The following is a 69,336-nucleotide window of genomic DNA, read 5'->3' on the forward strand; positions in this document are numbered from 1 at the left end:
GATTCCCATCCCCAGTTCACTGATGCTGGGTATATATGCCCTAATCAGGGTGTTAGCTAACACCAGTAATCATCCTGGATAATATCTGATCCCTGTTGGTAGAGCTGGAGCAACCTCCTTAGAACACTAAGAAGGGGTTGTGGCAAGGCACCTTCTTTGTCTCACCAGCCTCAGCACTCTCCCTTTGGCAAGATGGGCCTGAGGGAAATCAACCCGTCTGCCGCTTTGGGGCAGTCTTTGTCTTCCCCCTTCTGTGTTCCTTCGGCCGTATTTTCTGGGTAGGCCTCAGAGTAGGTCTAAGGGGTGATTCTCCAACAAACAGAAGGAACTATTTCACTAGACACCAATACAAAAGGGAGATACCTTTCCCTGCCTCCTAGTTGGGGTGGGGTATCGTCCTGTGGTTTGCCCTGGGGAGTCAGTCCTTCCCCTAGCAAGCGCTCAGGCTTGTCTGTTTCCCCCTTCTCAGCTGATCCTAACTGACCTGAGGAACCCCTTCTCAGCTGATAGGGAAGAGGGCCTTTAGCATTCTAGAGCTTACATATCTGCCTTCCAACACCCTCTTGCATCTGGATGGCCTGACTTTGTCACAGGGCTTTGCCATGATTGTCACTACAGGTTGTGATCTGCACTATTACTGATTGCAATGGATGGCCATAGATGTACTGATCAGGCCGCCCAGAGGATTCAGAGGGACTGGGGCAAAGCGGGGGAGCAGACATACTCACGGGGTGGTGCTCCGAGTCTGCGGTGGCGGCAGCGGGTCCTTCACTCACTCCGTGTCTTTGGCAGCACTGAAGGACCCGCCGCCAAAATGCCACCGAAGACTCGGAGCAACTGAAGGGCCCCCCCGCCGCCGAAATGCTGCCGAAGACCCAGACCGCCGTCGGATAAGTAAAAATTAAAAAGGCGCCTCTAGCCAGGAAAGGGATTCTCGGCCAGGGCTTGCGGGGTTCCTGCGGGGCCCAGGGCTAATTGCTCCACTCGCCCGCCTCCTCCCCCCAACCCGGGCCAAACGGCCCTGGTACTGATGGAATTGCTCCACTCCAAATACCACAAAAGCTCTTTTTTTATTTGAGCATACTCCTGTTCAGTCCCTATTATTCTCTATTTACATAAGTGACTGGCTACTCCTGCAAAAGAGCTACCACCAGTCCTTTCTCTGATGCATCACACTGAAGTGTCAGTAGCCCAGTCCCACTCAACATCCTGCCTTGTCTGCTGATATATGGGTTCCACTTCTGCAGCCAGGTTTGGACAGAACTTGGACAGAAATTTTATCATTCTTATGAAGTCCTGTACCCCTTTCACATTCGCTGCAGCTGGTTTGTCTGACTACCTTGGTCTTGTTGGGATCTGCTTTCAGTCCTTCTGCTGGGAGCAGATTCCAATGTATGTCACCTCATTCTGTTTGAGTCACCATTTTTCTGGGTTGGGTTTTATATTGTTGTCCCTGCATCACCATAGAAAAGCTTGTAGTTTTCTGTCATGTTCTCATTCGGCATCTCTATCATTGCTCCCCTTGCCTACAATGAGGATATCATCTGCAATTTTTTTCACCCTAAGCGGGACTTGGGTGAATCTTCTCTGGAACAGCTCTGGTGCTAGGCTTATGCCCATTGGCCTGCAGATGCCTGTAGCAACCAAATGGTGTTGCAAAGTCCATGTGCTGGACTCGTTAGCCAGGCTTATGTATTAAAATCCATTCCTCACATCACAGACCATAAAGATTCTGGCTTTGAAAAGTTCTGGCCAGATGCCATTAATTGTGGGCAATGAATAGTAGCATCTTCTCAATGTCTAGTTCAGTGGCTTTGGTCCTAGGCAGTTGCTTAATTTCCTTATGGATTCTTTAACATCATGTTGTTTACTTTGTCTGTACTAGCCTCTATAGGTTCTATGATACCCCTGCACTGCAGATTTTTCAGCTCCCTGCATGCAGGATTACATAGTGCCACTGGAATTCTCAGGGGGTGGCAGCCTCCCCACCTTTAGGCCAGGAGGTCTGCATTGGTCTGGCACCCGCCCGAGCTAGGACACCAGAGAGCTAATATCCTCTAGACTGCTGTGTTGCTCAGCCTAATTGCAGGCCAGAGCCCCTTACCTGATTGCTACCCTGCCCTAAGTGAGGGCCCCGGGCAGATAGACTCACTACTGCATGGCCTGCCTGCAAATCAGAGCCATTAACTGATTACAGCCCCGTCCTGATTGAGGAGTCCAGGCCTATAGACTTTCTGTTACCCTGACCAACTGTGGGCCAGAACCATTAACTGTCTGCTGCCCTGCTCTGTCTGAGCGTCAGGGTTACCAGACCCAATTGCTGCCCAGTCTGGACTGAAGGCTAGGGCCTATTAGCTGTCAGCCCAATCCCCCCTGAACGGAGTGGCTCTAGGAGCATTGCAGCAAGACAGCATGGTCTCCCTCCCTGACAGATGGGGAGAGAATCACGACTGCCTTACATACCTATTTTAATAATATTAACGCACAGGTGAGCCAGACTGAGTCCAGCTATGTATTTATCAGTGTTCAATTGAAACATGGGGCCTTGGCATGAGCCGGCACCTGGGCTGACAGCACCACAGCAGTTGTAAAATTTTGACTCTGCACCCTGATCAGATCCATGGTTTTATTCCACATGAGGGGTCCCTGGTGCTTACCATCCGCCACCACAGACTTCAATTGGTACCATCTGTTATTTTTCAGGTTAGTTACTATGAGGTCTTATTTTCATACAGGCTGCATTGTGCTCTCATTGTACATTATTAGACTGTGTCTGCTCTTTGTAACAGGTGTGTTCAAGGCCAATTCACAAAGTATGTCATGTAAGGCGTCAATGGACAAGTTATGATTTGCTAAATACGATTATTCTATTTGTATGCATGTATCATTTTAATATATGAAGTTATGAATATTGACTCTATACCTTTATTTCAAATGTGTTTGCTCCTCAGTAACACCTACAAGGGTAGTTTACATCCAGTCTAGCCAGCACACTGTGAATGAATCAATCAAGTTGGTGGCCCATCAGTGAACATAATGGGCCATGGAAGAAGCTTATCCCCACCTGATGGACTTTCCTGTGGACATTCTAGCCAGAATATGGGTAATGGCCCTTTCTATGACTCATCAACGCATGTAAGGGCATGTAACCAGCTCATGTGGTACTGAACTCCATCTTCTGCCTGTACTTTTCCACAAACTGTGCTGAGGGCTTTGCTTGGAACAATTAAGTTCCCTCCACATGGCAGATGCTATAAAAGGCCCTGGAAAGATGTAAATTTTTCCTCTTTCCTGCTCTGATATCTGAACTATGGACTTATACTAATGGGCGCATTCTAACCAAGGGACTGAGGACCTTCCAATCATTTGGAAGCAACAAGAGACTTAACAAACCAGCAGTTTATTCCATCGCTGCTTCAAGCCTGATCCAATTTGCAATTATTGTATATATTTGATTCCTTTAAGCAATTTAAACTCTCACCTCTTTCTTTTCTCTTATAAATAAACTTTTAGAGATTAGCTACTAAAGGATGGGCAACAGCTTGATTATTGGGTAAGATCTGAGTTATATATTGACCTGGATATGTGGCTGGGATCATAAGAACCCTTTGCTTGATTAAATTGGTTTTAAATAGCCACTCATCATTACGTCTAGTGTCTGGGTGTTGAAACAAGAACTGGAATACCTAAGGAGGCTCTATGTCTGACTTCTTGTTAGCCAATGTGGTGAGACAGAAGTTTACTTTTGTTGCCAGTTTGGTATATCTTATGGAAGAATAACCACCAGTTTTGGGGTGTGTCTGCCCTATTTCTCAGCAATTTGTCCTGAATTTGGTATTCTCAGTTGTGACGCACTGAAGCATGGTGACAATTACCATGACCCCAAGTCTTTTTCAGAATCACTGCTTCCCAGGATAGAGTCCTCCATCCTATAAGTATAGCATGCATTCTTTGTTCCTAGCTGTGTAACATTTAGCCATTTTGAAACACATATTGTTTGCTTGACCCAGTTTATCAAACCATCCAGATGGCTCTGTATCAGTGACCTGTCTTCTTCATTATTTACGGCTCCCCCAATCTTTGCATCATCTGCAGACATTATCGGTGTGGATTCTATGTTTTCTTCAAGGTCATTGATAAAAATGTTAAATAGTGTAGGGCAGTGGTGGGCAACCTGCAGCAGGGTCATCCTTACCCATATGCAAAGAACGTAGCTGCGTAGGGCACCAGGAAACTTGGGACACCACATTTCCTGGTGCCCTGCGCAGCTGCGTGCTGCTCCAGCCCCCGCCCCACCTCTTCCCATGGCCCCCGCCCCTGCTCCGCCCCCGCCCCACCTCTTCCCGCCCCTGCTCCACCCTAGCCCTGCCCCCACTCCACCCCTTCCCCAAAGCCCCCGCCCCAGCCCCGCCCCCACTCCCCTGAGGACTCCAACAGGGGTCGGGCCTGCACTCACCAGCGGCAGGAAGTGCAGGGACCCAGCCCCAGCTGCGCCGCCAGTGAGTGCTGGGGGTAGTTTCCCCCTGCCCCCCAAGCCAGTCCCCCCACCCTCCGCAGATGCCTGGGGCCCACCCCACCCTGCGGAGGCCTGGGGCCCCACACACCCCCGCGGGGGAGCTGTGTAGGGCCTCAGAATAGCTAGGGACGGCCCTGACCTGCGGCCTGACGGCCTCATGCGGCCTATCAGGGTAATCTGATTGCGGGCCGCAAGACATTTTGCTGATGTTGATCATCCGCAGGCACGGCCCCCCCGTAGCTCCCAGCGACCACTAGTGTAGGGCCAAGAACCAATCACTGCAGAACCCCACTCAACAATGACTCTTCATTTACAATTACATTTTCCAACCTGTCAGCTAGCCACTGAAATGTGAAGAATGATATACCTAAAGTTCAGGAGGAACCTGGTATGGTAAGTGTAATTTTGATTAGCCTTGTCATCCTAGCTAGTGGGCCTCAGAACTGTTCTCCTTGTTCCCTATAAGCAGATTTATTGCATCCTGCAATGTTGACAGGTACACACTGTGCTGCTCTGTAATGTCAAAAAACATATTTCTTCTTGTAAATTTCCACACTGTATTTGTTGTCACCATCACCTATAACCTAAACTTTTCAATGTTTGTCATTTATTCCCACACAGTAGATGTGAGGTGGTTGCACAATGGAGTTGTAATTCAGTCGATTACTCCCAAGAACAATAATAACCAAAACCACAGGATGCAAACCCACTTGTGTCTTTTCTAGGGGAAGGGCAGGGGAATATAAGCTCAACGTGACAGCGTGGCCCTGAACACCGTCATCTTGCTTCCTCTCCCAACCTCTAAGCAATTTTAATAAATTAAAAACAACTGAAAAAAATGGGCAAGTAAGTGGGGAAAACCTACCATCTTCCCAAAATCTGAGAAGCATGTCAGGTTGTTATACTGGTAGGAACACATGTAGTTGCAACAGAGGTGCTTTTTCAGTAACAATCTGGAAGAGACTCAGATAGTCAGCAATCCTTCCAGCTGTAGTGAGACCTTCCATGCCTTCCATCATAGCACCTTCTTTAGCCTCAGAAACACTAACGAACACTGAAAAGCTCAAGAAGGCCTGACTTGTCAGGAAGGATGATCCAGCAATTAGGGCCCTACTTTAGAAATTGAAAAACGTGGGTTCAGTTCCTAGCTCGGCCACTGACTTCCTATGTGACCCTGGGGTAAGTTATTTTGGCCTCCCAATGGTTCAGTTTCCATCTGTAAAATGGAGATGATAGTACTTCCCTACTTCACAGCGGTTTTGTGAGGATAAATACAAACAAGATTGCAAGGCATTCGATATTACAATAATGGGAGCCATATAAGTACCTAAAATGGATAGAATTACAAACTTGAATTGGAAGGCAAGGTAGACAACTGCAACCTCCATTCTTGGTCTTAAAATAATGGAAGAACTACTCTGGCTGTTTTTATCACCATAAATTATTAAACCTGTTGTGATGCTGACTTGTCTTAATTAGAATTTTGGTTTCAACCTTTCTCATCACTACTGTGAGACTTGTTGACCACGTCAGTCATCAGAACAGCATTCTTTCACTTACAACTGGCAAAGAGACTGTGTCCTTCCTATAAGATGATAGTTTAGCCTTGATCATCCATGTCTTAGAACTTGGCTTAATAGCCTTTCAATTCAACCATTGTAAAAAATTCTACCTGTGACTATCTATGAAAACTGCTCAGAAGCCCCAACTACACTAGAATGCAGATGCATTCTCCTGAGTGGGGTTACTTAAGGTGAACACCTCCCCATTGATCTATGGCATCTTCTGGCATAAAATTGAGTCTGGGGAAAATGACTTCATATATTTGTGTGAGGATCCAGGCAACAGTGAGGACAGAGACTTGGCGGGGATGTCACTTCCTTTCATCTGTTCTACAAGGCTTTTCTGGAAGCAAAGGATGAGTAAACGGATGGAATAGTGAAAGAGTTTCTGGTTGAGGGTATCTGGAAGTGCTTTATTTTTTTGGAAAGAAGTTAATTGTGATTTTGTAGTTTTAATAAAGATTGTATATGCATCCTTAATGACACTGGATTATCTCATTTTAATATAGGGAAGCATATAGAGTAGATATAGAGTAATCCTATGTCCCCTACATAGTACAAACGGCTACACCATAATGAAAGTATTCATTTATAGGGAGATTAAATATTCTAAATATTAGAATACTGTGTGTGTGTGTTAGAATTGGCCCTAAATTTAGGCTTTCTTTTAAAAAAACAAAGCAAGTTTTAACCAAACATCAATAAAAATGTGTCTATCCATTCTTTAAAAATGCCAATTGAAACCATATTTTTGAACACTGCTTTAATAAATTTGTTAGTCTCTAAGGTGCCACAAGTACTCCTGTTCTTTTTGCTGATACAGACTAACACGGCTGCTACTCTGAAATCCCTCTGTAGCATTTGCAAGGCGGACATTGCAACATTGTCCTACACCAGGGGTAGGCAACCTATGACACGCATGCCAAAGGCGGCACGCGAGCTGATTTTCAGTGGCACTCACACTGCCCGGCAGCAGTGGCTCCAGGCACCAGCGCTCCAAGCGCGTGCCTGGGGCGGCAAGCCGTGGGGGGTGGCCTGCCAGTCCCTGCAAGGGCGGCAGTCAGGCCGCCTTAGGCGGCATGCCTGTGGGAGGTCTGTCGGTCCCACGGATTTGGCGGCAATTCGGCGGCGGGTACACTGAAGCCGCGGGACCGGCAGACCTCCCACAGGCATGCCGCCGAATCCACGGGACCGGGGACCTCCTGCAGGCGTGACGCCGAAGGCAGCCTGACTGCCGTGCTTGGGGCGGCAAAAAAGCTAGAACCGCCCCTGCTGCCCGGGTCCTGGCCACCGGTCCAGGGGGGCTCTGCATTTTAATTTAATTTTAAATGAAGCTTCTTAAACATTTTAAAAACCTTATTTACTTTACATACAACAATAGTTTAGTTATATATTATAGACTTATAGAAAGAGACCTTCCAAAACATTAAAATGTATTACTGGCACATGAAATCTTAAATCAGAGTGAATAAATGAAGACTCGGCACACCACTTCTGAAAGGTTGCCGACCCCTGACCTATACAATGCAGCAATCTTGCAATGTACAGCCTTGCCACAAGCAGCATTGTCCAATAGAGAAAATACAGAAAAAAATCAGGACAAACAACTACACCTCTACTCCGATAGAACGCGACCCAATATAACACAAATTCAGATATAACGCGGTAAAGCAGTGCTCCGGGGGACTGTCGGGGGGGGAAGGGACTGCGCACTCCGGCGGATCAAAGCAAGTTCGATATAACTCGGTTTCACCTATAACACGGGAAGATCTTTTGATTCCTGAGGACAGCGTTATATCGGGGTAGAGGTGTAGTTCCTATATGCTTCCATAGACTTGCTGGGTGATCACAAGTAAATCACTTAACATTTTTGGGCCTCAATTTCTCTGTTTTTAAAGGAGCTATAATGATTTTCACCTTTTAGAAGTGCTTTGAGATCTCTGGATGAAAAGTTCTATATAAATGCTAATTAGTACCATTATTATTTATTATGGCAGGTGCATGAAACTCTAAGAGTGAAATCATTTAGGACTCGGCTACAGCCAACAATGAAACTAACTTGTCCTATTTTCTTTCTCCAAGTTGAGACAAGAGCAAACAGGGAATGACCAGCATGCCAAGAAAACTAGATTTTTAATTTATTTCAGTTTTAATAAACAAAGGCATTATTACTTAGGGATTTAAATATATATGTATGTATGTATGCATGTGTCCCTTTAAATGGTTTATAATAATGTTAGGATTTTTTAAAATATTGATATTATTAAGAACTGCCCCTGGATTAAGATTTCCATATGTACTTCATGACTTTTAACCTTCCCCTACATTAGCATTTTTGGGGAATTCCCCCAACAATACATTACAATCACTGTCGCTGCACTGGGGGTAGCAATGGTGAAAGTACTAGTGTAGACAGGACTCTGTGGGCATGTGGAGCTATGCATTATCTTTCCGCCTCTCTTATTCTGTGCCCTGTAGTTTGGCACCCTTTTGTAGCATTGGGTCTAAAATAAGTCCCTGATTCTTCAGTCTGATCCTCAAAGGCAGAACCCTGTGTCTGTTGGGGCCTTGTGTTTTTGTGTTTCTATGAGGTACCAAACATGCTTTTGGGTGCTGCAGAAAGAAATAACTATGGTAGTAGTATTAATAGCAACAATATAATTATTATTTTACGTCTAGTTATCAGGCAGTAGGAAAAAAGTTTCTATGTTTTAATTATTAATGCTGCAGGGAAATCGTTAGGTACTGGTTTGGGAGATTACACAAAAAAGACATAAAACATTTGCCTGGTATTCGTTTTTATTAAATTAAAATGAATAATAACAATAAAAAGCCCAGCAGTTTTTTCTTTTCTGAGAAAGCCACATCACTATTAATCATAGATTCGAAGGCCCTGGTTCTACTGTCAATTATACTGATGTAAATCAGGAGCAAAAGTTGATGGCGTTACACGAGCCAAATCAGGTCCTAAAAGCTGTATAAAGCAAAGAAAGATTAGTGGATATCAGATAGAGTATAGATACGTTGACAGCTGTATACTCAGTAGACAATCAATCTGAATTTCCACTGGAAGCAAAATGCCTGAATTTTTTTTTTTTTTTTTAAATCTGCCCTCTATGTGTATGTAAAAGGTTAACTCTGATCTGCTTCAATGCACTGTGGGAATTGTAGGCAGCACAAATGCTGGGAAATGTAGTCAAACTGTCTTCCTCTTTCTCTTTCTCCCTCTAATGGCTGCCTCCAGGAAGGTAATGCACATACGCCTGGCTTCTAACACAGGGTGAGACGATAACTTTGTAGATTAAAGAGATCCGGGGCCGTTCACAGCTCAAGCTACCCCTTTGCTTTCATACCCAGAGTTCATATTTTGCGCAAAGTTGTCTCCAGAGAAGCCGATTTTATTTGCCTGTCACATGTTGCTGCACATGACTCTTAAGCTCTAAGAAGATTTTTTTCACTCACTTCACCGCCTGTTCCTGGTTTCCCTTCCACTGTCTATGGCCAGCAGAGCATTTACATTTCCATTAACTGAACAAATAACTCTCTTGATTTTTGACAGGTGATGACTGAGTGGAGTTCATTGCTTTCTGGATTCCAGTGCTAACCATAAAGGAGTAATTATAGAGTTAAGGTAAGTTGCTGTTAGATTTTTAATAGAAGACAAAAACTTGTAGATAATTTACACTGTTGTCCTGTTTTCTCAATCTCTATGCTCATCTGCCCTTCAAACTCCAGTGTTTAGCCAGAGGGAAGGGAAATCTGGAAAAGTGTAAGCACAGTGTAAGTGTGTACATTCATTCAGTTTTAGGTCCACTTCTTTAGGTGGAGTGGGATGTTAAGCATGGTAATAAGATAAATGTTATATCACTGACAAGGCTACTATCATAATGCATGGATCACCCTAGCAATTAGGGGATAATTATGGGGAAACTGAAGCGCAGTGAGATTTAAGTGACTTGCCCCAGGTCATATAAGAATCTTTGGCAGAGCCAGGAAGAAAACCAAAGGGCTTGTCTGCATGGAGATATTGACCAGAATAGTTCCCCATGTGAACACACTTACTTCAGAATAAGATTGCCTTTTTTTCTGATTTAGCTTGATCCACTTTGGAAGTAAATTAAAGCTAAACTGGAAAAAGGCTTCCTTATTCCAGAATAGAGTATGCACACGGGGACCTATTCCACAAGAACTTTTCGTTTTATATTCTCACCCTCCCTTATGCCAGAATAACTTCCCTAAAGCTATGTCTTCACTGATCAAAAAAGTGTGTGTTTTCCTGCATTAGCTATCCTGCTGTAAAATCCTAGTGGAGACAAGGCACTTTAGTGTTACTGCAAGATAAACTAGGTAAGATCAACCATGGGTGGTGAGTACAGTGCTGACCTTGGCTAGCTTCCTCATGATGAAGACACCATAGTGTTTACTTAGGATTTTACAGAGAGAGAACTCTCACCGTTTTTTTTAATCTCATTTTTGTGTCGGTGAAGACCAAGCCTGAATCTCCAAGTCTCATTCCTGCTCTGTGGATCAATCACACTACAATACATTTCCATACAGATTTGGTGATACTCCAGTCACATCTGTTGATCTGGAGTTCTTAGAAATAAATTTAAAGGAAAAAACCCTTTCATGTTCCTTTTTGTTTTATTTTTAGATACATTTGAAGTACCAGCTTCTCGTCATTGTTTAACCTCCCTTCCAAGACCACCTGATCAGCAACATGGCTTTTCTTGGGAACACCTCAAAACTCTTTTTGGTGCTCATTTCACTGATGCTTATGCTGCCTGTGGTTGAAGCCCTGGATGCTGGAGATGCAATTGCTCTCTTGCTAGGCATAGTTCTCACTATCATTGGATTCTGTGCCTGTCTAGGCTTATATGCAAGGAAAAGAAATGGACAGCTATGACTTTTTAAAGAGATGACTTGGTCAAGAATAATCTTAAACTCTACTTGTTATGAGTTTAAAACTGAGCCTCAGTTCCTGGCAACTTTCAAAACCATGGAGCACGATCCTGCAAACCCTTCTTGCATTGCCATCCTTGCTAATAAAAATTATTACTGGTAGAAAGAGTTTACAGGATCTGTCTTCATGACAGTAAGAAGATGATTATTTCATATTCCTTGGGATGAGGGGTTGCATTAAAGTAAAGATGGAAACAAGCTATTTGAAGAAGAAAAAATTGCCCAGATTCATTCACAGTGAAAGTTCATATACTAAATATAACATTTCTACAATTTGATTTCAGGGGTTAGTCAGCAGGAAAGCAGCCATAAACCTTCTCGTCAGGATAATAAAGATTTGGAAATATTGACGCACTCTTAATATGATAACTAAAGAACAGCCTACTTAGACTTCTGTTTGAGTGCAGATGTTCTTTCTAATTAGAGTTAATCCCTCCGCAACAGCTCACTTCTGCTGTAGTCAGGCTGAGACATGGGTGAAATAGAGAAATGTGCAAAACCTTTTCTTCTGTATTTTTATCTTATAATGTGCCACTTCTGTAGCTTGGATTCCTGTTTCAAATTAGAATCAAATTTAATCAATAGCTGTGCTTAAGGATTAGACCATGATTTTTCTTTAAAATGTGTATGATACATAGGAGAGTATATGTAATATATTGACCACTCAAACAAGGAAAAGATTTCTGAAGAAAAGATTGAAATGACCAAATGTTTTGTGCACATATCTGTTGTTTCATATACATTTATGTTTAGTTTTCTTTGAGGTGCTCACATTTTGGGGATTGTTTGTTTTGCAACAATGAAGACTTACTTATTTTGTTCAGTGACTGTTTTTTAATTCTGAGCAATAGGGTTATTAGAATCAGATGTTTATGTAACTTTTCCCCATGTGATCAATAAACTCAGTACGCTCTTTGACGAAGTCTAAATGCAAGTGAACAAGCCCCCTGTACGTTCTTGAACATATACTGCTCAACACTTGCGTTTACGCCCCTTTTCGCTACTCACTAAGGCCTAAATTCTAAAGGGAGCTGAAGCTTGTGCCAAAACACAAAACTAAACCTGTGGTTAGAATCCTACTACAAAGCTGGAAAGTGTTTCTGTGAGCTTCACCACATGCTCAGCCAGCTCCTCTGGTATGTTTTGACTTTGATATGCTTTGTACTGCTTGGCTGGAGGGATCTGCTGAGAGAGCAACATAGTTGGCCCTGCCAGGCTGATTATGGTGAGGGTAGGATCTCTTATGCCACACCCACCCTCTGCTGCCACCAAAAGGGACATCCTTATAGTACACTGATTGCAGTCGTGGTTTTGGCCCCACATGTCTGTTAGGGCAGCCAGATGCCAGCTGCTAACTTGACAAAGGGGGTGTAGGCCTGCACAGAGCAACAGCAGAATGAGGAGTGGAGAGGTGAGCTTTACACCATCTGCAACCTCTTCGTAAACATGCAGTGTGTGTCCCTCTTCTAAGGAAACCCAGCAAGGGAGGACAAAACATAATTGTTAAAGCCAAGGACTTGTCAACTTTACTATTCTTCCCTTCTACCAAGGCTTCCAGGTACTACACAAGGCTGACATCACAGGAACAAATACAGCTGGCCCCGTTAACGTCTGACTCTATGGAGAGATCCCCTTTGATTCCATGATTCCCCAGCTCAAGTGCTGTACAGCAACGCAGCTCATAAGGTTGTTCTATTGACATGCAGGCGTTTCTCTAGCTTCCCTAATGTGAATCCCCCAGCCCGTTTCTACAAGTCTGCTTCTGCACACGACAGAGGTAACAATGAAATTTGCATTTTAAGATCTAGCAGCCCAAGAGAGGGGAACAAAGTGCTTAAGACAGCTGCCACCCTCCTGGGTGCAGGGCCACTGCCTAGCAGTGATGGATGTCCTGGACATGGCCAGGCAGTAGAGCGGATGCTACCACTTCAAAAGAGCAAATTTTATTGCAGCTAGCTTTTCCCAAACACTCCATCATCACTTTAGCAGAAAATCTCTGATAGCTGGTTCTTACGTAGGAGTTTCACACAATTATGCCATAGCTTTTCCCTGTAGAGCGGCACAACCATCACACCATTCGTGTGATGCTATGGGATACCTGGAGTTTTATTCTTTTGCCTGTAGCTGCATGTTCCTAACTAAAGGACATTCACTATGCATAATGGTATATTTACTGGGTTATAATGGAAATTATTTATTGTATTGCTCGAGAATTACATTTGTTAATGGTTTGACTAAGAGCACATGTCATGGCCGATCTTCCTGTTTTTCCTCAATTTTTAATAAACTCTTTCAAATAGATTCTACTGTTAATTTGATGATTCAACTCTTACAAGCGGGGGGAGGGAGGAAGAGGATGAGAAAGAAGTGACTGAAAACGGTTTAAATAGATGAGTCAGCTCTTACAAGAAGGGAAAAGAGAGATGAGAAAAATAATCTGATTTAAACAGTTCAAATAAAGTTTTTGGTTTTTTTTTCATTTTAGTTGATTCAGGGCATCTAGGTAAATATAAGTATATTTTAGGTTTACTTGTCGTAGAGTACGTTTGTCTTTGTCCTATTTCCAAGATACATCAATAGTGTTGTATTTCATTGTCCACTACCAACATCAAAGCAATTTAAATCCCCTTAAAGGCATGATCCTATTCCTTTGAAGTCAACAACAAAACTCCTGTTGAGTTCAGTGGGCCCTTAATTGGCCGTTGGTTCATGGGAGACTCGAGTCATTTTTATAAACTGTCAATTTCCAGGATTGCAACAAATGGCTTTCTTAGTACAAAAAATCCCAGCAAGTAATGGCAGCTTTTCTGATCAGATACCCAAGTAAAAAGACTATTATACTATTTCCAAAGAAAATTATACAGTAATGTTTTATAAATATTATGAGACATTTTCATAAAGCAATACAAGAACCTGTTTTGTATCTCAGCATTCCGCAGTGAAAACTGTGGTCTAGTTATTTAAATGCATTTTTTGGACCTCAGTTCAGCGTATGGGGGCAGTTCACTTTCTACACAGAACAAGTATCATTAGTATTTGTTTCTGTAGTGGAGAGCAAAAACAAACTGCAGCCTTGCAACACCCACTTCTTAGCACACACAGTCTACCCCCTAATTAATGTAGAAAGGTTAGCAGCCAGGAGCTAGCAGCTTCCAGCAGGTATTTTCAATCTGCCTTAGCAATAGTATCGCTCAAGATCAGCAACTCCATCGACATTTAACAATCTGCATGAAGCCTACCCTGCAGCTGGACAAGACAGAAAGGCCTTCACTCCTAAGGAACGTTGCTGGGGCAATAGCTTCCAGTGCTACATAAGAGCTAAGTGTTGTTATTATTATGCTACGCTATACAGGAGCCCTTGAATATTGGATGCAAATACTTCAGCTCACTTGCTTAGCACACTTGTCTCCCCCGAGGTGATAAAATGGACTAAGCCACTGCTGGAGCCTTTCGCCCACTCAGATAAGTGTCGCTGCGACTGCTTCAACACTTACAATAATGCTTTGGACTTTGGACAGCACCTTCTATATGAGAATCCTGTCATGAACATTAATGAATAAAGCCTCAAAATACCCTTTTACAGATGGAGAAACTGAGGCACAGAGCAAGACTTGGCGTAGTGTTTCGTGGGAAGTATGTGGCATGGGCTGTAATGCTGGCAAAGGTCGCTGGAGCATAGAACGCTTTGGCCATGCCACCTCTTGTTTGTAGCACACACCCAACATGCCGCATCCTAAGGAGCGCTCACAGGGCACTATCCCTCTGCTAGCCCAGAGACTCATGCCTTTACTATTACTTGGGGATGGTGTGGGGCTCCCAACTCCTACTGGTTCCCTGCATAGTGTTGTTTACTTGGGCTTTGTGGGAGGGAGGTGGGTGACTTCACTGTTGATTTATAACAAGACAAAGCATGACTAAAGAGAAGAACCATAATAAGTCTATTACTATGGTACAAGTGGTAATTATTACACTACAGTACTAACAGTTCCATTTGCATCATATCTGACAATGGGTTTTTAGGTGGTGGAGGGAGAGCTTGGGTCTGATTCCCATCTCTGTTACACAAGTAAATTAGGAGTAACTCCACTAAAGTCAATTGGCACTGGGGGTTGTTCAGCACTCCTGAAGATCAGGCCACTTATTTAGAACCCAATTTGGCAAAGCAACTAGAGACAGATTTTTAATGGTATTTAGTCCATTTTAGGTATTTAACAGGGAGAGGGATAGCTCAATGGTTTGAGCATTGGCTTGCTAAACCCAGGGTTGTGAGTTCAGTCTTTGAGGGGGCCACTTAGGGATCTGGGGCAAAATCAGTACTTGGTCCTGTCTAGTGAAGGCAGGGGGCTGGACTTGATGACCTTTCAAGGTCCCTTCCAGTTCTAGGAGATAGGATATCTCCATTAATTTTTTGTTTGTTTGTTTTAAGTCCCCTAAAGATTCAGGTAGGTGTCTACTGGGATTTTTAACAGCACCTGGGTAGCTAAGGCCCATTGAAATAAATCCTCAAATCCTTTAGAAGACAATTTTTTAAGATTCAAATATTTAATGTGGCAAGAACACTTAAACTGCTAGTATATATTGACAAGGATGCATTTATGAAAGAATGTAAGCAGCCTTTACTTATTTAGGCCTCTTGACATGCATTGAAAAGTGATTAAATAGACTGCTTACAGTGCATCTCTCTCAAAGTGCAAGCTCGGGAGAGTACCACGATTCAGTGACATCTCTTGAGTCTGCACTCAGCTTCCAGGAGAGGGAGAAGTAGAAACCATTAGAATCAAGGATGAAATTACCTGGCCCAGCACCCACCATCAGAGCAAACCAGGCCCTTGCAGCTTTCAGGGGTCCTGGGTTCGTTGGGGTGGGAGCTTGGGTGCCCAACTGGGTTCTCTAGTCTTTCAGCTACAAGGGTGGGATTGGGAAAAACAGTGGCAGCTCTCCAAAATGCCATTCATTCATGGCATCAAAATGAGCTGTAATTCCCAAGAGATTGTGCAACCCACAGACCCAACTTTAGCTTGCCAAACTAGAGCTGAAAGAAATTTTCATAGAGAAATGTGCTTTCATCAAAATATGTCTGTTTTTAGTTCACAAACATTTTGTGAAATTAGAACAACTTTAACTAATTTCTGAACTCAATGACATTTTCCCCAAACTTTCTTTAGAATTAGGATGGTTGTGAAAATTATGTAGCAAATGTTTGTGCTAATTTTTCATACTTTTAACTGGGTTGTTTGTGATTGGTCATAAATCACATGGTATGAGTTCTTGTCCTCTGATTGGCTGAGCCTATGCAGGCGATCTGAAGGGTTAGTAGAAGTCATTTTGACTAATTTGCTCAGAAAGCATGGCTGAACTTAATTCACTCTCTCTGAGTGTAAGTGGCAAGGAGCAATTGTGTTGTTCTGTAGTATAGTGTTGTGGAAAGGTCATTCACAGGCAACCACCAAAAACCATCAAGGATTTGAGGAGATCAGTGATCTTGAGAAGACTGCAGAGGGGCAAGTACATCTACCGAAGATGCAAGGGGGAGTAGCAGGCCATCTGCATCTCCTCACAAGATGAAATTCCCAGGTCAGAGTGATGGGAATTAGTAAGCTTTTCCACTGCACATGTATAGTGGCCAATTTTCAATCATTCCAACTTAATTAACTAACAGTGTTAAGTGCTGGTCATAGACCCATAGTGGTTGCTGTTAGGATACCACATAGTAACATTAACTTCCTATTGTAATTATAGGGGAAACTGTGAATCCAAGATATCTTTGTATAATAACTATTGGCAAATAGTGACTTTTTAATTACAACTTGACTGTAGTCAGTGAGGACTATGGTCCTGCTCAAGAAGCCCACTGAGGTCAATGGGAGGCTTTCTGCCTATTTAAATGAGCATTAGATCAGGCTATGTTTCCCTGTCAAATTTCAGGTGTCACAAGTTCAATGCTTTTTGATTTATCTAAAAAAAGTGGAAATAATTGTATGAAACACAAAATGTGGCTGGGTTTGAGAGGAGTGGCAGAAAGGTGGTATCATTTCCACAAGACTCAGAGTTGGCTCAAGGGATTTTCTTAAACTCTCCACCCACAAAAAATTCACTGCTGGGAGATCAAACCTGGAAAATGTAATGGCAAACTTAGATGCATACACAGCAAGTCAGTTCACTCGTACCTTTATGGAAAATCAGCCTGTATTAATGGTGAACAAATCTAATCACAGTGAAAGTCTGTAGGAAAGCTGGCAGCAAAAGCTGTGAGTCTATTCAGTCGTCATGTAAGACCATGGGGAAACCAGATGTGCTAGCATTCTCCCACTGAGTCTAGTCAGACGCACTCCCTGTGGCATTAAACTCTTATGGAAAAGGGAAGAAATACAGCATACAGAGAGTAATCCTTTTTTTTAGGCTGGGATTTTAAAGGAGTTTATGGGGGTTGGGGGCTTAACTCCCAGTGAAATTCAGTGCTTCAGTTTAAACCCTGAAATGCTAATATCTCATTCCTGACAAAATCAATTTTTTGAAAATAATAAAAGTTGCCAGTGATGTCCTGTATCCTGATAGCAGTGGAATGATCAAGGGCAGAATATGGCCCTTCTCATGTGCCATCTGAATCTTTTATTTTTAAAATCTCAGGGCCACATCCCCAGGCAGTATAAATCACCATAGACTCACTGAAATGGCAGTGATGCTGCTTTACACCAGCTGAAGATCTGACCCTCAGCCTTTAAATTCATTTTGGACAGCAATTGCATGAGGTCTGATTCTGACATGCATCCGACGAAGTGGGCATTCACCCACGAAAGCTTATGCTCAAATACATCTGTTAGTCTTAAAGGTGCCACAGGACTCTCTGTTATTTAAGCAGTGGATTATAAACGTATTGTACACAGAATCAGTACTCACAGATTCCAAGGGCAGAAGGGACTATTATGATCACCTAATCTGAGCGCTTGCATAACACAGGCCACAGATCATCCCCCCCGCAAAATTCCTAGAGCAGATCTTTCAGAAAAATATCAAATCTTGATTTTAAAATCGTCAGCGAAGGAGAATCCACCTCAACCCTTGGTAAGCTGTTCCTATGGTTAATTACCCCCACTGTTTAAAATTTACACCTTATTGCCTGCTTGAATTGTCAAGCTTCAACTTCCAGCTATTTGTCTACTAGATTGACAAGCCCATTATCAAATATTTGTTCCCCATGCAAGAATTTATAGACCGTAATCCAGTGACTCCCTAAACCTTCTTTGTTAAGATAATGAATTGAGGTCTTTGAGTCCATCACTATAAGGCATGTTTTCTAATCCTTTAATCATTCTTGTGGCTCTTCTCTGAACCCTCTCCAATTTATCAACATCCTTCTTGAATTGTGGGCACCATTACCGGACAAAGTATCCCAATAGCGGTTGCACCAGAGCCAAACACAAAGGTCAAATAACCTCTCTACTTCTACTCAAGATTCCTCTGTTTATGTATCACAGGATCACATTAGCTCTTGGCCACAGCATCTCACTGGGAGCTCATGTGCAGCAGATTATCCACCATGATACCCAAATATTTTTCTGAGTTACTGCCTCTCAAGATAAAGAGTTTCTTCTGTCATCAATTTCCCAGGGATTTATGTGCTTAAATCCCATTAGATTTTATTAACCATCTAAATCCCCTGTGCATCCAGGGGAGTACTGACCCTTCAAGTAGACTGAAAGTCTAGAATACCAGACATAGGAAAGATAGATCACCTTATGCACATCACCTTGTTAAATTAATAGTATATTTCAAGATGAAATCCTAGGAACTTGAAATTGTCTGGATGCAGTAGAGTTGTCAAAATGCTGCCTTAATGTGTTATGGATTCAATTTTTAATAATAATTAATTAATTAATAATTTGTCAAATAACCAGGCTCAATCACAATGTATTAATCAAAGATTATTAATAGAAAATCAATACAGCACAATACAGAAAGGAAGATTTTATATGTTACCAAACCAATCTGGTGAAGTGATCCCGCCGCTCGATTCACTCCCAACTAGCTCCCAGAAACTTTCTCCCTTATACACTGTGTTCAAGATAAAGAAAATTCCTTTCCCATAACTGATCTACCCAGGAGTTCCTTTTATGATATCTCATATTTAATAATCAATAAACTAAAGACAACTGCAACCAAGTCATTATTACAGAAAACATCTATGACAACAAGCAATTCCTATTGAGCTAAAAACCCCTTTCAATAACTCATTATCTCATCAATCACAGAACGCATCTGTAATAATAAGCATCCCTTATTAATCACAAATGGTTGTTTCTTGGTTTCCTGGATTTCTGGTCATATTTTCTACGAGTCAGTGGGGTCAGAGCAAGAGATTATGCACCTTCCATAATTGATTTCATACATTCTATGATTTGGTCACACTCTAAGGTTCACCCTAAATACAGAGCACTTTTCAATTTATAGGTATGGTGCATCAGCACTTTGGTTCATTCACAAAAGGGTTCTGGGAACTTTCTGTACAAAGCATGATGGGAGTTTAATATCTACTAACAAATGTATTATTCTGCCAACCAAGTCTTAAGGCTTTAAGACAATACGAATTGCTTGAACAAGTATTGTGTATGATTTAGCACACAGAATAGGTTCTTGGATTTAATGGCATAGGATAGGTGCAGTATGAGTGGGAATACACACAAGCTCCGTTACGGGCAGTAGTAGTGAAGCCCTTTGTACACAGAAAGCTCCATATACAGTTGTTGAAGGGCTGGGGTTTTACTTTTTATTTTCTAGTGATGTAAAACCATTTTGTGTTTTTCTCTTTGTAACAAGCATACTCCGAATTCTCAAGAATTAAGCCTTGAGGAAGAAAACTTGAATGAAAGATTATTTTTTCATTATTGAATCAGTTGATCCATGCCAACTGCTTTCAGTAACTGTGTATTGTCTTATTACCAAAACAGGTAAATGTACAGGTTACGTGAGAATCAGAAATTTCTATAAAGTTTTATTAGTACATATGTTTCTGTAAATTCCCATAATATGTGTGTGTGTAGAATATTTTCTCTGGATCATGGTAATAATGAAAGCCTTAAACTAGTGCTTGGTGCAAACAGTCACTGAGAAAATTCACACACCGCCTGCCAGTACAAACATTTCACTTTCCCCACTATGATTATGGGACAGACACCAAAAAAAAAGCCATTCCCAAGAAACTGTTGTGCAGTGGAGCTGTATTCACATGAAACCATTCATTAATATCAAATCAAAGTCTACTGTACTTTTTGTTTCCTCTTCTTCATTTCAGCTTGTTGAAAGCAATTGCTGTGATCACAAACCCTCCTTTCATGCTTTCCAGCATTGTTCTAGTTCATAAGCCTTAAAGAGTGACTTGGCATGTAGGTTTTTTCATTAAAAGAAACGTTGGCATTTTTTAATCACACACTGTCAGGTTCCTGATTTTAATGTACTTTACTGAATTCAATTGTTAGGAGCCACGTTTGAATATACATGTGGCCCTGTTTCAGCAAAGCACTTAAGCATATCCTTAAGTACAACATTAAGGATGAAATCCTGGTCAAAGTGAAGTCAATAGCAAAATTCCCATTGATTTCAATAGGGCCAGGATTTCACTGTAATGTGAAGCAGTCAGAGGTCTGAAAATGCCATCATTAAGGTAGTCTGTATAACCTTTACTCTGCCCCATTGTAGCTATGGAAGGGTGTTTCAGCCACACTCACTAAATCAGTCCACACAGGAGCTAGACTCTGGCGCTGTGTCTCTGCCAAATTTCTGGTTCCCATCACCTCCTGCAGATGTGCAAATGTTGTTCAAAAAAAATTTCAGAAAAAAAATAGCAGAAAGTTTGCATATTTTTCACTCTCTATATCTGAAAAAGGTCTGAACCATTTTATTTGATACTTTCTCAGGGGGAATATCACTCACATTGAGAACAAACTTTCCACGTTTTAGCCAAAACAGTAAAGATTTGAGAAAGTAATAAGAAAAGGAAAAGGAAAATTTAGAATGAAAATGCTTGGGCAAACCTAACTATATGCAAAGATACATACTTCACCATTAAAAACAATTAAGGTGGAATTAAGGTGGAAGGTTGACAAGAAGGAAGGAAAAATCACTTTTGTAGTGCTAATGAGGCCAATGTAATCAAGGTGGCCCATTTCAAACAGTTGACAAGAAGGTGTGAGTATTAGCAGGGGAAATTAGTTTTTGTAGTGACCCATCCACTCCCAGTCTTTATTCAGGCCTAATTTGATGGTGTCCAGTTTGCAAATTCCAGTTCTGCAGTTTCTCGTTGGAGTCTGTTTTTGAAGTTTTTTGTTGAAGAATTGCCACTTTTAAGTCTGTTATTGAGTGTCCAGGGAGATGGAAGTGTTCTCCTACTGGTTTTTGAATGTTATAATTCTTGATGTCTGATTTGTGTCCATTTATTCTTTTGCATAGCGACTGTCTAGTTTGGCCAATGTACATGGCAGAGGGGCATTGTCTTGTTAACTGTTGAGAATAGCCCACTTCCACCTTAATTGAATTGGCTCGGTAGCACTGAGCCCCCACTTGGTAAGGCACCTCCCATCTTTTCATATGCTGCGTATTTATACCTCCTTACTGTATTTTCCACTCCATGCATCTGATGAAGTGGATCTTAGCCCACGAAAGCTTATGCCCAAATAAATTTGTTAGTCCCCAAGGTGCCACAAGGGCTCCTCATTGTTTTTACTGATACAGACTAATACGGCTATCACTCTGAAACTTCACCATTATTCCAATATATATGTGTGGGCGAGGGGGTATAAAATGATTAAATACTCTCTGATACCTCAAGTTTACAAAGCATGATGCAATGACTCATTACATGATAGGGTATGTTTTACTGGAAGTTTGCTACAGGTTGTGAATGTGCTGTGAGGAATCAGCATGTTTAATCATCTGATGAGTGTATTTATGACCAGACACATAACCCAAAATGTCTGAAAATGTACAGTTTTGTGTGCTTGGATAAAGTCAGTACTGCCAACCACAACAGTTTACAAGTCACGAGTCAGGCCCCTCCCCCCCCCCAAATACAAGATTGACAAAAATAATATAATATTTGTGTCAAAAACCACTTGGGATTCTTTATATTGGGCTTATGGTTTCTGAGCCTTTAAGCCTCACATTGTCCAGATTTTCTTTGCAACCATGAGAGCTAGAACCTTGCCCAGTTTCCACCCCAAAAAAATTTCGTTTCTTGCAATATCACAACATTCCAGGTGCTGGGACTTTAAGAAAAAGACCAAATATTGTGAGAGTTGTGATAAAATCACAAGAGTGGGCAACAATGAAAGTCACTGTAAAATACTACCATCTCCGATGAGTTGAGTATTCTTATTTGGTAGCATTTTACATCCATTTTACTCACTTTTCACTGTGTATGTGTGTGTGTGGTACTAGAGACTCAGCTGTAATTTTGTATGTCTACACTTCAGGCCATGTGATTGCAGCCCATGTAGACATACCCAAGCTAGCTGTGATAGAACCAGCTCATTAAAAATCAGCGTAGCCATGGTGGTGAAGGCGGTTGCATGGGATAGATGCCCCAGTATGTGCCCAGGGTCCTGGGAAGGAGTGTACTAAGGAGGCTCTCCCACATTGCTGTGGCTATGCTGCCATTTTTAATGAGTTAGCTTGATAAAAGCTAGCTTGGGTATGCCTACGTGTGCTACAGTCGCTCCTCCGGATTGCAGTGTAGACATACCCAATGCCGTTGGAGTTACCCCAGGATAAGCCACTGTAACTGAGGGTATATCTACACTGAATAAGAGGCTGTAATTGCAGCATGTCAGCATACCCAAGCTGGCTTTAATCTAGATAGCTTGTGAAGCCATGGCAAGACAGGCTTCAGCATGGGCTGCACAAGCCTTCCCAGGACCCTGGGATTGGATTGAAGTCCATGCTGCCACAGCTTTACTCATATTGGTACCCATGCTAGCTAGATCAAAGCTCACTCAGGTATGTCTCCATATGTTGCAACTGCACCTCGGACTGCAGTGTAGACTGTCCCTGTATGTATGCACACACGTATTTCATATAAAAAAGTATGCTAAGACAACACTAATGTTGTGCAATTAAATAAGACTTCATGGTTACAAGATGCTAAACAGGTGACTCTAAGGTGGTAGGGGAAAATGTATAATGTATTGTGGGCCAGCTGGTGTAAATTCATTGACTTCAATAGAGCTAGGTAGATTGACATCAGCTGAGATCTGGGCCTGCATCATTTTAAGTATAGAGGGCTTGATTCGCCAATGCATTGCCAGTTTTATTCTGACATAACTCCACCAACCTCATTGGAGTTACTCCTAACTTACAAACATGGATATGAGAGGAAAACCAGGCCTAAAGATAATAGACAGTATCATAATGCACACACACAATAGTGGAGGGTTATGGTTGTACATTCAACCTTCAATGTTGCATTTCCTGACTTCTGAGTTCTTTTTCTGACTTACCTTTTTTTTTTTTTTTTTTTTTTTAAGAAAAGACAGACGATAACTCCCAACAAATAGAGATGGAATCTGCCATACTTCAAACTTTTGCTGGTGGGCAAATGCAGGGCCAGATCCCCCACTAGTATAAATCAGCATCACTCCATGGAAGTCAATGGAGCTACAGCATTTAACACCAGCTGAGTATCTGGTAGAGTATATAGGTTTTATAATACAGAAGTATTTAGTTAAACACCACCAGAAACCTGCCATATTGCTCCTGAGTACCAAGGAGAGAATATGGCTCAATCTTTATTTACCAGTTTGTAGTTTAAAATATCAGATCTTAGAACTGGGCATTTTGAGCCTGATCTAGTGCCCACTGTAGCCAATGGAAGGATTTCCATTGACTATAACGGGCATGGAAACAAGCCCTAACCTGGCACTTGGTTAATCACCATTAAATTATGTAGCTCTAGCTAAATTTATGCTACTACTAGTCCAATTAAGCAGCAGTTATTGCCATTCACTATCATTACCCTAGATTAATTTCCGGGGTGAGGGCCTAGTAAAGTTATCCTGTTATACCATGCCCCAATGAAATAGAAGATGCTGTACTATCATATTACATTTCTGTGGTCTTCCTGGAGCTATGTGGATACAGTTCCTGATGTTATGCCATCTCAGCACTTCTCCAGTGGATCCACCAGCTTCTGCAGAATTTACTCTTTCATTGTTTAAGAGATGTCTAGCCCTCTGCCAAAGAGCTTCTCTTGTTTTCTGCATTCCCAACAAGCACCGAAACAGCTAAAATTGTCTCTCCTTGGTTTGTGTTCTAAATCATCACATGTCACGCTTCATTCTGTCTGTTTGCAGAATATTAAACTATAGTTCTATGTGTCTGGGGCAGTAGGAAAGGCAGGTCTTTAACATGCAAGTGATTTGTGACATGTCTGGAGCAGTGCAAAGGAGTGTCCAGGATAATTCCCCACTATGTAGATTCTAAAATCTAAAGCCACAGCATAGGGGATACACAAGGCTCCTAGCTGTTACTAGAGCCCAACATCCACACCCTGCCAACAAAGCTCTGGGGCTTGATTCTTCATCACCCTAGATCTTGTGTGGTGGTTTACACTGTGCAAACTGAGTGCCAGAACAGAGTGGTGTCCTCCTACTCCTGCTTTGCATTCCCTCTGCAGAAGGTAGTTGGCAATCGGGTTTGTAGTGTTCTTAACATACTGAAAACATCAGACAAACTGCCAGGGAACTCAGTTTTATCTAACACCTAGATCTGAACCACTGGCACCAGTGAGAGTCATGGTTTCTAACATGAAGTTTACACCTCCAAGCCTTTGCCATGGGTGGAGCCTGAAAGCCCTACTAATGCGGTGGGTGACATTCTTCTCCTGGTCAATCGCCTTCTCTGGATACAGAAAATACTATTGCTAAATAGTCCTCCCCAGCAACCTACAGTCCCTTCCCTTCCTTTTCTGCTGATATCCTAAACTCTCCTATTCCCTGCCACCCCTAACCAGAGTTGTGTGGAAGGCAGTAGAACTAGGATATATTCCTCCTTGTAGTGGTGATGATGATGTATGTGGGCGCGTAAGAAGCCAAGGACCACAGCAATCCTTTGGAGCACGGAGGACTCCCTAATTCCCCACAGTGAGTAAATTGCTCAAAAGGAGATGGGGCCAGGCCCCCACCCAACCCTCTCCCCCACCACCTGCCAAGCCTATTCACCAGGAGAAACACTCAGCCCCCACTCTGTACACACTAGGAAGCTCCAGGGTAGGTTGAAGTGTAACATCTCCTCTGTGTGTGGTGTAGCTATGTGCTGCCCCAGACACAGGACTGTTTAGCCTCCAGTGTTTAAACAAAGCTCTTTTTTCACAGTTAACTAGTGTCCTCTAGACCTATAGTGGTGTCAGGCATTTCTCCGCTGGAAGTCAGCCTGTCCGTGTCTCACAACTATTTCTAGGTTCCTTTTTTAAAACCTGTTTTTGTTTCAGATTTGTCACCCCCCTCCCTACTCACTGTGTTCCACTGGCATCTGGGCTGGTAACAAATGAAGCACCACCGAATGCTGGTGACTGGCACCCTGAAAAGCCATGACACTGAAGAGTGTACCAGTGTACTGATGGGTGCTTCCAGCTTTGACTTCACATTTAGCAAGGTAAGCCCAATAGTCTCTGAGTAAGCATTTAATTGAAAACTCAATGTTACATGTGGCCTAGACAAAAAGGCTGTCAAACATAATCGCCAAGAAGGGGTGAGGTGGGCAAACGGAACACAAAACAACCAATTGCACTGTTCAAAAATGAAAATCTACTGGCTTTTTGTTGACTATCTGTTTCTACTGCTAATAATTTATGCCTTTAAACCACAGGGACATATCCTCAGCTGAGGATAAACTAGCGCAGCTCTGTTGAAATCAACGGTGCTATTACATTGATTGACACCGGCTGGCATAGTATGTAAGTGAAAGAAGATGGGGCAAAATCCTGCCTCAGACTCACTCATTCCTGTGCTGTGGAAAGACCAAAGCACAGCAGCCCCACTGTGGGGGTGAGAAGAAATGGAATGTGGACAGGTCAGTGGAGATGTGTGGGCATGGCCAGTGTGCCTGACAGGGTTTGTCTGTGCTGCATTGTAAACCCTGGGCTATGGGACCTGGGCTTGCAGACTCTGTGTTGTCAAGCCTGTGTTTGAGCTCCCATACTGCATGGTAAACCTGGGTTTACAATTGCTGGACCCAGGTCTCACAGCCGCATTCACATGTCCATACTGCACAATGCAGACTGTCTGACTCAGTCTGTGGCTTGAGCTGCATCCACACTACAAAATGATAGGGCTTGGACCTGAGTCTCAGCAGACTTGGGCTCTGACCCATTTCCCAGCAGGGTTATAGGACCTGGGTGCTTACAGACTCAAGTCAGAATGATGGAAGCAGCCAGGGGTTGGGCTCAAACCTGAATCAGAGTCAGGATAAGTGTGCAGTGTAGACATACCCTGAGCCATGCATCAGTCCTGTGGGAGTGATGTCACTGGCTTCAGTCACTACCACCTAGTATCTGCAATGTAACCATGGGGAAGCTCCAAGCACAGTCTCGTGCCCCCTTCCAACCACCATTTCTTCACATCACCTATGAGACAGACGTTGGGCAAGTGTCATGACTGTCACCCATGGGGATCTGGTAATGAACTCAGACCAAGTTCTTTCATCTGTATCTATTCAGGTAATGGTACTGCATCCATGATGGTATACACACATTCCTGTATGACACGGAGAACAAAGCTAACCAGTGAATCAAGTAGATTTATAGCACTCGAAAGCCATGTTGTAATGAAGCTTATACTAAAATATGTATCAGTAATTGGATTAATTAAATTTTAGAAGAAAACAAATGGAATAAATGAGTCAATCCTCCTATAAAGCTATTTTTAGTATTCATATGTGTGTTTCAGTGCCTCTCGGTTACTGAGTATGATACTGTGAAGAGTTTGTAGGGCTGGGGCAATTTTATTTTTCTAGGGGGAGGAGGAAATGGTGGGTGGAGGTTTTGCTGAGCCTCCTATTCCTCCCACTCCATCTTTAATTACCAATGCCTTAAATAGACTTTCTGACTGAGGGGATAGAGGCAGCATGAATGCTGCTCTGAAGTTGGCCAACAGGGTTCACTCAAGGATGATGTGAGGGTCTTCCTTCTTCCCAGGAGAGAGGTAGGGCCTTCGTACCAACCAACATCCCTACTAGGTTGGGCGCTCAGGACCTCAGTGTCGATCCTACTGCAGAGCAAGCTGGGAATTTTCGATCTGAAGGATTTGCCAACAGAAAATGCAAAAATTTTCCTTGGAAAAATTTCAGCTTTGCTGAAAAATGTCAGTTGGACGTTGGGAAACATCAAAATGATGGCTCCACAGCTTGGGGCTTGGAAGGCTCTTGTCAATTTCACTGGTGTAATATTTTTAACTTAATCTTCTAACAATTTAATGAGGTAGGCTCCAAAAGCCATATTCAGGCATCTGCTTGATCTTAAAAAGTACAGCGCACTCAACAACTCACATTGCGGTTGTGTTTCTGACATTTTGTCCTGATTTCGGATTTTTTTTGTTTTAAATGTGACATTTTTATGGGAGGGAACTTTCCAGTTTCCAACTAGCTCTAGCCTACTATTTTGCAGCATGTTGAGCCATCACTATGCATTGACCATGTTAATTAAAGATAAAGGTTGGAATAAGATTTGCAAAAATGGGAGCCTACGGTTAGGCTCCCACATCCATGTTTAAATATATAGGCATCTCCCTCAAAAGTGCTGAGCACCCAACAGCTTCCATTGAGCTTAATATGAACTGTTGAGTGCTCAGTACTTTTGAATCAGGCAGGTGCCTGAATATGGATGTGGGAGCCTACCTCAGTGAATTATTAGCAAACTAAATACAAATATTATATCATTTTAAAAACCTTTACACACCTAAGTGGTCAGGAATCCAAAATGGCCACTACTACGGAAATGTTGCAAAATTTGGCTTTTTGTAAGTGTTATTATTATTCACTTCAGGCCAGATCCTCAGCTGGTACCAATGTCCGTTGCTTTTCTGACTTCAGTGGAGTTACGCTAATGTGAAGATCTGGATGGCTGTATCTTTTAAAGACATGAATTTTGAATTATCACTCCAATGTGGCTTTGAAACCATTAGCAATTTAGTAACTTTTCAATAAATTACATGTGAGTTACAGACATTGAGGGCTGTTGAATTTTAAAATGTCTATGTTGTATACAAACCTAGACACAAGAAAATAAATACTTTGTTGAAAATAACAAGCCTCGTACTATGTGTGATACTCTGACCTTTCTGCATATATGCATAACTAAGAGTATGCTGTAAGTTAAAATCAGGGCTTACTCTGTATGAACAGGAAGTCAGTACAATGAGTTTTCCCTTAAATGTTTATCTCTGTAAAAAATGAAATGGGACTCAATGAAAAAAAAAGTTGCAAATGCAGTCTTGAAACATTTTAAAGAACCTCATTAAATGTTCTTGAGGATTTGATATGCATATCATGCAATTGCAATAAACATGTATATAAATTTCCCTAATGGACATGCATATAAAGAAAGTAAATGATTCTATAGGTAAGAATAACTTATGCTCCTGAAGTGGAGTACAGTAAGAGATTTTTAGAAAATAGCACAGGATCCAGTTGTGTGTTGCATGTAAAATGTTTGCAGCAAAACAGTATCTCTTTCTGAAGCTTCTACTTCAGATATGTGTGAGACGTGTGCCTGGAGAGAGACGCTCTCTTTGAAGTATGTCAGACTGCAGCAGAGCTTTGTCTAGGCGTTTCAGCTTAGCTTACAATAATACACAAAGGCTGAAAACAGAGATTTGATACCACTGTTTAAAAAGTGTCCTTGTATTTCAGCAATCTCTTCCTTGCACATTAGGGGCCACCTCACTGTCTGACCATTTGGGCCCTGTCATTTGTATTTGGATAAGATCATCACTGTGTCCCTCATGCTCCAAAACAGGTCTTTGATTGTAAAGACAATGCACATACACACCGACACCACAGGTGTTTTCCTTACACACCTCATGCATTCACCTTGATATACATCTTCCCTGCCTTCTGCTGCTTGCATAGTTTTAGGACAGAACTGGTAAATTTTATTACACACAAGCAAAAAGTATGGCAAATACAGTATAGTACAAGCAGTGTGGGATGTATGGGGCAGATGGAGTGAAATTCATCCCTGTAGCAAGGGACAGCACGAGGCCATGGCACTGCTAAGAGCTTACAAATACCGATCAAATACAATAGGGGTGAAATTGTGCAGAAGGGCCATGCATGTCTATGTATCACAGTAGGCCTGATTAAATATTATTTCAAAGTTTTAAACTGGGGCTTGAGTGGTACACCAAACTTATTTTGGCCTTCTGCACAAAGATAAAATTTCTCTTGGAAGAATTCCTTGAGTGGTTTGAAAAGGATATACTTTTGATAACAGCCTATCACAGTCACATAACCAGTAGATACACCTTATGCTGGCCCTCTGCACTGAGCTGGGTTTCACCCTTGCAAAGCATCTGTGCTATTCTGCAGAAACCCCACAAAATTGCTCTACAAACTGCATTATGGAGAATAAACAGACATTGCAAACATCCAATTTTCAGGCAGATTAGCCAACATCTCAGTAATCCATATAAGCAAGAGAATGGTGGAATGAATATTCTGCTGTTTGTGTATTGATAATTTATAGCCATTAAACTGAAATCCTGATCCCTCTGAAGTCACTCACAGGGAGTTTTGCTATTGATTTCAGTAGGGTCAGGATTTTACTCCCATGTTTTGATCCTTTGGCTCCACCTGTCATCTTTAGCAGGGTCTGTCTTCAGGCCCTGATTCTGTCTCAGTTTCCCCTTCTTCCCATTTAATCAGACTTCACATTGCAGATGTTTTTTCCCCAATAACTCTCCTCTTTTCAAAAATCTGGGTTATTAACATAAATCTCAAAACAACGTATCTTCCACTCTCAGTGGTTTGAGCATTGGCCTGCTAAACCCAGGGTTGTCAGTTCAACCCTTCGGGGGCCAGTTAGGGATATGAGGCAAAAATTGGTTGGATGATTTAATTGGGGATTGGTCCTGCTTTGAGCAGGGGGTTGGACTAGATGACCTCTTGAGGTCCCTTCTAACCCTGATATTCTATGATTCACCCTTCCTAACTGGCTCATACCTTTGATCCTGGATTCTTAGTTCGGTCCCTGCTGAGGCTTTCCTCCTAGCTGGTTCCTGCTCCTTGCAGACTTCTCTCCCAGGCCTTCCACCTAAGAGCTCTGGAGAGTTACTCAGCCTTGGCCTCCTCCCTAGCCCTTTCCTGATTTTCTTCCCACTCTTTAATCGACCACTCACTCCCAGATCTGCTCTTCTTAGAGTCTTCCCAGGACTACACTTATCTGCCAGCAAGCCAGGTTTCTAGTCACATGAGCCTGGTACTTTGGTCCCTCTACTGAGGAAGCAGCCTAACCCCTTAAAAGAGTCAGCTCACCATGTGACAAAACATATTCCTCCAAGCATTGGTGTTTGGGTTCTGAAGTTACACATGTACAATAAGTAGTGTTAATTTGCATTAGACCATCTTTTTTTATATATTTTCTTACTGTGTGAACACATTAACAAATTGTGTTCTATGAATAAATCCTACCCGTGCGCATATTATAACAATTATATTCAACAATGAGTTATACATCAGCCGACCTGCTTCCTAATCAGAATGTTGAAGATACAGCTGATATGCTATCAAAAGTACATCATTTTCAAGCTATTCAGGGAATTCTTCCAGTGTATTTGATCAGTCTATTTAATTTGCCAGATCATAGGAGGCATTTATTTGTCTTTAACGTTTTTTTAACTATAAGTATAAGAAAAAAGTATTGTTTAACAAAAAGAAAAAAATGTATTTGGATACTGAAAATTAGCTAAGGTGACTATGGAGTAACAATTGTACACCTTGAAGTGATGTAACTTTAATAACCTTGTTAATCACCCACAAAGTCAATTATTGAAGGTTAAAATTAACTCCCGGTGTGCAGTGGACACACATGGTCTATGCATAAATTGAGTATCAAAGCCCTCAAAATGGGACTGAAATTGTACGTAAGCTTTGTGTGAGCTCTCTGCACAAAGTTGAATTTAATACACTTTAAGGGGAGTTTTTTTGTTTTGTTTTTGCTTTAAATAACCGCACTTTTCAGTCGCTGCAGTCCCTTTGGGCCAGATTGTACTCCCACTGAAGTTAATGGATTTTGCCATTGAATTCAAGGTCACTTTAAAAGTGAAACAAATCCCAAACAATTCTGATAGCAGATTAACAAAAAGGCCCGTAATCTTCTAATGATGTCCAGATAACTGTATTCTGAAAGGCCTGAGCTACAAATAATGACTTCAACCCTACAAATCCACCCTAGAAAGAGTTCCCTTTGACTTGAATAGAAGTTCATCATGTGGAAGACTTGCAGGATCAAAATTTCCCCACAACAATGAGCTGTTCCATAACAGTCTTGAAATAAACTAAATTATTTTTGGTAGTTGTCTTTTTTCCTATCCTTCTCTCAGATAATCTTGTATAAAATTAAATATGCCAGAGGGCAAAGGGACATGCTCTATGAGGTTTAATCCAAAATCCTCATGTTTTTCTAGTTTTAAATACTGTGATTGATATCCAACAAGTAGAGTGAATTATACACTACACAGGGAGAATGGGAATAACGTATTGCAATAGCCTTTGGTCAGCAATGCCATCTCATAGCACTTGCATTTCATTCCAGCAATTCCCAGCCGGAACATCATCAGAATCTCACCATATGCGGAGTCTTATAGCTCCATCCTCAGTTTCATTATTTCCATAGGCACTGACACACACACACTGCTGTTTGGATACTCTCGGGACATGTTACTGCACTTCCTAGGCATTTGGGGGGCGGGGAGAGGGGAGATGGTAGCCCGTCCCCTTACCGTGAACCATGTTATTGTCACCGTAAGGGGCCTGGGCAGTTCTGCAAGTTTTCATTGGAATCCTCAAAACTTGCTTCATAACAAATAGACCTACAGTGAGCGGGGGGGGTGGGGGGGGGGAGGGCCGAGAGGGGATGTGGGTTTCCCAATCACCCCTCTGCAAAACACTCCCCATCCCTTCCAGCGATTGCCCTTGGCTTGGGGCCCCTTTCTTGCTCTACTACTGCTAAAGAGCGAAGCAACTGGGTAACGGGTGAGAGGAGACCTGGGCTTCATCCCCAGCAGCAGCAAACTACAGACCTCTGCCTGCTAAGGAGCTGCAACGTACCAGCCAGCAGGAAAGAGAGGCTCTTTCCCTGGCCCCGATCGTGGGGAGGGAGCAGTTCAAAGGCATGAACGAGGAGCTGGGCAGCCTAATCCCCCGCCCCCCGCTGGCTGGCCCCGGCTCTCCACTAACTCCGGCTCGGCAGCCGCCCAGTGCAAGGGCAACGTGCAGCTGCCCTGAGCTCACCCAGGCGGCGGCGGCTGCCGCGGCTGCGTTACTGGGAGAGACTGTGCCGCTGCGACAGGGGAGGACGAGGCTGGGAGCTGAAGGAGGCTCCGTGAGCATGCGCCGCCAGAGCCACTGACTATGTTCTCAGTCCAGGTACCAAGGCAAAAAAAAAAAAAAAAAAAAAAAGGCAAAAAAAAACCCCACTAGCAATTTATAGCCAGCAGACGCTGTAGTGTGTGTGGCTCTCCAGCACCAACAGGTAGGAGGAGAGGGGCTGGGGGGGAGTGTTGGGGGCACAGTGCTGGTGCAGCTGCAGGTTTTGGGGGAGGGGGAGAGATCTGCCTCCCCAAGGGTGTTTTTTTTTTTTTTAAACTAAACTGCATAATGGAAGTGCCTACAGACAATGCATCTTCAGCTGGGCTCCGTCTGAGCTCCCCAGAGCTGGGCAGGCTTGGCAGGCTCAGGGCAAATGGGGCTGCAAAGCACCAGCAGCACCCAAGGCGCCCTTGCAACCCAGAAGCAAGTCTCTCCCAGCATCGCTGTGGATGTGTGTGCATGTATATCAAGCTGTGTGTAGAGCAGAGGGGATAAGGAGGGGAAAACGGGGAGGGGGGGATTTCATGGTTTTAAAACGTTGCCATGATCTGATCAGCCTCTGTTTACACAGCAGTAATCAGGCGCTTTGTGGATGGTAAGAATGGAAGAATTCTAGTGGAATTCAGTGTGAATCTCCTTTGTACACCCGAGGTGGCATAGGAAGCACTTCATGTGAATAACGGAGGAGCTTGATCATACTTGCAGTGGCTCTTGTCCCTGGGCTTTGGAAAAGCAGCAGGCAATTTTTGATTGTATTTTATTTTTTCTTTTGCATGAAATGTATTCAGTTGCAATTCACCCGGAGAATTAGTGTGAATCGTGGAGTCCTAATTGACTAAAAGAAGATCTGTTCATTATACGTTTATTTAAGCACAGCCAAAGACAACCCTTTCAATGGAAGGGAATTATTTCTTGGGTGTGTTTCCTTTCTCTCCCTCCCCCCTTCAGTGTTTACGTTTACCAGGGTTTAATAATAATGTTGGGGCTTTAAAGATAATGTTGGGGCTTTAAAGATTTGTAATAATAAAAGGGGGGAGGCAGAAGAAAGGGGGGAAACCTTTAAAGCACAGTGCTGTTTTCTGTCTAACATCTGTGTTTATTTCAAAGCCTAAATGACAAAATCAGGGTTTACTGGGGGAAAATAATGAATACCATTTTCTTTTACAATGTGCATGAGCTAACACTGTGATTAATGTGCTTTGGTGACTTGGGTTAAAAAACATAAATTCTGCAGGGTTTCTTTGGGTATGATCCATATCAACACAGCAGCTGCCTCTAAAACATTGACAAATATGTAGAAGTAAAGTAAATGTAGGTAATGTCCAAATATAAGTGGTCTTTTAGGATTTCTTTTAAGATACCAGTGATTATTTCCTAGAGTTCTGAACTGGGGATCATTTTATTCATAAAGCCTTTGAGGCATGACCTATGAAATTGTATATTCTACTAAATATAAGGTGTATACCAAATATGATATGTTTGGTCAGTTCAGGGCTGTAAACAAGCCAAATCTATGAAATTCCAAATAAGCCAAAATGCTATACAATAAGTGTGCAAGTCAGATAAAAAACGCCTCATGGTATATAAAAACAAATAGTACACAAATTTACAACTTCATTTGGGTCCCCATAAATTAACATCTTTGTTAGCACTTTCTAACATCATTACTTGTTAACTTAAGAACTGATAGCTCAATTTTTTTTTCAGATATTTTGATGGCATGACAAGTCAGAAAGAAGAAAAGAGGATGTACTGTATGACTAGACACAAGATCTGTTCTGTTTGTGGATTACATTTGCAGTAAGATGTATGGATCTATTTTTTCCTTGTTCTTATATATAGATCATAAGACTTGACTGTGGCAATATCCATATCATCCATCCATCTATGGCGAACTACAGCCATGCAGCTGACAACATTTTACAAAATCTCTCTCCTTTAACAGCCTTTCTGAAACTGACTTCACTTGGTTTCATAATAGGAGTCAGTGTGGTGGGTAACCTTCTGATCTCCATTTTGCTAGTCAAAGATAAGACCTTGCATAGAGCTCCTTACTACTTCCTGTTGGATCTTTGCTGCTCAGACATCCTCAGATCTGCTATTTGTTTCCCGTTTGTTTTCACCTCTGTAAAAAATGGCTCTACTTGGACGTATGGGACTCTTACTTGCAAAGTGATTGCCTTTTTGGGGGTTTTATCCTGCTTCCACACTGCTTTCATGCTGTTCTGCATAAGTGTCACCAGGTACTTAGCTATTGCCCACCACCGGTTTTATACAAAAAGGCTGACCTTCTGGACTTGTTTGGCAGTTATCTGTATGGTGTGGACCCTTTCTGTAGCTATGGCTTTCCCCCCAGTTTTAGACGTGGGCACCTACTCATTCATTAGGGAGGAAGACCAATGCACCTTTCAGCATCGTTCTTTCAGGGCCAATGATTCTTTGGGATTTATGCTTCTTCTTGCCCTTATACTCCTAGCCACACAGCTTGTCTACCTCAAGCTGATATTTTTCGTTCATGATCGCAGGAAAATGAAGCCAGTCCAGTTCGTTGCCGCGGTGAGCCAGAACTGGACTTTTCATGGCCCTGGAGCCAGTGGTCAAGCAGCAGCTAATTGGCTGGCTGGATTTGGAAGGGGTCCCACGCCACCAACCTTGTTGGGAATCAGGCAAAATGCAAATACCACCAGCAGGAGAAGGCTACTGGTCTTAGATGAGTTCAAAATGGAAAAGCGAATCAGCAGAATGTTTTACATTATGACATTCCTCTTTCTGACCTTGTGGGGTCCCTATTTGGTAGCCTGTTACTGGAGAGTTTTTGCAAGAGGGCCTGTCGTACCAGGGGGATTTCTAACAGCCGCTGTCTGGATGAGTTTTGCCCAGGCTGGAATCAATCCTTTTGTCTGCATTTTCTCCAACAGGGAGCTGAGGCGCTGTTTCAGTACAACCCTTCTTTACTGCAGAAAATCCAGGTTACCAAGGGAACCTTACTGTGTTATATGAGGGAGCATCTGTAAATCTTTAGCCTTGTAAAACACTACCCTTTCTCTGCTAAGCAATTGTGGCCTGTAGCCATGTCTTGAGAAGAAAATCAAGAATGGGAAGTCAGCAGCTGTAAGGATTTGGGCAACATTCTGCAGTCTTTGCAATAGCTCACCTATAATCCTATCTGAAACCCAAATGTGTTCCTGCTGACCACGGGTGAAGGTTTGTAATTAAGAACAAAGGACTGAACCACTGCCCTGAATTCCTTTATGTGGTTGAAATCTAGATAAGGATTGCAGATGCAAAGTATCAGTGCTAAATGCTGTGAATATCACTACATAAAATAAGACCATCAAAACGATTAGCATTGGACATCTTAATAAGTTAAGTTGACATGAGGTTAATGTGTGGATAAAACTAATTTTAGACATCTGAAGACGTTTAAAACATTTCATACAATTATTGTTTTGCAAAGACTGAAAATTGGGGACTCGTAAGTACCGAAACTAATTAAAGATGTGCCATGCATTATTGGATTATCACACTGATAAATCTGTTTGCCTTGTGAGTGAGTTTTGGGGAGCATTCCAAAGCAGTATTTTTGTTCAAATTAGACTTTACTCTTTTTTTCCAAATATATTACTCTTTCTAAATACCATTTCCTTAACAGTGAAATTACTAGCAGTCAACTGTATTCTGTGGTTTTTGCTGATTTGGTATAAAGTTTATTGGACTCTTATTTATATTTTTGAAAAAGCTAGATATCAGTCTGTTAGGCAACGTTAGCCTAGGTAATACCCAGTCATAATGGAATGGTCATAATTATACAGAATAAACACATGTTGCCTTAAAGGGTTATCTAGTATCTTCCATTTTGTTTAGCAATGAAGCAAATAAGCAAGGAAAATTGAATCAGTAACTCTGGTCAGTCATTTGGGAGTGCATGAAAGATCACATAATCCTCTCTTTCCTTTTTACTGCTATGGTTCCCAAAATCGGTATGCACATCACTGGGATGATATGATATTTTTTCTAGGTGTGCTGCCCATTCTAGTTTGCTCTGAGAAACACTGGCAGTTGATGTATGTTTATATTTTAAGACAGCTGTCATAGGGAGACCGCAGCCTTGGTATGATATCTTGCACAATTTGTGAAGCATTTATTCTACTGAAGGCACAGTCTTGTTTATACTTTCTGCACATTTTGGTGTATTGGTTGTTTTAAATTATTTAAGTTTTAACTTGTGGAAGCATATAATATGATTTCTAGTATTTTAGAAATACATTAGAGTCTGTGAGTCTTTCCTTCTTTAAGGTACAGATGTGTGGATTTCAATATAAAGTTGCATTTGCCAAAATTTACCTGTGTAGCCTGTTAATTTTCTTGGAATAAAATTTTACATTTTTTCCAGTTTTATACAGTTAACCTTTTTTATTTTGTCTAGTGAGCTAGCATGAGATTTGAGAATGTAGCCATTATGGATTATTATTCTTTGCAGTCATTGTATTCCCAAACTGTAAATGCATGAATGATGGGGACCACAGGATTGATAAATGATATTATCTACAATAGCACTGTTGTGTAGTTTATCATAATTACCCCTCTATCTATTCTAAGATGTCAGTTATATTTAAAGGTACAACACAGTATTAGACATAAACTTCACAGTTTAATTTTGGTAAGTGTATATATTTGAAGCACAACATCATGAGTCTGTCAGACATAAAGAATGTTGGTTTTCTTAAGGTTTGAAAGAAAAGACTAGTGGTTTTAATTAAATATTGGTGTACTCAGTCATTGTAGTTTTATGACCAGCCGGTTAATCCAAATATAACAAACAGCAGTCAGTAACTGAAATGCTTAAGTTTGTATGATAACATTATACAGTGTGTATGCAGCAATTCAGAGAGTTGTGTCTATATATGATCAGACAACTTGATCACAGATTTTTAGTGAGCAATCTGTTTATTTGACCTCACTTACACTTTATACCAAGGTTGATTGGTTGAGAGGCATAGTTTAATATACAGATTTGAAACAGAAAAATCACTACACTAATGATTCGTCATTGGTACAGGAATATTGCAGATCATAATTTGAAATGGGACCAAGAAACTTCTAGCAAAAAGGCTTTTTTATTACACTGAAAAGGGCTTTGAAATTAATATAGCTAAAAAAAATTGTCTAAGATAGCAAAATGGAATAAAAAGTAAATTATATGTTGAGAAAAATTCTGGAAGCTGTCCCACTTAAGTTTACTAAGCAGTTGATTGGCAATAACTTCAGTCTGATTTCTATAAAATAGTAACCTTTACAAGGAAAATTGATATTACATATTGTAATAAAGATGTACATATACATAAAGCTGTAAATAAAGTTATAGTAGTAGATATAATAGGTTCTGACGATTAGCCAGATAGTTTTCAGGTAAGATACTTTCAAAAACTGCAGATTCAGGCCTGGGCGTGGCTGCTAAGAAAGTCAATTGGTATTTGCCCATTAATGTAATTTGGTAGCAGAAGCAGACTCCAAAATTTTTATAACGCTCTGATTCTGGAATACTAAGAAGGCTGTATTTACTGTGCAGCGGGGAAAAAAACTATTTAAAATTATTTCCCTGGAAATTTTGCAGACAGTAAATGATGTAAATTAAAATAATAAACAACGAACAAGTCTGAAAGCAATTTTTTTTGCTAAATATTCTTCTTTTTGACATTAATATGCTTCGTTATACAGTCTGATACAATTCTTTGGACTTTAGCTAAACATACACAGTTGCGTTATTACTTGACAAGAAGCCAGAACTATTTTCAAAATTACATTAGTAAGAGGTCCTATGTCAGAGCTACTTCCTTTTATTCTGTCCCATTATAAAAGAACAAGAGGACATTCAGTGAAATTAAAAGGCAACACATTAAGTTATGTTTTATGCAAGATATAATTGCTCTGTGGAACTCATTGGCACATGATGTTATTGAGGCAAACATCTTAAATACGATTTCTATGAGGATTATATGCTTACATGAATTAAAATAACATGTGCAGTTATTGTAACTCTTGTCATTTTGATCCGGGTTAATGTATCAACCTCATGCTTCAGGGTATAAATTGATGGGGCTAAGAAGATTCTCTCCATGTTACTGCACAGTTGCCTGGGTTCAGTGTGGGGGATTTTTGCTTTCCTCTGAAATTCAGGGTTTAGGCCACTGCCAGAGCCATGATAGTAGACTAGAAGAGTTACTGGTCTCTTCTGGTATAACAATTAATATCGTCCTACTGTACATCTGCATTTACCTTTTATTCTCACACATTTAACTTAAAGTTAGCCATTTGCATTTTAATCTTACTGACAAAGTAGCGGAGGAAATCAGCAGGAACAGGCTCCTTCAATCAAAGTGTCTCCAGCCCCACTCCCTTCCTCCCCTGTAATTGACCCTGTGAGCCCTTGGCAGCCTCCCTATCCACCCCATTTCCAGCCAGGATGTTTCATTTCCATAGTCTCTCTCTGCTCCCGTTCCTGTGCTCTTTGGGAGCATCCCACCGAGTCCTCCACCCTGCTGCCTACCCCCTCCAAATAGTGGATTCACTTGCTGCAGCAACAGGCCCCAGCCGTCTGGATTCCCTTTCTGAAGAAGAAAATAGCAGGCAGTAGGTCCCCTGCAGCTATTGCTAGTAGCTTTCAGAGCTGTCATTTCCCATTTCCTGGCTAACAGGATCTGGTCTCTGTGCCATGGGGCTTCAGCCAAGAAGTAGGTGAAACAGAAAGGAAAAGGTTAAAATAAAAGTAACTTTTTTCCCCAAAATAAAGGAGACCATAATTATTGTTCTACTGCCCAGGAGACATCTGATTTTGTGAAGTCTTTGTTTAAAAACACGTTAAGTGGATAAAAACATCCAGCTAGCAAATGAAAGCAACATTTTGTACAACTACAAAATATTCTTATAAAACATCTTTCAATCAATCTTTAGACCTGGAGGGCATAGGAAACCCTTTGAAGTGTGTTATGTTTGTTCACTTGCATTGTCTTTGCTCTGCCTTTTATGCATAAGAACATTTACTTTTATTAATGCAAGTCCACTGCTGGAGCAGCATGTTATTACTGATGAGTAAAGAAGCTAGTCCGATGACTTTTGCAGAGGTGAATTAGAATGTGTACTTTGACTAGAAAATTTGTTTTTTATAAATGACTAAAAGTTTTGGGTTATCAAGCCATTACATAGTTATACAATTTTACATACCACGTAGTGAACTTCCTTCTAATTTATATTCATTGAGCACTATTTAAGTGCATGTTACAGCACTCCTCTAATTGACTTTTCAGAGGAAGAGGGAGGATGTTCATCCTAAGATATTGTTCTCCATGAGTACAAGTCAGTATAAAATCCTTTCCTACTAATTATTGAAGTGACTTTCAGTGAGAAGAGTTCAGTGTGCTCAATTTGATGAGTAAGGGTCATAAATTGCCCTCCACTGATGGGATGATATGGCACTGTGCAATCCCAATCCCAAATCAAATACACCTCCACCCTGATATAACGCTGTCCTCAGTAGCCAAAAAATCTTACCGCGTTATGTCGACCTTGCTTTGATCCGCCGGAGCGCGCAGCCCCGCCCCCCCCCCCGGAGTGCTGCTTTATTGCATTATATTCGAATTCGTGTTATATCGGGTCGCGTTATATCAGGGTAGAGGTGTAGCTTGTATAATAGACAATGATTTTCCTAGAATGACCTGGCAGTACCTCTGTGCTTTATATGCAAAGAAAGGGAGCTTCTGGGCCACAGAGAGTCTTTGGCTAGCTAACATAGAGAAAGCATGTGTGTATGTTAGAGATTTAGCTAAATGGTATCAGTATGTAAAAAGATGTTCACCAAAGAAGTGATGCAGTAAAGAACGTGGATCTTTCTTTATTGTCTAAACAGGAAAGCATGGTCTTATAGTAAAAACAATATTTAACCTTTTGAAATTAAATATATGTGGTTATCCATGTAATGCATACAATTGAAATACACCTATTAACAGAAATAATAATGATCAAGATTTTCAAAAGTCACTAGTGGTTTTGGGTGCCTGACATGAGACACCTTCAATGCGCCTTGTTTTTAGAGGGAGGGTTGGAGGGGAGGGTCTGAATCTACTGAAGTCAAAACCTGTACAAATATTAGGCAACCTTCTGTCTCAAGAGATTGTGCCTAAGTATCCCCAAATGAAGTGAGTAAACTTCTGTTCCACCTTTGTTAGGAGGCCACTTTTGTTAAGCAACCAAATCTTGTTGATCCCTTCACTGGTTGCTTAAAACAGATTTCACTTTAATGTGATATCTAAAAATCCTGAGTGTGAAATAATATACTTGACTTTCTACTGTTGTGTCACCATTTTGTTGCATTGTTATATTTAAAATCTAAGTCAGACAGCAAAGCTAATGACTGAAGAAGGAGTGAACCATTGATAGTATAAAAACACATCCTTCATGCAATCTCATCTCCCCACTCCCTCTCTCATTTTAATTGAATGTCAGAGTTACACATTTAAGATCAGTTCATACATTCTGTATTCAAGCAAAAATCCTATTGAAGTTATAACAGTTTTACTTCAGTGAGGAATGCAGGTTTAGGCTTTGAAAATATATTAAAAATAGTCGGAAATGCATAATGCACAAGCTCAGGTTCTCATTGCAATGAAAAATATGTTAACTCAGTCAGATTACATGTTCTGTATATTAAAGCATGCATTTAAAAGCCTAGCAATCCCAACTACCACATACCAGCATGTATGTGCTGTATGGGAATGTAATGTTGTTATGAGAATCATATGTATTTTCTGACTCTTTATTTTAACCTTGCAAATTCAGGGCTTGCTAGTGTGAATAGTCAAAGAGGATTGTTCACAATAAAAAGCACTACATTAGTGAGTGTTAGCAGGTCAGTCCCTTAAAATGGACACCGATTGAGGCTGCCCTGGCACATGTGTGCAAGAGGGGGAATAGGGCAAGGAAGATTTCACCTACACCCTCATCCCTTGTGCAATGGCCAGCCACAATCCCAATCCTTGTGTTCCCCTGATGAAATTCATTCCTGTGCAGAAGGCCAGCACAAGGCCTGTGCCCCAACATAAACCCTGTTTTGAGGGATTTACGAGGAGCATAAATCTGGATATGGGCGAATGCTAATCTCTCCACAAAGCAACATCAGCTCACCCCCCCACCCCTCCACCCACCACCACACACACACACACACACACACACACACACACACACACACACTTTCTTTTAGAAGGGGAAAATTATCTCAGCCAGTGACAATATATTCTGCTGTCTGTTGAAAAGTTGAAGAGTGGATGTTTTGTGTGCTCTTGTATCCTTGAAAGTGCTGGAGAGGACTGCCATCTTCACCGCCCAGCCCAGCCCAGCCCAGCACCACCTGAGCAGCAACTATATTTGTATTTGCTTTTACATCTTTTGCGTGTGTGTGAGAGAGGGAGATGGTTTGCCGTTTTGTTTTATAAAGAGTAAAAATATGTATATCTATGGCACTAACTCTCGGGGTATGTGGTGGTGTTGCATTTGCACATTTCTGTAAACTTCTGCTCTCTTACATACACACAAACCCTACTTCTGAGACAATGGTATTGTGCCTTTCCTTACCTCACAGGCCATTCCCTGTGAGGGCTCCTCAGCTTTGGGAGCACTCTGGTATGAGAGCATAAAGATCAGAAATACATACTTAGCTGCTGGGTTATGTTTTATGGTAATTACTGGGTGGGGCACCCAGAGTAGTCTGTTTGGTTCACTGTAATTTAATAATCAGTCAAAGGACACCTAGAGCTCCTTTTGATGGAATGAGTATATACATGAAAAGAAAACACCAAAAAGAAAAAAATTCCATAGGTTTTCAAATTACGCACTCTGATATAACTGCAGCACTATGGCCATAACATAACGACCAAGCTAATAAAACAAAGTTTCACTGAGACGTAATTGCTTGCAACTTTTGTTTCCAATTCTGTACTTGCTACTCAGTACAGAATGCAAGATCTTTGTTATTTCAAAATAAATAAAATTGTTCAGGCTTTCCAATCAACTAGTCCTCAGTGAGGGCCAGCCACAGAAGGACTTTAAAAGTTCAGCCATTTCTTAATTTATTTTTGTGCAAAGACAGTTTGTTGATTTGTAGTGTGTGTGTGTGTGTGCGCGCGCGCGCGCACGCACAAACAGCTAAATGGACTTAGCTCAAACTTTCCAAAATAATTCAATTTATCTGAGACCAAGCATGGAAGGTGTGAGTCCAAAAGGAGGACATATTATGAGCAAGTAAAAACAGTTGTAATGAAAGGTGAGGGGCAAGCTTACCTATAGCTTGTTAATGTCTAATCTGTAAGTGATATTTTCAGGCTCTATTGTGAGCCCTCCTGCTCCCCTAACTGGATGCCTAAGTGGGTGTAAGGGCTACTTGCATTGCCAGAGGCTATGAGTGGGGTGCAGGGAATGGCACCATCTAGCTGTTCTTCCCCGTCCTGCACAGGTGTGTGGGGAATGGCTGATCACAAGGGGAAGCAGAAATTACACTCTGCTTCCTGCTTTGTTTCTTGCTAAGCCATGCCATCTGAGGCCTTATTCCACAAGCACTGTTAGGTCACAAAGCAGTTTTTTCAAATAGAATTTTTGAAGTTTTCATAGAAAAATGTTTCTGAGTCAGCAATTATCTCTGGGATTTCAGTAAATTGTTTCTTTTTTTGCTAAGAAAAATGAAAAGTGTGATTAAATAAAATGGGTGAAGTTTGTCCCTTTCTGCACCTCAGCGTAGAGAACTTCCTGGGGGTTGAAAGATGGAATCCATCCTCACCCTCCCTAGCCTGCCACATTGCAATCGCTCTTGTAGTCCAGCTCATAGGCACACATCACACCTCTGCATAAGTGGGATCTAGTGACCCTTCCCAACAGCCCAATGTTATTTAGGGGTGAGGTGAAACCAAGATACCAAGACCTCACTGCCCAGCTGTTCCTTCCCCCACGAGCATGTCATAGGGTGTAAATGGCAATGTGATCTTTACTTAGTTCTTTCGTGCTTGGGTGAATTTCACCTATTTTGAATGTCTCATGTTAAAAGCTCTCACCACATAAGTCATCTCCACTCATAATAATAAGTTAATTTGTCAGGAAGCAGAGAGCATCACAAAGGAGTAGCTGGCCCATAATGAGTCACGGAACTGAAAGACTAACTGATAAACACAATCATGGTCAGGCAAGGCAGTGTGGTCCAGAATTGATAAAATTCTTTAGGCAGCAATTAAATACATGCTGATACAATAATTATTATTAAGACATTTCATTTAAAGGTTCAAAAGCTTGAAGAAATTGATTTCCCCTTTTGACATTTCCTTTACACTAATATCTTCCCTCCATGCGAGATCGGTTTGGCTAACAGGGACACTTTGAATGATATTGACATCTCTTAAACCATGCCATCTAAGGACAAATACTAACTGCTAAATAATTTATTACTTTAAAGCTCAGAAGAGACAATTACTTCCAAGTCAAACTAACTACAATGGAAACAAACCTCCTGTTCTAAAATAACACATGCAATGCATTAAACATTGGCACTGGCACTCTGGGTGTTGTCAGAGTTAGCAAGTATAGAATTATACGGAGTCCAGACAACTGACAGAAGAAGTGAATCAAGCTAAACCAAATTAAGGCCACTTCAGTTCTGAACGAGAGTGACCACCCAGGAGTTTAGTGCAGTTGAACTGATCGACTTTAAATTCACACTTTTACTTAATTCAGATTAATTTTCTCAAGTGTCTCCAGGAAGGCAAGCCTAGAGTGTCTAGAAACAGGCTATTACTATGGGATGTTACTATTTTTTAACAGACTATAATGAAGTATAATTGATATAGGTGCAGCATCACTGCTTTTTTACACAGTTGTGTTAAAAAGTCATTTGATATGACCTCATTGAAATTATTGGCAAAACTCTCATTGATTTCAAAGGAACCAAGATTTCACCTGTAAAACATGACTTTCAAAAATGCTGAGTGTTGGCTACAGCTATAGTTGTGGGTGCCCAACACATCTGTTAATTGTGTTTATATGGCCCAATACAGCCTTCCTGGAATTCTGTCAGTCTTATCTCTATCTGTCTAAGATTTATACTCTGCCTGAGTTCCTATCATTATGATTAATTTGTAGAACCATCGAGCTTAGGGGATCTCTGCCTCAAAAAGTTTACACTCTAATAAGACACAAGACAATACATTGATACAGACAGATACACAGGAGGGTACAAGGAAACAGTGAGATAATATGGGTCAGCATGATAGGCAGTGGTCTCAGCACACCAGCAGCCTGGCATTGTCAAGTTTTTTTGTAGGCCTCATGGCAAAGGAGAGTTTTAAATTGGGTGGATAATAAGACTCCTCCCAGGCACAAGGGGCAACATGGGAGAAAGCACAAAGGTTCTTGTTTGAAAATTTAACCAGTAGGCGATGGAGGCTGGTATCATGGGCCAACCAGAGGCAGGACTCAACATCTCAATACTGAATGAGTGGTGATAGATAGAATAGGGATGCGCTGTGAAGATCCTTGAAAGTGAAGACAAGCAGCTGAAGTTGGATGCAATAGAGAAGGGGGAGCCAGTAGTAGAATGAGGGGAGCGGAGCTGATGGGTGATGCTGAAAGGGACCAGGTGATGGTTGGAGAGATTAGAGAAAGAGAGAGTAGTGCTTGGTGAAGACCAAGCCAAGTGGTTTTATGGTGAGTGGGTGAGTTGCCCCAGAGCTGCAGGTTGAATGAAGAGGTGAGGGAGATGAAAGGTGAAGAGGAAGATGCAGCTAACAGTTCAGACGGGTTATCAACATGGAAGTTGAAATCACATGGGGTGAGTGGGGGAGATTATGAGAAGAGAAAGAGAGAGCCAGGAGTCAAAGTCAGAGAGGAAGGCTGATGGGGAGGAGTTGGGTGGATGGTAGATTACAGCAATATGGATGGGCTGAGGAGAAAAGAATGTTTTTCAAAAGAGGAGAAAGAGTGGGAAGGAGGACGACGAAGGCTTGGAACCATCAGGAATGGGAGAGAAGAAGCCCACACCTCTACCATGGACTGGGAAGTGTGAGAGAAGGAGAGGCATCTGCCAAAGCAGTCTTGGACAAAGAAATCAAGGTCTCTATGGGAGCCAGGAGATATAGGGAGAGAGAGATGAAGAGGTTGTGGCTGACTGAAATATTTTTAGATGGGAGTGAGTGTTCCAGAGACAGCAGGAGAAGTAGAGGAAGGAAGGTGGGGGATGGGTGTGACATTAGGAATTGTGGACCTAGTGATACTGGTGGGCACAGGTGGAGGGAGTGGATGGAGGGAGGGTCAGGGAGGAGGAGGAGAATGCAGATGTAGGATCAGGATTGGGGCTGGCAAGAGCAGCAAGGAGAGGGACAGAGGAATTGGAAAAGATGGCAGGAATTGTAGAGAGGTGAGGATGGGGATGGGGAAATGGAGCCAATGGGAGGAGGAGGAGGAGGAGAACAGATACTGTGGTGCAGACAAAGGGTATGGTGAGAGCCATTGGGGAAGGGCAGGTGGCCAAGATTAAAAAAAAAATCATCCAAGTTTGAAAAATTCTCAGGGGGTGGGAGGCAGGGAAAGACACTGGGACAGGAGTAGCTTCCCAGTGCTTGTAGCAGCACCTCTTCTCAGGCAGCTAGAGTGTGTTGCCTCAGGAAGGGGGAAGAAGGTGGCCAGGAGGCTCCACTGGGAGAATCTGGGTGGGTGGGAGACTTCTGGACAGGAGCGGCTCGACAGTACTTGAAGCTGCTCCCCCTGCTAGTTCTATATTTGACGTCAGGAGTTTTGGGGATTCAAGGAAGACAGGATTGGACCCATTATTTACTTTCTCTTTTTTCATTTATTACAGCAGGGAATGATATTTCTGTTCTTGCTTTTTGATGTGGTCTGAACACTAGTCTACCGACAAACTACATGTTCTCAGATAGGTGTTCCTATATATTTAGAAGGAGTTGGGCCTGTAATTTTGATACATTTCAAAGTGAATGATAGCTTTTCAGGACAGTGAAAGTGCTATGCATTTTTGGTGCAGTTTGAAAACACCTCAGCGTTATATTATCATTATTTCGTATAACAGCAGCAGTATGGTCCAGTGAACTGATCATTAGGATGGAAGCCATCAACTCCTGGGTTCCAATTGCAGCTTTGCTACTGACCTAATTTCCAGTGTAACCTTGGACACGTCACTTAGACTATTTTTGCAGCTGTCCACTAATTTTAGGCACCTCAGCTTTTGGGTTCCCAACATGAATCACGCAGGACCCAATTCCCAGGAAAGCTGAGCACCCGTAATTCCTTGTTAAGTTAATGGGATCTGCAAGTGTTCATCATTAGGGCTGGTTAAAAGTCTCCTGTTGAAATTATTTTCCAAACTGTCTGCTTTCCATGAAAGAAATCAGCTTTTCAAAACCTTTCAGATTTGTTTTTTTGGACTAAAAGTCAAAATTTTCTATGAAGAAAACCCGATTTTCCTACCAGCTCTGCTCACCACCTCTGAAAAATCAGGCCCTGGGTGCTTCAATTTGGGCATCCAAAAAATGAGTGGACCCTTCTAAAAAATGTTGGTTTTAGCCTTTTTTTGTATCTCAGTTTGCCCAATCTGTAAAATTGGGATAATAAAACTTATTTTACATGGGTGATGTGAGAATTCATTAGCCAATGTTTGTAAAACTCTGAAAATAAGAAGTAATGGGGTTTGTCAGTAAAATATGACAGCAACCTCATTAAGGTTGTCAAAGAACTGAAATTAATGTATTGCTTACTCATCTGTCCTATCATTGTTGAACAACAGTTGAATTCCTGATCTCTGGGATAATATAAGCTTTTGCTGTTAGAAAAAACTGATATATTTGCATAACAAAAGCTCTTGGAGCAAAAGTGCATTTTTAAAAGGACAGGCAAAAAGCACTTCTGAGAGCTAAAGACAGAATTGATCCATGGTGAAATGCCCAAATATAAAAATATCTCTCATGGAAAAATAAAAAATTATACTTCAGTGGCACCACAGATTTTCAGCACATTTAATGAAGTCTTTTTCTAGCCTGAAGAAAGGTGGCAGCAGTTGAAGTGGCTGAAATAGAGACACTGCCTCCATCAAAAAGAGCTGTTTCTGGCTGAATAAATAATCTGCATGATTTAAAATATTAAAAGCCTTTTTCAGGTTTCCAGATATGCTTGCAAAAATGCAAGCTGGCAGTTACACATAGTTTAGGCAGAGTCATCTGGACAATGCCATATCTGGAAAATTGTTGTAAATAAAAGCAAGTATCAATACCTGATTTTTTAAAAAAATTATAAATATTCCTTTAGCCAGGCAGCTATGCTCTCAGACATTTAGTATTTTAATATTTGAAGCAAGATCATCACAGTGTTCTATTAAGAGCCAGACCTGCAAAAAATGTAGATTTTTATAGATAATGGGCCAAATGCAATTACTCAGTTTTGAGTCTTCCTTTACTCAGGCTTCTCTCTGAGATCCTCATCTCAGTAAGGTCTGAGTGAAATCTGAATGGAGGCTGAACAATCATTCTCCCTTTGTGCATGTACCTGAAATCTTCTGGGCACGCAGAGCAGTGAATCATCGGACTCTGCAGCAACATCCCCTTCTGCCCTGAGGGCAGAATCCTCTTCAGGTCAGGGGTGGGAAGGAGGGCCAGTAGCAGAGACCAGCAATGAGAACTCTGACTAGAAAGTAATGCAGTCCTAAACTGTATTAGCTTTCCTGCAGCCCTGCATGTGATGAAAGCCCTCATCAGGGGTGGGGGGAAGTTCTGGGGGCAGCCAATGGGAAGACACTCTGGCACTGAGGCTCTTAAAGAGGCGCTGCCAGGCAACAGAAGAGAGCTGCAAGGGACCACAGAGCAGGTGTGGATGGCCCTAATCTCCTGTGGATCCTCAAGATCCATGTGCATTTTAGAGGTTCCGCAAAGTTATGGGGCTGGACCCACTACTTCTGCCAGCCTCCAATGGAAGAATTTGAATGAAATTCTGTCAGAATGAGCTTGCGGTGTTTTGCTGACCCTGTGCCTCCTCTCAAAGGTCTTACCATAGGAGGACTACAAGATTTGGCCAACAGGGACTCTTGTTTCTGTAAGAGTTTGCAGGGTCTGGTCCTTACTCCAAGTGATTATGCTAGATTCATTCCATGGGTTCTGCCAGCGCCTGCCACAGAACCCAGGTTTTAGTTCACTTGCACCAGAGTGTGCACCAGGAGTCAGGGGTTCAATGGCACAAGCTGACCACAATCCCCACTGCTCCAGGGGAGCTAGTGTGGCTGGCTCATCCTCCAGTGTGGACAGAGCCAGCCAGCCAGCCAGGGTGAGGGCCATACTTGAGGGAGATGAGTGTTTCAACAGCTCTCCCATACAGCCATTGCCAGCCTGCTCCTACAGAACCTTAGTTCAAGCTGAAAGCTACCTTCCTCTGGCAGAATTTCCAAGGAAGAAGAGTGACAGCACTGCCTCCTATCCTAGGGATGAGTTCCTCCTTCTCTGCCCAACATGCAGCAAAAGCAGGGAGATCAATATTGCACCCCATTAATTCTTCAAGGTGAATCTGGCACATTTTTACCATAAGCGGGGAGTTTCTTTACTGGATTAAATAAAAAAAACAATTAATTTCAATGACCTCATCAGCTTTCAACAAACCTTGAAAGTCATTTTATGTGCATGAGCAAGTCAGTTTGTTTGTTGCAAGGACCCAGTCGAGAAATGTATGTATCCAAGGCCATTGTGGACCATTTAAACAGGTCTACATGTGAATCAATAGCATTCATCCTCCTGATGCCGGAAAGGTGCAAAGGCAAATCCCACAGAACCAAAGCTTTCAGCACAACACTGCCCTCTGGAGCATTGTGAGTCACTCTCCACACATGCCAAACAAAGGAAATAAAAGGAGAAAATACAAGCAAAAGGCCTTGATCTCTGCTGTCAGAGTGAATAGCACAGTAAGACAAGTAATGCAAACAAATACTGCAGAAGCTCTGGAAATATAAAGACATTCATCCAAGCCACGCATACTGACAAATGCATTTCAGCACTGTGTGAGGAGGAGCGTGAACTTGGGCATTTTGGATGCTGGAAAGAGGAACCTACAGCAACATCAATGCTTTTTAATTTGGCTTAAAGGTCTTTTGGCAGAAAACTATCACAGCAAAATCAAAGCCCAGTCCGGAAAAAAAAATTGTTCTCCCAAGCCCAGTTTAGATGCAGCCCTTTTACAGCAATGTATCCTTTCCCATTTTGATAGTGCCTGTATCAACTCAGAGATGATATGTTAGCTTGTGCCAGTGAGAGCTTCCCAAAATAAACCTCATCAACAAAGCATTAAATAATAATATCACCTTTTCCCTGAAGTTTAGGTATTCTCTGTGAAGTACTTATGAACACTTTTTAAAAGGAACATACATTATTGATTCTCTTTCTATCAAATCTGTCTAACCAATGAAGTGCATATAGATTGCAGCCCAGTTCTAAGCTGTATTAAGGAATAAGCCACAGCCGCAAACAGAAATCATGCAATTATTAAAATCATGTGAATTTTTCTTGCGCTTATTAAGGGTCTGATCCTGCAAACACTACCATGAGCAGTAACACTGACTCCGATATGGTGTCAATGGCACTGCTCCCAGTAGCCGACACCACACTCAGGCAATGGCGCTGGAACTAGGGGTGCTCAGAGTGCTGCCACACCCCCTGGCTTGAAGTAGTAATAACAAACACCAAGTATGTGGTTTCCATGGTTTCCATCATCAGCACCCCTACTATAAAAATTGTTCCTGCACCCTTGCACTCAGGCCAGGTCATCGGTATAACTACGCACTCAGGGCTGTGAGAAATCCACACCTATGACTGACATAATTACACTGACCTAACCCCGATGTAGACAGTACTGTGTCGATGAGAGAGCTTCTCCCATTGGTAGAGCTACCGCCTCTTACAGAGGTGGATTCACTAGGCCAACGGGAGAAACTCTCCCATTGGTCTAGGTCTTCACTAAAGTGCTACAGCAGCACAACTGCACAACTGCAGCTTTTTAAATGTAGACCTGCGCTCAGTAATAAGTGTGTGCAGCATTGGGTCCTAGGATATGAGAACTACATCAGAATATCTGTTTCCTCTTCGAACATTTGTATATTAATTATTAGGGGAATAAAACATTATAAATAGATATTAGCTGCCACTGGGAGGAAACAAAAGCCCAAATAATGGCTTGTGAAGAAATGGCAGGATGACTCTGCTCTTACCTCAGTTGAAACAGAGATCCTCGAAGGACTACCAAGCTAAAACGGATGCATAACAATAAACAGGAAAGGCTAAAGAGATGACGCATCAGCTTCTTACAGAAAAAAAAAATCATTCTGGCGAGAAGAAGAAAACTCTATCCTGAGCAATGCACTGAAGATCTGATCCTGTGCCCAATGGGGTTTTCTATAGGCTTCTGGGGGCCCTGGATGAGACCCTAAGATACCTGTATGATGAAAAGAAGCAAACATATGTTGTTACCTCATGAGATTGAGACAAAAATAACATACTCCCATAGGTTTCAGTGGGGCCAGGATTTTACCCACTGTGGTGATGTTTCTAAGGCTTAAAAATCAAATGAAAGTAATTAATAAAACAAAAAGCAATTGTCACTCGAGTAGTTTTGTGGGAGAAAAGAAGAAGGATCATAATGCTCCTCTGAGATTTCGGCTTAGAAATAAAAGAGTGGAAGCAAAATACAAAGGACTCATCAGTAGCATCTTGTGCTTTACCTCTCCCCACTGACGTCCTGCATGGTGGGAGAGGGGCACAAGTGGTATAGAGTTGACTATTCTGACATCCCTATGGCAGCTGCATGGCTGCTTGATAGAGCTGAGGTAGTGTAAAGCAACAGTGCTCCAAAATATGAATATGGCCCTTTGCTTTGACAACAGCGTAGACAAGGCCTGTACCTTTCTGGTATTGAGATGCTCAGAACTTTCTTCTCGGAGCAGTATTGTTTTGGGGTCAGTCTCACCAAAATGAGCTGTTCAGCAATCACATCAGCTGGAATGTATTCCACTGGATTTAACTATGTAGTTATCTCTTTGGCGGTGCTTTTAATTTATTTTTGTTAGCTTGATATGATTGAACTATCATTGTTGTGAAGTACAGCCAGCTGGCTGAATGGAGTACTATGTAAACCACAGGAGAAAAATGTACATTTCCCCTGGGCCTTTGTGAGGCCCTGCAGAATGGGTTGAACTTCCCAGGAAAAAGGATCATCCCCTGCTCATGGTCAAAAAGAAAAGAGTGCTCACTATGGAGGTGCTGGAGTGGGGGGAACAAGTTGCTCAGCTGCTGCAGGGGCAGACAGGGGAGAGGACAATGCGTGGGAATGTATTGTTTGCTCATCAAGTTGCAATTTATTTATTGGGTCTAGTTCTGCACCCTCGCTTCAGTCTTAGGGGTTGTATTGATCCATACTCTCACTTCCAAAGGACAGGTGTGGGCTTCTGATCCCAGCTAGCAGGGCTCTCTCTTTCGGTCTCTCTCTCTTGCTTTTTCTTTCCTTCTTTAATGAAAAATCATGCAGAGAGGTGGGTGGGTGAGGGGGGAGCCCCTGTGACTAATCCCCAATCCTGAGAATGGGTTCATGCTGACACATTCTTCTGTCGCCTCCAGCTTGTTGTTTGAGGGGGATATTTTCCCCGTTCTGGTTCAATAAATCAGTAAATACTTCCTGCACATTAGGACTAGGTGCCTGTAACTGCTGAATAGCCTCATTTTTAGCAAATATGCAACAACCCATTCAGCCAAAGGCAATACACAATACACTGTAGGATACATACAGGAACAGGGTGACCTTGACCAGCTATGTTCAGGCAGTGCAACATCTGGCCTGCCTACACTATGAGAGCAGTGCTTTTCACAATATTTCGGCACTGGGCTCAAAAGTGCAGCAGCTTGCAAAAGGGGAAAAAATAGGAATTCAAAACCAAACTTTTTCATATTAAATAAGCTTTAACTGAGGTTTGATTTGCAATTTGGGCAATGGTTCAGACTGACTCTCATTTTGACTAAAGCAGCTTGCCTGTCTCCCATCATTAGTTTGGAAGTGTCAAATACAAAAGGTAGAAATTTGCAATGCAACAATCCGTGGTAACACAATCCTGCCTTTCTTCCTGGCGTTTCCTTTGCAGGCCATCTTGCAATCAGTGCAAGCTGGATGGAATTTTGAGCTCTAAGTAGCAGCAGGTGCAATGATTTCACACAATAACTGACCTATTGCAACATGCCATCGGTGCAATGTCCCTTCCCGAGCTGTGGTCTGTAATAGAAGTTTTGGAAGAAGATTAACCTGGCTATATTTTATTTTCTGATTCATTAAATATAACAGCAATACTGGCAAAACTTCCAGATGATGAGAAAGGTTTGGACTCCAGAAGAGAAAGTTGTCACAACATAGGATACTGTAGCGGTATCTAATTTAATTACAGCTAGTGCACTTTTGAATGGAAATATTAGATGGCAAAAGCAAAGGCCAGTTCATAACTTTGAGGGCAGGTCTACACTTAAAATACTGCATCGGCGTAAGTGCAGCGATGCCACTGCACTGCTGTAGCACTTAAGGGAAGATGGTCCTATACCGAGAGGCTGTGTACATGGGGGATGAGGTTGTTATAGCCAGGCCCGGCTCCAGGTTTTTTGCCGCCCCAAGCAGCGAAAAAAAAAAAAAAAAAAAGCCACGATTGGCAGCACTTCGGCGGCAGCTCTACCGCGCTGCTTCACTCTTCGGCGGCAATTCGGCAGCCAGTCCTTCCTTCCGAGAGGGACTGAGGGACCCATCGCTGAATTGCTGCCGAAGACCCGCCCCTTTCCATTGGCCGTCCCGAGCACCTGCTTCCTGTGCTGGAGCCTGGAGCCAGCCCTGGTTATAGCTACATCACTCAGGGGTGTGGATTTTTCATCAATATAAGTCTGTAGTGTAGAGTAGACCTGGCATCAGCCAACAGGGCTGTCCCAGTTCCCAACCATACTATTATAGTATCTTCCACTCCCAACATTTCAGACAGCCAGGCCCTCTTTTGGGAAAGCTTTTTAATCCCTCATTTTAAACCTTCATTATTCTAAATGCTGAGCAGTCTGAGGGAGGAGCAAATGGATCGTCCTCTTCATGGTTCCATTGCAATAAATCAGGAAGACTCCCTGAAGCACAAGGGCTCAAGTGTCTGCTGTTACTGTCCCATCCAATTTTAAAACATCTGTTGTTCCTAGTTAAGTATTCCGTTCAGTCCACTTGACACTGACCTAGGTTGATCTGCAGTGGCAGTTAGCCTCGTCTGGTTACTGCTTAAATATTTACTTCATTGTTTTAATATAGTTTCTTTTTTGACATAATTTTATTTGTCTTTATATAGGGCCTTTTATCCTAAAGGATTTCAAAATGCCCTACAAACTATTAATTTACACCTATACAGCTTTGGAGCTGAAAGAGAGGATGGTGCATTGGTTTGAATACTAGCCTGGGACGAGGGGGACCTGGGTTCCATTTCCAGCTGTGCCACAGACTTCCTGTCTGACCTTGGGTAACTTGCATAGTCTCTCTCTCTGCCTCAGTTCCCCATATCTTTAAAAAAAAAAAGAGCACATTTCCTCATTTATGCTAAGGCTTTGCACTCACAGAGCTAGAACAAGGGTTAAAACAGGGCTAATTCCAAGTCGAGGCTAAGTCTAAGGCCAATATTTTCAAAGTCCAACTAGGCTCCTAAAAAGGGAGGCATCCAGAATCAGAGGCCACTTCTGAAAAATTTGGCCTAAATATCAAAGTTAAGGTTTGGCCCAGAAGCAGTTTGGGAAGCATAGACATTTATATTGGCTGTAAATTGCAAGTCAAATGCAAATTTTTTACTACATCACCTCATTGTGCAGCTATGACTTTTGGTGATGTCCTTCACCCCTTGTAAAAACCACTGCACTACTGTTTGTTTCCAGTAAAAGGCACAGGGTTTGAAGCAGACAAAACTTACACTTCTAATTTCTTATCTAAATAACTTGGAATTGTCTACTATGTAAATAAATTATTTAATATCCAACCAAGCTGGGAAAGAACAAATTCTAGTTGGGAGGTGGTGGTGTCGGTGGTGGTGGTGGTGTCGTCGTCGTCGGGGGCGGGATGGGGTGAACAGATCTGAAGAAAAACGGATTCTATTAGTAATGAGTCCAACATGGAGCATTTCTGCTTAAGCCATAAGGAGAATAGTTTTAAATGTATTGTTTACTCATATCCATCTTAAAGACAGTCACTTATAAATTCATTTAATTTGAATTCCTACATGGCCTCTGCAAATAAAAAGAATGAATAACCAAATGGAAAATGTTCTTGCTAACTCCCAGCTCTAAACGTGATTCATTATTGAAAACATTACCATTAAAAATGAATTATTTCTACAGAGAAAATAGAAGAGAGAATTTTTATCAGGCATTCATACTACACAGCTTTGGAAAATGTGAATTTCTACTCCAACTTGCATGCCTGTGTAACATATCCTCAGCCACAAACATACAGACATCACATTGCCATCTATACTTCACTGTAGCCTTTGATTTTTATTTAAAGTGATTTAGTGATGTATGACACTACTGTGGGTTTGGCTCTGGTGACTATAGTCTCAAGCTCAACAGAGTTACCTCTGCCACTTGTTTCAGATCTAGAGCTTCTAGGAACACATGAAGACCAAGGAAAGTAACACATACAGTCATAAGAACAATGTCTAATATCTTTTATCAATTTCATTAAAGTTACCAACCAAGTTATGAATATCCAAGCATAGATAAATCCTATATATAGCCAAATTAAAGCTACAGTCATACTCACATCCTCCTAGATAGTATTAGGGTCTGATGCGGCTCGCATGGATTGATCACCTGTAGAGGGATGCTTCCTGCTGGAGTTTTCCTGTAGGGAGCTCAATTTTCCCAATCTGGCCATCCTTTTATAATGTGATTATGTCTATACCTCATATCCTGTGGATGTGCATGAAAGTTTCAACTTTCTTTCTCCTTATTTGTATTGTGTCCTCCAAGAATATTGGGATACACCATTTTCAATAGGTTGTGTATAGTTCCTTTTATTCTCATTAGCATTGACACACAACCTGTATCCTGTAGTTAAGGCACATGTTAGAAAAAATGTGCCTCTAGACCATTTTGTGATCTAAAATTAATCTTACGGCAAATTTTATGCAATACCACCATTGGTATATCTTTTCCCGTAATCTTATGGTATCAGGTTATTCTTCGGTCACTTACTTATGATAATCAAGCATTTCTTAACTCTAAGACCTAATACAGCTAAGCTAAAATCATACAAGCCTCAGCCTGTAGGCCTTGCATTTCAGCCCCACTTACTTAGATTCCTAATACATACTTATCTCTTTTAACTACTAATCAAATTTATACTTCTATAATCCTAACATTACACAACACACAATAAATGAATGATAAAATAATCAACTACAGCTCACATGCAAAATGGGGATAGAACCCAAGACATTTGACTTCAAAATATAAGCTTCTATTTATTGCTTAATCTAAAGAAAATTCTCCTGTTTGACTATTGTCAGCTCCAATTTGTCACTGCAACTGCAGAGCCACAGAAGTTCGCCGGCTTCACAGCTGCAAAAGCTGCTCTATATTATGAAGCAGAATTACTTCCATAGAGATAGCCACTTAATGAGAGTTTGGGCCTTACATTGCTACCTAAACCTACCCCTTGCCCAAGAATAGAGTCTATGAGAGCTCTGCTCAATTTCCATATAGAGAAATCTGACCTTCAGTGGGTACATCTAACTTGCTCGTTGCTACCTTTGATGTCCTACCTGAAGATTTGTTCTTATTTGGCTGACTACAACTTGTCAGTCAAGAAGACCTGAGGAAGAGCTCTGTGTAGCTCATAAGCTTGTCTCTTCAGCAACAGTTAAATAAAAGATATTACCTCACCCACCTTGTCTCTCTATAAGTCAGTCAGGGAAGAATTCTTAAAGAAGCCACAGAGATGAACTGGAGCAGGGACTCTCAGTCAGGGAGAGGGGAAGCCACCTCAAACCACAGTAGCTCCTCCCTACCTGCCCACACAAGGCAGAAATTCTGATTAGAGAAGAGGAGGGACCCTGGCCACCCTCCATTAAGGGTATTGCCCCAACAGTGATGGAGAGTGGATACAAATATTATTGGCATCTGTTATAAAGACTGGTTATAAAACACACACTAGTTAAATTATTTAACAAGTTACCTCTACTAGGGTTCTCACTGTTCTTTGGATCTGTGTTCCTTAATTAAAATACAGACTTGGAGAATTATGATAAATCAAAATAGCTTCTAAAGCAGATAAGAACATTAAAGATGGTTAGATGATAGTGTTTACAATGTCAAAACTGAGCTCAACATGGGATGTTACAGTTTTCAAGAGATGATAAATCAGTTCAATTCAAGGTGTCATCACAATCTTGTAGTCTGAGCAGGTAATTTTGGTACTAACATAGAACCATGGATCCTTACATATAGACCCTTATTTACTTTCAGTTAAGGTTATGGGCCTGTGGAATTATTTAACTTATCTTATCAGTTCAACCAAACAATTCTAAGTAGAATTTAAAATTTAGACAAGTTACTTAATTATCAAGCAATGTCCATTTGCTTCAAAATTACCCCTTCCCAATGTAATTCTCATAGCCACACTTTGCCACATATACACACAAGACTAGCACATAATAAAGCCAAAATATAACGCACAGGTAATTATTTTGAAGTTATTCTAATTTCTCTGAATTTCACCAGTACTATAAGCTTTTATGCCTCTTTGCTGAAAGGTTCAGAGAGTGGTAAAATCTTTAGCTTACAAGCCGATTCAAAGCTTCTTCCTATTTTTATCTAGGAAGCTGTAGATTCTCTTGGCCACAGAATCTGTGTGAGTTCTAGACCAAACTCTTTGAAACATTCAGGGTTTTTTTTCTTGTTGCTGTACAGAAGCACAGTTTCCTGTTACAAATAGTACTAAGTTTAGTTAGTGTAATGAATTTTCTCCAGCCTCAACAATCTTAACTGAACCAGTGTAACTTCTAGACAACTAAGACCAAATTTGTTAGTGAAATACAAGTACACATCATACATTTTAGTCACTTAGAGGGGTTTTAACTCAAGTACAAACTCTTTGAGAAGCATTTAGCTTAACATAACCACATTGTCAGGTAGATAAACAATACGTGTACAAAAGTCATTTTTCTACAATCAGTTGGAATTGGCATGAAGGTAGGTTCTCCAGCTTTAGTGACTGGTTTCTCGTGATGAAGTTCATTCCAGTGATTCACTCAAGGTGTTATCATACCTGTTTTCCTCTTCTGTTTCTGGATTTCAAGGAGTCTCCCTCAATAGGACTTTAAAAGACAGAGTAAACAGTTAAGTTGTTACCAAGCAGGGAGCACTCTCACTGCCAGGCAATGAGAGTTCCACTCACAGCCTCTCTCATCCTAACATTTGGCTTCTGGAAGCAACATGTTGAACAACACAGGGCATTTTATACAGTTTCTGCTGGGCTGCACAGCCTGGTTCCTCTTCTTGGCAAAGCTGATGTGGACCAATCAGAAAGTGACCCATGCTTCTGGCAAAGAACTGAAAGGTCCAATCAGGATATGAGTTGTCCCTTCTGATCGCCCAATAAGAAAATGAGGTGTCTTCTTTATGGCTTCTTGAATTTGTCTGGTCTCTATGCTATTTGCATCAGCACTTTCAGTTTTTGCAGAAATGTCCATTTTGAAGTTAGAAGAGTGTCTTTGTGTAACGTGTCTTCACACTCATTGATGGGTTTGTCCTTATTTAGTAGTTCATCATGCAGCACTATAATTTGACTCATTTGCTTGGTCAATCACCAACAGGAGATAGCAGTTAATGAAATTACACAAAACAGCCATACACCCAGCTACATTTGTACCAATACTTGATTATTCCCTATATTTCAGTGATAAAGTTACTAGGATCACTTCATTTGCAAAACTTTCTCTATGCAACTGCCAATCATACACTTAACGAGCCCTTATGTTCCTTTAGGCCTTATAACATTTTGGTTAGTTCACCGCAAAGATTGACACTTCACATTGGCTTCTCAACATTCCATTTGAATGTATCAGCTTTTAAAATACCAAACAAATACTTCGTAGACATACTTTGTTATATATTAGTTATATGTCTTATTGATCACATTTCTGTTTAAAATAGAAAGCATGGTCCTAACTATTTGCAATATTTTGTTATCAGGTTGCTTAGACAATGAAAGTTCTTCAAACTAAAGGGATCTGTTAGTGAATGCTTTAGATAGCTTCAATTTTCTGATATAGTTTCATAAATCTTAATTGGCACCTTTTATATTTATTTCATGTAATAACATTATATCTTATACTATATTAAATATTATAGCTTGATCTACTCTAGCTCTCTTACAAATTTTAGGCATAAAGCATATTGTTATGATTTGGGTGATTTGTTATGGGTTGAGTTAAAACCCCATTGAGACTGGTAGGTATGAATTCATCCTTCAATTCACATATCTGTAAGCATAAGCCCCACATTCAGAAACTGAGGTCAGACAAGAATAAACAGCATCAGAGAGGTACCTTGAAGGAGCAGCTAAAAAACATGTGGTTGACCCTGGAAGAAACCCAGGGAAAGGTTCTTGGGTCAGGGTACAGACTGAAAAGTGTGCTTTCGAAGATGTGAGGAAAGGAAGCTGTTTCCTGCTATTTGATTCCTTCTGCCTTCAGAGACACAGGACTTTGTACATTCTTTTAAAAATAAACAAAATTGTATCAAATAAATACCTGACTACAGCCAATTTCTGTAGATGGAGGGACAGACCCAGAACAGGGAGTAACACCTACATTAATTCCCCTACCCTACCCACCGAGCAGCTCTTGGGTACATGAATGGATATCTTGGGGGGCGAAAGGGGGGAGGATTGTTTTGCTTGTGACCTTGGCCAGCCTTCCCTCTGAACAAATTGCCCTAGTGCACAGCTAGCTTATGTGCCCAGAAGGCCACATACGTTTATTTTTGACTATGACCCTCAGATGCCAGTAATTTTGAAGCCTCATAAGGTCTCCATTGGACAGCTACTAGATAAGAACATAAGAACACAAAAACGGCCGTACTGAGTCAGACGAAAGGTCCATCTAGCCCAGTATCCTGTCTTCCAACAGTGGCCAATGCCAGGGGCCCCAGAGGGAATGAACAGAACAGGTAATCATCAAGTGATCCATCCCCTGTCACCCATTCCCAGCATCTGGCAAACAGAGGCTAAGGACACCATCCCCGTCCATCTTGGCTAATAGCCATTGACGGACCTATCCTCCATGAACTTATCTAGTTCTTTTTGAACCTGTTATAGTTGGCCTTTACAACATTCTCTGGCAAAAAGTTCCATAGGTTAACTGTGCATTGTGTGAAAAAATACTTCCTTTTTTTGTTTTAAACCTACTGCCTATTAATTTCATTTGATGACCCCTAGTTCTTGTGTTATGAGAAGGAATAAATAACACTTCCTTATTTACTTTCTCCACACCAGTCATGAGTTTATAGACCTCAATCGTATCCCCCTTTAGTCGTCTCTTTTCCAAGATGAAAAGTCCCAGTCTTATTAATCTCTCCTCATACGGCAGCCGTTCCATACCCCTAATCATTTTTGTTGCCCTTTTCTGAACCTTTTCCAATTCCACTATATCTTTTTTGAGATGGTGCGACTACATCTGCACACAGTGTTCAAGCTGTGTGCGTACCATGGATTTATTTAGAGGCAACATGATATTTTCTGTCCTATTATTTATCCCTTTTCTTAATTATTCCCAGCATTCTGTTCGCTTTTTTGACTGCTGCTGCACATTAAGTGGCTGTTTTCAGAGAACTATCCACAATGACTCCAAGGTCTCTTTCTTGAGTGGTAACAGCTAATTTAGACCCCCATCATTTTATATGTATAGTTGGGATTATGCTTTCCAATGTGCATTACTTTGCATTTATCAACATTGAATTTCATCTGCGGTGGCTGGGGGGCTGCGGGAGGGTCTCCCGCCGCCTATGGGGGCTGGGGAGCTGCAGGGAATCCCCCACCACCTGCAGGGGCCAGGGAGCTGCAGGAGAGTCCCCTGCCACCCGCGGGTGTGGGGAGATGGAGGAGGGTTCCCTGCTGCTGTGGCGGCTGGGCTGCTCCGGGGCGCCAATGTCACAGAGGTCACGGAAAGTCACAGAATCCATGACTTTGGTGACCTCCGTGACATACTTGTAGCTTCAGGCATAAGCAAACTAAGCAATTGCTTAGGGCCCCAAGTAACTTAAGGGATCCCCCTATTCACTTTTTATTATGGGCATGTCTACACTACAAAGTTAAGGCGATGTAAGACAGCTTACCCCAGCCTAACTATGGAGATATACACACTGCAATGCTCCTTCCGCTGCTTTAACTCACCTGCTACACCAACCTAATAAAACCACCTGGACGAGAGGCATGAAGCTTTTTGCAACATAGTTAGAGTGACACAGTGTCAGGGTAAACACTTGTGTTGCTTATGTCAGGTTAAGTGGCCTCAGAAGATGTCCCACAATGCCCACCGTGACCACTCTGGTCACTGTTTGAACTCTGCTGCCCTACAGCCAGGCACACAGGTGAACACCCCTTCCCTCTTTAAAGCCCCAGGGAAGTTTTGAAATTGCTCTTCCTCTTAGCTAGGCATGGAAAGCAACTGCTAGCTGACCATGCTGGCTCCATGCAGCAAGCACACTCCTGCCTGGAGTACACGGGAGGTGGTGGATCTCCTGGGTCTGTGGGAAGAGGAGGCTGTGCAGGCACAGCTCTGCTCCAGCCTCAGGAACTTGGATATCTACAGCAAGATCGCTTGGGGTATGGTGGAGAAAGGCTACAACAGGGACACACGGCAGTGCTGCATAAAAATCAAGGAGCTGAGGCAGGCGTACCAGAAGGCAAAGGAGGCAAATAGACACTGATGCGGAGCCACAGACATGCCACTTATACAAGGAGCTGCATGCCATCCTCAATGGTGACCCCACCTTTGGGGGAGCTGGAGTCACTGGCCAGTGGAGTGAACCCAGTGGATGACATGCTGGACAAAGAAGTGGAGGTGGAGGAGGATGGTGGACAGATGACAGGGAGATCCGGTGGCGTGGCAAGACAGGACCTCTTTTTGACTCCTGAGCAGTCTAGCCAGTCCCAACAGTCCAGCTCTGGTGAGCCTGATGCAGGGGAGGGAACCGCTGGTGAGTACTCCGTCTGCTTTAATACTGCAGGAACACATCTGGTCATGTACTGCTTTTTTAATCGGCCTGCAAGAGATAGTGAAATAACCAACACAGGAACAGTTTCTATTTCCTTCTCATTACCCTGTATGGCTAGGCAGAGGGGACCCTGCGGAAAAGTTTGTTTATGCCCAACAGGCTGTCCTGTGAATCCTCCATAGAGATCTCGGGGACATTTTCCTGGAGGTAATCTCCAATCCTCTGCCAGGGAGGTTTCTTAGGAGGGCTGCTTTGTTTCTTCCCCCTGGATAGGAAACTTTGCCAGGCCACTCAGCGATTACTTCAGCAGGCACTATAGCAGCACATAGGGTAGCAGCATACGGTCCCAGTCTGCAGCCCCATGCAAGCAAGAACTGGAAGTTAACCTCAGCGGTGAGATATCAGCTGCAATCACCCCTGCCCGCCTGCCGCTTGTGGAAAATAGTGCCAGTATTCAGGACAGTTGCCCTATGCGCTGGTTCTGATACTGCATGGCTACCCCTCCCTTTTGTCCCAATTCACCCCTCCCCAACCAGGCCATGCCCACCATGGCTGGGACTACCACCTTGTGAGTGCCCAGTGGAAGTGAGACAGATTTACTAGTTACTTGTTTGGATCCAGGGTGTAAGTAATAACACCTCTGTCTACTCTAGTGTTTCTCTAGCAACTGCAGATGTGCCCTTGAAGATCTCCCGCACATCGGCTTAGCTCCTCTCTCAGATAAGGAAAGGAAAGTGGAAGAGTAAAGCAGACAAGCTCAAAGAGGTGCTGCAGGCATCTGGTGCTTTGGATTGTGAGCAGAGAACATGGAGGGAGGCAATCAGTGAGAAATTGTGGAGGGATAGTCAGGACAGGAAACAGGCGCAGGAACAGAGGATAGCACTGTTCAAGGAGCAAATAGAAATGCTGCGGTCCCTGACTGAACTTCAGGCTGAACACATCTGTGCACGCCTCCCCCTGCAACCCATACAGAAATGCCTTCCTGCATGAATTTGTGAATTTCCTGTTCCTTCACCTTTAAAGATACTTTCCTTTTGAATTTCCTGTTCCTTCCCCTTTAAAGATACTTTCCCCTGTATGTATGAAGTTTAGGTTACCAATACATGAATATGTTTGCATGGGTATGGAATAAAACTGAACTTTTGGGAAGTGAATGAATCTTTATTATTCTCCAACATATGGGGACTACTGCTAACTTCAGAGACAGTACCAATAGATGCATTTGCAGTGTTATAGTACCGCACACAGTAATCATTACAAGATTCATACCATGGTGAAAAAAAAGAAGAATGGCTAAACACATTACAGCAACACACATTACTGTGATCCTTCAAAGCATCCCTGATCTGAATAGCTCCCCATTGAGCCCCTCTTACAGCCCTGGTATCTGGCTGCTTAAAAGTAGCAGACAGCCACTCCACCTCCACACTCCACCCGGGGCAAAACTTCTCACCCTTTGATTCACATATATTATGAAGGGCACAGCAGACCACTATAACCATGAGGATATTTTCCTCACTGAATTCTAACCTGCTGAGGAGACAGCACCAGTGCCCTTTAAGTAGCCAGGCAAATTCAACAGTAATTCTGCACCTGCTGAACCTGTTGTTAAAGTGTTCCTTGGTGCTGTCAAGGTGTCCGGTGTAAGGCTTCATGAGCCATGGGAGCCACAGGTAAGCTGGGTCTCCCAGGATCACTATTGGCATTTCCACATCCCCAGTGGTAATCCTCCGGTCTGGAAAAAAAGTCCCTGCTTGAAGCTTTCTGAACAGGCCTGTATTCCTAAACATACGTGTGTCATGCACCTTCCCTGACCAGCCCGCGTTGATGTCGGTGAAACAACCTCAGTGATCCATTAGTGCTTGCAAAACCATAGAAAAGTAGCTGATGTACTTTCTGCTGATGTACTTTGTCGTAAGGTGGTCTGGGGTGAAAATGGGGGTATGTGTGCCATCTATCGCCCCACCGCAGTTAGGAAATCCCATTTGCTGCAAAACCATCCACTATTCCACGCACATTGCCCAGAGTCACAGTCCTTCAAAGCAGGAGGCGATTAATGGCCCTGCATACTTGCATCACTGCAACACCCCCGGTGGATTTCCCCACTCCAAACTGATTTGCAACTGATCGGTAGGAGTCTGGCACTGCAAGCTTCCACACAGTGATCACCACGCACTTCTGCACCATTAGTGATTCTCTCGTTTTGGTGTCCCTGCTCCAGAGGGCTGGGGTGAGTGCTGCACACAGTTCCAGGAAAGTGGCTTTGCACACCTGAAAGTTCTGCAGCCACTGCTCATCATCCCATACCTGCATAACAATGTGATCCCACCACTCAGTGCTTGTTTCCTGAACCCAGAACCAATGGTCCACCGTGTGAAGCTGCTCTGTGAATGCCAACAGCAATCTTGAATTGTTTCTATCCATGACACACAGCAAGCCAGACTCCATGGTGTCATGATCATCAGAGTTGCAGCTCATAAAATACTGCACGATTCGGCGGGTTGTGTTCATAATGCTCATCACAATACTGGAGAGCAGTGCAGTATCCAGAGATGGTAGACAGGCAGTTTACAGGAGCTGTTGAAAAGCAGTGCAAAACATACTAGGAAGCCCATGGAATGCTGGGACAGAAATAGCTTCATCATGGGCACTGAGGCATTGCAAACCCTTCCCAGAACACCCTGCAGCAGATGGTGGCCAGTTGCACAATGGGCAGGGCCGGCTCCAGGCACCAGTGGAGGAAGCACGTGCCTGGGACGGCACATGCTATTATTTATTTATTTTTTTTTTGCTTGGGGCAGCAAAAATGGTAGAGCCGGCCCTGACAGTGGAATACTTACCTACAATGCACTGCTCTCTGTGTCGATGCAAGAACTGCTAATGTGCACATGCTGCCGACACAAGAAGTGTAGCGTGGACATGCACCAGCCCTTTAATTACAGTGGTGGCTGTATGTCGACATAACTTAAGTCAACTTAAGTTTGTAGTGTAGACATGCCCTAAGTCTTGTGCGTGCGGAGGCCCACACAAATATTCCTGCATATGGCCCTCAATGCGGTAGCACTGCCTCTGCTAACATGTCACATGTGGGTCATTTTTCTGCTTTCCTCACCCCAAGTGCAAATTGTCTGGGGATTTTTTTATTAACTATCTATGTAGATTGGCTACATGCTGACATTAGTAAAGGCAAGGCTCTGACACAGGGGTGGGCAAACTATGGACTGCAGGCCACATCCATCCCGTCAGACCATTTAATATAGCCCTCAGCTCCAGCCGGGGAGCGGGATCGGAGGCTTGCTCCGCTCCGCGCGGTTCCCAGGAAGCAGCTGGCATGACCCCCCTCCAGCTCCTACGTATGTAGAGACGTGGCCAGGCGGCTGTGTGCATTGTCCACAGGCGCCGCCCCCACAGCTCCAATTGGCCGCAGTTCCCGGCCAATGGGAGCTGCAGGGGTGGCGCCTGCAGACGGGGCAGTGGGCAGAGCCGCCTGGCCACACTTTGGAGCCGGAGGGGGGACATGCTTCCGGGAGCTGTTTGCAGTAAGTGCTGCCCAGAGCCTGAACCCCTGAGCCCCCCACACCATGCTCCAATCCCCTGCCACAGCCCTGATCCAGCTCCTGCCCTCCAAACCCCTCGATCCCAGCCCTCTTGTACCCCAAGCCCCTCATCCCCAGCCCCACCCAAGAGCCCGCACCCCCAGCCAGAGCCCTCACCCCCCCCATGCCCCAACAGCCTGCCCCATCCCTGATCCCCCTCCCCCCTCTGAACCCATTGGTCCCAGCCCGGAGCACCCTCCTACACCCCAAACCCCTCCCCCCCGCACCCTAACCTGGAGCCCCCTCCCTCACACTGAACTCCTCATTTCTGGCCCCACCACAGAGCCCGCACCCCCAACTGGAGCCCTCATCCCCTCCCGCACCCCTAACCTCAATTTCGTGAGCATTCATGGTCCGCCATACAATTTCCATACCCCGAGGTGGCCCTTGGGCCAAAAAGTTTGCCCACCCCTGCTCTGACTCCTTTTATTTTGAAAATAGTTTGCTCTGAGGCGGATTGATTAAACATAAATCTCCATGATTCCCCGCTGCAGTGTCATTCAATTTGACATTGTTTAGCAAGCATTGTCTATGAAATACCAGTATTATATATAACCCTATGAACTCATTTCGGGAACATCTTGTTTAAAATAGCTGGGAAGTTTCTTTCATTCTCTCCTACAAATGGGTAAGAAGAAATCCTATTAAAAGTAATGCAAATTGCTGTCATTAACAAGATAATCCTATTTGGCCTACATAGAGTTCATGTTTTTCTTTACCAGAATATTATCAATACTTCTTCTTTTGGCAATACAGATGTACAGGTGCCAGGATAGACTTTATTGATAAATATCACAATATTGTCTTTTTATTTTTACACCAACCTTGAGATTACCATATTTTTAAGCAAATCAGCGATATCTGCTAGAATCAGCCTCACATCCCTCTGGCAGTGTAACAACAATTCATTCCTTTGTTTTGTAGTAGAGGTTGTTGGTGAGAGCTAAAGATGAGAAGTAACAAAGCTCTACTGTTCCAGGCAAGTGGTCTGCCACTGACCTAAGGAAGCTTGCACGTATTTATTGTACTTCACAATGTATTACCTTAATAATATGCTGTTGTACTTCACAATGTACAGTCATTCCAACTGAGCTATATTGTCAATGGTGGATTTGTAGCAGATTCTATGACAAAATAATATGTTCTAAAACAGTGATTAGGTGAAAATGGCATAAATGAAATTTGAAAGCCTGGCACCCAATAATCTCAATTCACAGTCCTAAAAATGTCACCCTGTCATTACTTTCTGAATGTAATATAACCATCACATTGACTTAGTCTGCATCTACTATTGGGGCTCTTAATTTAGAAGAGGAATAAACTGAACAGAGAGAATGATTCCAAGTACTTCAAATGTTAGTCCAACGTTGACTGCTTTATCCTGACTATTTCAGTTTGAAAAGCATTACAAACAGAAGGACAGATCTTGGGCTGCAGCTGAGGCGGCACTTAGTATACCTTAGGACAGGCTGGCTTTAAACCATATTTATATTCCTCCAGTCCTGGAGCCATACAGACTCTACACTGCCTAAAGTAGAACAACCTGATTTATGACAAATAGCACCACAGGGCTATTATGTGTGCCAAGGATCACTGGCGTCCAGGGACATTTCTGCCATGCCTCCTTTCCCCTGCATCCATATACAAGGGTTGGCATATCTAGGTATCCACCTCCAGTGGCTGGAGACACCATTTTTAGGGCTGTTCTGTGCCAACAGAGTAGTGTAAAGTAGCCTGAATGAAAAAAAGTATTGGGCCTGTTATGTGTTTGCTCAGAATATTGCAGTTCAGTTCAGTTATTACATGTAATGCATGGCAGTAAATGGCTCCATTCTGTGTGAAAAAGAGCAAAACCCCCACACTTGTTGAGTGATTGGAATGTGAAACCATAAGTCAGGCCAAATTCTTTCAAAGCTTTGCCTAGTTGCTTCAGTGCTTGTAAAAGGTTTACCCAGACATGGGCAAAGGTTTGCTCTAAAGATCACAAACCTTTTGACAAATCTGGTCTGTATATTAAGGTAAGTTTCACACCGTTTGTAACTTCACTGGTGCAAACATTCTGTACAGTTCTACTTTGTACTTTTAAGAACAAAACTCCTTTTGAGGAAGTGATGATGTTGTGATTAAGGCACAGGAACAGAAGACAAGAGACCTGCATTTTAATCCTGGCTCTGGCTCTGACTTCCTTATGAGTTTGAGCAAGTCATTAAGGGCATAATTCTCAGCTATCTACTAACTTTGAGTGCTTCAGTTTTGGGGTGCCAGCTTCAGAGACACCTTGGGCCTGATTTTCAGAGGTGCTGAGTGTCACACTGTCTGGAAAGGCTCATGACTGTGAATGCCAAGCTCAGAGCAGACTGTCAAAAATGGGGCAGACACCCCAAACTGATGGTATGTTCTGTAATTAGATTTCGCCAAGCCAGTAACAATTGTGAACTCCTGGATCACTATAACAGTCTTACCATGGAGTCACAGTCAGTCCCCCTTAGGCTCTCCAGCCTATCTTGCACCTGGCAAGCTGGATTTAATGACAAATGGTCACTGACACCAAAAATCACAAAATATTCAGGTTGCTTCCAGTCCCAATCACCTACCCCAGATCAGTTGGTACCCTAGATCTTACACCAAACACAATGCTAGTAGCCAATCCTGAAATGAACTATCTAAAGGTTTATTAACTAGGAAAAAGAAATAAAAGAGTTATTTACAGGTTAAAGCAAGCAAACATATGCACACAAATTATTTACCATCTATGGTTCCTAAAGGTGACAGAGATGTAGTAATCTATCCATTCAAAATGTCTCTCAGGGCGGACTCAGGTAGACCCTGGGGATCTCTGCTGTAGTTTAGTGTCTCTGGCCCTGTGAGAGTTCAAACAGCAAAGGGATGAAAAATTTTCCTGTGATCCTGTTTTATCTTTTACATTTGGCCTTCCAGTCCATAAGCCAAGCTCTCTGGCACATAGCATTTTCAAGGTGCGATAGGGCCATTCACCATTCCTTTGTGATGTCCCTGAATGGCCCCTTTAATCTTGATAAGCCTCCTGAATGGGCGGGGGAAACCACCTTTCCCATCAGAGCTCACAAGTTCAGAGCAGAATTTTTTACAATTATAAAACAAACTTATATTTTACCTTGTAGCATGAAATACAGACATTACAAGTGAGGTTAATGCAAGAAGCAATTTACAAGCATTTTATAGAGTCCAAACACTAATTACATTCTTATAAGACCAATACCTATTTTGAACAAAACTAACATGCAAGTGAGCTGGTTTGGTTTTCAGCTCTGAGTTTGTCAGTTCTTAGCTAATGCCGAGGGCCTTGGCCAGAGCTGGCACTTGGTTTACCAGTCATTAAGGGCCTAATTCTCATGTATCTACTAATTTTGAATGTTTCAGTTTTGGGGTGCCAGCTTCAGAAATCTTGGGCCTGATTTTCAGAGGTGCTGAGAATCCAAAACTGTAGTTAAAAACAAGGAAACAGCAGGTAGTGAGTGTCATGCTGTTTGGAGTAGCTCATGAGTGTGAGTGCCACCCTCAGGGCAGTCTGTCAAAAACATGGCAGACACCCCACACTGGTGCTGTGTTCTATAATTAGATTTCACCAAGCCAGTAACAAATGTGAAATCCTGGATCACTATACTAGTCTTACAAATGGAGCCACAGACAGTCCCCTTAGACTCTCCAGTCTACCTTGCCACCCAGACAAACTGAACTTTGTGATAAAAGGTCATTCAGTTCAAAGATCACACCACATCAGGTTGCTTCTAGTCCCAAGAGACCAGTCACTTACCCCG

The 69,336-nt window shown here is 42.3% G+C and overlaps 2 protein-coding genes and 1 long non-coding RNA gene across 5 annotated transcripts; all 3 read left to right on the forward strand.

Moving 5' to 3' along the window:
* Positions 1–9,255: 9,255 nt before the first annotated feature.
* Positions 9,256–11,974, forward strand: SMIM30 (small integral membrane protein 30). Of its 2 annotated transcripts, none has more exons than XM_034769109.1 (3): positions 9,256–9,326; positions 9,638–9,709; positions 10,733–11,974. In XM_034769109.1, exon 3 carries the CDS (start codon positions 10,799–10,801, stop codon positions 10,982–10,984), a length of 186 nt encoding a protein of 61 aa, XP_034625000.1. In that variant the 5' UTR covers positions 9,256–9,326; positions 9,638–9,709; positions 10,733–10,798; the 3' UTR covers positions 10,985–11,974. The 2 variants fall into 2 exon arrangements, with proteins under 2 accessions (XP_034625000.1, XP_034624991.1); XM_034769100.1 differs by having other exon boundaries at positions 9,274–9,358.
* Positions 11,975–25,651: 13,677 nt separating this feature from the next.
* Positions 25,652–28,248, forward strand: LOC117868293. The gene is made up of 3 exons (XR_004643604.1): positions 25,652–25,680; positions 25,894–26,097; positions 28,067–28,248. It is a non-coding gene; the product is annotated as an uncharacterized LOC117868293 (long non-coding RNA).
* Positions 28,249–32,210: 3,962 nt separating this feature from the next.
* On the forward strand, positions 32,211–38,833 carry GPR85 (G protein-coupled receptor 85). 2 transcript variants are annotated; one of them, XM_034769128.1, is made up of 2 exons: positions 32,211–32,667; positions 34,318–38,833. In XM_034769128.1, exon 2 carries the CDS (start codon positions 34,498–34,500, stop codon positions 35,608–35,610), a length of 1,113 nt encoding a protein of 370 aa, XP_034625019.1. In that variant the 5' UTR covers positions 32,211–32,667; positions 34,318–34,497; the 3' UTR covers positions 35,611–38,833. The 2 variants fall into 2 exon arrangements, with proteins under 2 accessions (XP_034625019.1, XP_034625011.1); XM_034769120.1 differs by lacking the exon at positions 32,211–32,667 and adding an exon at positions 32,674–32,773.
* Positions 38,834–69,336: the final 30,503 nt, after the last annotated feature.

The sequence above is a fragment of the Trachemys scripta genome, chromosome 1 (genome assembly GCF_013100865.1).
Source record: "Trachemys scripta elegans isolate TJP31775 chromosome 1, CAS_Tse_1.0, whole genome shotgun sequence".
Taxonomy (NCBI): domain Eukaryota; kingdom Metazoa; phylum Chordata; order Testudines; family Emydidae; genus Trachemys; species Trachemys scripta.

Excerpts from the sequence above, each read along its gene's own strand:
- GPR85 (XM_034769128.1), top strand. The coding sequence starts at position 34,498 with ATGGCGAACTACAGCCATGCAGCTGACAACATTTTACAAAATCTCTCT.
- SMIM30 (XM_034769109.1), top strand. The coding sequence starts at position 10,799 with ATGGCTTTTCTTGGGAACACCTCAAAACTCTTTTTGGTGCTCATTTCA.